The 51756-nt window shown below is 41.8% G+C and overlaps 3 protein-coding genes across 4 annotated transcripts; 2 read left to right on the top strand and 1 right to left on the bottom strand.

The window, feature by feature from the left end:
- Positions 1-2102: 2102 nt before the first annotated feature.
- Positions 2103-5079, top strand: rtraf (RNA transcription, translation and transport factor). The gene is made up of 8 exons (XM_026999842.2): positions 2103-2255; positions 2580-2704; positions 2926-3025; positions 3437-3517; positions 3624-3712; positions 3827-3895; positions 4017-4065; positions 4493-5079. Exons 1-8 carry the CDS (start codon positions 2189-2191, stop codon positions 4645-4647), a joined length of 735 nt encoding a protein of 244 aa, XP_026855643.1. The 5' UTR covers positions 2103-2188; the 3' UTR covers positions 4648-5079.
- On the bottom strand, positions 4941-40580 carry nid2a (nidogen 2a (osteonidogen)). The gene is made up of 28 exons (XM_035533082.1): positions 40298-40580; positions 39392-39688; positions 36536-36777; positions 35792-36366; positions 34886-35035; positions 33398-33643; positions 32719-32919; positions 31800-32027; positions 28556-28702; positions 27184-27312; positions 26076-26201; positions 25251-25478; positions 23003-23230; positions 19610-19837; positions 18435-18662; positions 16099-16326; positions 14925-15152; positions 13776-14003; positions 12622-12849; positions 11428-11655; positions 9769-9999; positions 9395-9564; positions 9053-9182; positions 8641-8812; positions 6994-7151; positions 6741-6864; positions 6402-6514; positions 4941-5754 (listed from the first exon to the last, which is right to left on the bottom strand). The coding sequence occupies exons 1-27, from the start codon at positions 40496-40498 to the stop codon at positions 6403-6405; spliced, it is 5691 nt and encodes a 1896-aa protein (XP_035388975.1). The 5' UTR covers positions 40499-40580; the 3' UTR covers positions 4941-5754; position 6402.
- Positions 40581-44497: 3917 nt separating this feature from the next.
- On the top strand, positions 44498-51549 carry ptger2a (prostaglandin E receptor 2a (subtype EP2)). Of its 2 annotated transcripts, none has more exons than XM_035532508.1 (2): positions 44498-45063; positions 48592-51549. In XM_035532508.1, the coding sequence occupies exons 1-2, from the start codon at positions 44989-44991 to the stop codon at positions 48883-48885; spliced, it is 369 nt and encodes a 122-aa protein (XP_035388401.1). In that variant the 5' UTR covers positions 44498-44988; the 3' UTR covers positions 48886-51549. The 2 variants fall into 2 exon arrangements, with proteins under 2 accessions (XP_035388401.1, XP_026855640.1); XM_026999839.2 differs by having other exon boundaries at positions 44498-46088.
- Positions 51550-51756: the final 207 nt, after the last annotated feature.

The following is a 51756-nucleotide window of genomic DNA, read 5'->3' as shown; positions in this document are numbered from 1 at the left end:
TGTTATTGTGCTATTAGAAATGTCAACATATTACACACCTTGTTGGATTTATGTACATAGCCACAATATGCCCTGAAACTGCAAGCTGGCTCTGGTCTATAAATGGATGCAGTGACCACAATAGTAACCTTTTTCTAGACTGTAAACCTCTGGTCCTGTCATTTTCCAGTTAATTCATACAATGAACAAGGTATCATTTATGGTTTTTTAAGCATGAAATAACATGTCCATATCCTTCTGTAGTTAAAACACTTCTATAACTTCCACTGCTCTGTTCATTCCTGTGGAGATCTAGGGCAAGGAATGCAACAAATAATGACACAGTTGTGATCCTTTCACACAAATTCTGCCCCCAAATTTGTGGGTGATGGCACCGACAGCTCAGCAGGCCACCTGTGCATACAAAATTCATATTTACTCACCGATCTCACATGATGCTAAAGGGTTCTCATCCACTGACAGTGAACTGGAAAGCTGTTCCCTCTACGCATCTTTAGTTCAATACAAATATCATTAGCTAGGTCAATACCCTGGCTCATTTGTCATGTGGCATGTTTTTGCACTCAGTGCATCTTACATCTATTTAAAACTCAAATTTAAATAAAAACCTTTGAATGTATAATAGTCTTTCAGCATGTGCCATTGTTATCACTGATGTAATATCACAAAGTGAACATTACAATGCACTGCATTATGTTGGAACAAAGGTATTCAGTTTCAGACTTCAGATCTAGTTTCCAACTCTAGATTTTGTAATGACAAATGCTTATAGAGCTGACTGAAGCTCTGCTCATCACATTTGACTCCAGTTAAAGGACGGATAGAAAATCTAGAACCTAAAGATTTTCAGATGTGGGGATAAATATTGTGTGAGATGGAACAAGCAACCTGCAGATGAGAATCAGCTCACCATACAAAGTGCTTAGTTTCACACAAGCCTCTACATTTTCGCCGCTGGTCTTTTTCATATGACAAGTGAAAAAAAGGTTTATGCTGCCCTCATGTGCCTAGACGGTCAAACAGCGCAAGTATGTGATGCAACATAAAGCTTTAGTTAATCACACTGCATAATTACCTAATTACACAGTGTACTGCACGCCAGTATGATCAGTCATCTGACTTTTAAGCACAATAATGTTTTCAGAAGTGATGGATTACAATTTATTGTAACTTGACTGTAAAATGTGTGACAGTCTATTAGGGTGCAGCATGTGAATTATGTATATTTAATAAGCAATCACTCTGTGAATTTTATTCTGAAAGTATCAACTAGGACTGCAAAATATATCATTTGTTAATCTTAAGCACAGTTTTGGCCTTTGCGATACTGTTATCATAGAATATAGAATTCAATAGAGAATTCTTACCAGATGTCTTTTTTACTGTGTGCTGTAAATATTCTCACTAATTCCAGAGAGGTATTTTAATGAATCATGATATTAACATGATCCATGTGATAAATATTTCACCATGTCACATCAAGCTTTTACAGGTGTCTTTATATTGCAATATACATTTGCAATCACAATAAATAGCAATATAACGCCTAATTTTAACCATTTCCTGTCCATAGCTAGAGTTGTAATTGGTTTCAACTGGAAATATCTTATCTGAGCACATTTCTGACCCCATTTCTTTTTTCAAACATCACAATTTTTGCATCCTGATAGAAAGCCAGAAAACCAGGAAAAAAGTATAGTTCCACAATATTTGTTTTTAGTCTGTGCACTAGGGCTAGCTCGTGTGGCAACAGTAGTTAGGGTTATTCTGGTTTTCAATTTTTACATTCAAAGAAATGTTCTCAGAGAACTCTCTATTGCTTTTTGTGTGGATAAAATATATGCTGTCATTCCTGTTAAAATAAGTCTCATTGCTCTGTGAAAACACGAAAAACACCGGATATTTTTCAAGCATTTTTTTTCATTCAGAAACATATTTTCTAAAGTAAGATCTGCCTAATCCTTCTTATTATAAAGTTACAGGTGGGATTATAATCCTAAATTACAGCATTAATTTTGTACTCCTTGTGATGTACACCTGCTCGATTAATTTAATGCGGTATCTCAACTTTTATTTTGAATTGACAAAAACCACTGCTTCCGTCTCCGGCTTTGCAGTTACAATCGGCGCACATTTATGCTTATTATTCTAGTTAGCTATATAAATCTTTTCTGACATTTTGTGGTGGATGATAATGTTTCGCAGGAAGCTTACGGCATTAGACTATCATAACCCTTCGGGCTTTAACTGCAAAGGTAGTGTTAATGTTTTTTTTTTATGAAGATCGCAATATGAGGTGGTCAAGGCAGCAGTAGCTAACTTAGCTAGTGCCACCGCAGCATTTTGCCCACTGACTAGTTTGCAAGTCCGTGCTGTGTAGGCACAGTAACTAGCTAGTCAATAATCAACTAAATAAACTACAACTGTTTGCATTAACGATGTTGCTTGAAGGTGTCATTGCAGAAGGACTTGTGTATGCTAGCTAATTTGGTTTATCGGCCTCTGTTTATTGGCTAAGTAGTTGTGGCTAAGTAGTTGTGCATGTGTGACGTTACCTGTGCATTTCTCATTTAACTTAGATGAAACTGAATTCAGAAATTTCGTTGTTTGGCTCGAGGATCAAAAAATCAGACATTACAAAATCGAGGATCGTGGAAACCTCAGGAACATCCCCAGCTCTGAGTGGCCAAATTATTTTGATAAGGTACCTTTATGCTAGGCTACTTTTGTTAAACTTTGCAGCAAGCTATCCTAACATTACCTGTGTGCAGCTAAAGCTAGCTATTGATCTAAATACTAAGATACGTGATGCGTTGTTTACCTGCCTAGCTAGCGGCTATAAAAAGTCGTTTTTATTTAATGTAGTTTTGTGTGTGTGTGTGTGTGTGTGTGTGTGTGTGTGTGTGTGTGTGTGTGTGTTCGTAGTATCTCCAAGACGTAAACTGCCCCTTCGGCGCGCAGGATAGGCAAGAGACCGTAGACTGGCTGCTGGGCCTTGCGGTTCGCTTTGAATACGGTGATAACGGTACGGCTCTCGCATTCTACACTCACTAGTCATATACAGTCTATGAATAAAGAAAATTAATATTACTGAGTCAGTTAGCTGAATAATTTTGTACTAAGTACTGGACCATGGTAGTGGTTTCATTTATTTGTACACACCAACCACTAGATGTCAGTGTTGTTTTATGATGGGAGATTTCGTGCGTAGTGATGCTTTTACTGCTCAGCAGGCGTGTACAGAATTGCTTCGAGCGAAGTGTCCAGTGTGTAGAGATGTCACGAACAGGCTCACTGAGTTAAAAAAAAATCGTGTTTGAAACGATGTGGATTTAATTCTGAAAGAACCTTCTCATTTCTTACACATCATAGCATTAACTTTACATTAGCTCTGCCTTGTATACATGGCTGCTGTATGCACACTGTATCTCCACAGTGGAGAAGTACAGAAACTGCACACCTGTAACAGAGACCAGCAATGCCCAAAAGCCAGCTGACCCTCTAATTAACCTGGACAGTGAGTCTAACCTGGCTTTCCTTTACTAATAATAGTCTTAAATCTTTTTTCTTTTTCTTTTTTTTTGCATACTTTTGAAATGACTGAATGTTTGTCCTTCCACCAGGCAACAATCCTGATTTCAAGGCTGGTGTCATGGCCCTTGCAAATCTCCTTAAAATTCAGAGGCATGATGACTACTTGGTGATGCTCAGGGTGAGTAATGTGTCTTTTTCCAGATGTTTTTCGAGATCAGGATGCATGTCTTGGATTGGCAAGTGTCACCTTTGCTACAGTTTTGATGTGACATGCAGCAGTCTCATCTTTTAGGCCATTAGGATACTTATCCAAGAACGTCTAACCCCTGAGGCCATTTCAAAAGCTGGCCAGAGAAAAGAGGTCAGAAAAATGAACACAATTACTTACTGCTTAGTAATACTTGTACAATCAAATGAGAATCATGTGATTATTATAAGTATTACCAGTGGTTTTACAAGTCACACATTTGTTCTTTGTTTAGGGATTACCAGTTGATTTGGATAAGCACATTCTAGGATTTGACACAGGAGGTATGTCGAGCATATTTTTTTTCGTTCTGATCCTTTTAGTACTATTCACTTGTGCAAAACATCAGAATGTGCTGTATTAGGTGTAAATGGACACATTTTAGATTACATATTATATTATTAATGTATTAACATTAATCCTCTAAACTGTTCAGGGTGTTTATTGTCCATTCCTTAAAGTCAGTAGCACTGCAGAGTTTTTCAGTTTCCCTAATTTAATACCCCGATTCAACTCAGCAATTCAAAACCAGTCCCTTCATAAGTGGATGTGTTAGAGCTGCGTCAGATCTGAATGTGTTGGGGCAGGCTCGGACTCCGATCTGAATGTGCTGTAGGTCTCCAGGACCTGAGAATATGAGGGTGGTGTTACAAACTGAACTTGCTACCTGACTGCTAACCAGTGACTGTTTCTTGTGCCTCTGTCTCATAGACGCCACTCTTAACGAAGCGGCTCGGATCCTTCGTCTCCTGCACATCGAGGACCTGCGTGAGCTGCAGACTAGGATCAACGAGGCCATTGTGGCAGTGCAGGCCATCATAGCCGACCCCAAGACAGACCACCGTCTTGGGAAGGTGGGCAGATGATCGGCCTGCCTGCTCCAAGCAGCTCCAGCCAGTACGTGGCATACACATGCTCATCTTGCTAGAGTGGTCAGTGCTGATTGGTGTATTTGGACATGGTGTCAGCTTTTCATGACATGGCAGTGTGGATATATGAAATTGAAACTTACATGGTTGTGTGTGTGTGTGTATTTTTTTTTTTTTTTTTGGTGGTTATTGTTCTTTAGACTTGAAAGAGGACATGCATTGCATTGGAGGGATGTCAGATGTGTCTCTTTACTGCAATGTGAATCTACACCATAACTGTTCTCTTTGAATTGGTTAGTTTTATTTGTGGGGTCACACGTCGTATAACATTTTTTTTTACCGTTTCTGTCTTCTTTGGTTTGATCAAAAAGAGGGGGGGAACAGAAATGGTGTGGGTGCGCATATATAAATACATAAAGTGCATTAATATGTTGTTTGTATTGTGTTTTTTCAACCATAGAGATGAGGCAATGCTTCATGCCTTAATGCTCCATAAATGTGTCATTATGGCTCAGCAGTAACTAGCTGTTGTTGGTGAAGCTCTGTGTTGCACAACCTCCAGATCCAGCTGTGCCAACCCATTCAGGCCATTTCAGTAAACATACTTCTGTGCCAAAATGTTGAAAATGAGATGTCTAATCAAATTGTGAATCACATTTTATTGTTATAAATATAACATCTTACAAAAGATTAAAAAAAAAGGGGGGGGGGGGGAAATGTGGTAAAAGAAAAACATGGGCTATGCTCAATGCAATTTTATGTTTTTCTTATTAGTGCACTGCATACACAAATGCTGTATTGCTGTGTATTTACACATAAACTTACAGGACTTGCAGCAAACACTGTTAGACCTTTTTGGCTTTTTTTTGACAAAAAAATACAAAAATACAGTAGAAAGAAATGAGGTATAAAACAAATTTACAAATCTAAACTGGTAAGAGTTGTTGGCCTTTATAACTGTGCAGCGGTGGTTGTGGCGGCGGTCAGCGCTGGCTGGGTGAGCAGCATTCCTCTGTCACATTACTGCTGGTTTTCTCGGCGCCTTTCCCAAAGACTTCCCATGAAATAGCACCATGTAATGTTGGCTCTGTCATTATTGACTCCCTGCAACAAATAATGGTCACGTTAGATCAAGTCCGACATCCGAAGTATTTTTCAGAACCGAAATGCTCAACTACCACGCCAAGGTTTCATTTTTGCATTGGGTTAAAACAGCCTGCTGTAGCTGTGCGAATGCACGCCCGCTTCTCTGAGCGTTTCTCTTTGAAATGCTTTGAAGTCTTTAGGCGGGGCACTAATGTTTCGTCACCTCCGTCACAAGAACAGCGATTTTGTTCCAGGTACCTTCTACTTTTCCCACAAGAGCCCGCTTCTCTGAGCGTTTCTCTTTGAAATGCTTTGAAGTCTTTAGGCGGGGCACTAATGTTTCGTCACCTCCGTCACAAGAACAGCGATTTTGTTCCAGGTACCTTCTACTTTTCCCACAAGAGCCTAGTTTAGTCTGTCACTTTCGCTCACTCATCTTTACGCGTGTGTCGGCACACACAGAGTGACACAAAGGAACACTTATTCCAGCAGTCTTCCATGTAGGGGAATTTTTGCAGTTGTTACACAAGCCATTTCACATCATACAGCAGCTCATTTAGAGCAAAAAATGTTCCCATTACAAAAATATTTACAAGTATACAGGAGAAAGATATTAAACGTCACATACTGGGTATTATGCATTATTTGGTCCTCCGATTGTGTACCTTATAAGCAGCTGGTTGGTGCAACAGTAATGCCATATAGATGTGAGCGCTGCTCCGGCAGGTACTCCTCCATGAAGTGGCTGGAGTCGCGACTCACAGCAATGACTCCATCCCTGCACAACGGAAGACATGGTCGAAAAAAAATCTCATTCACCGTTGAACGTGGATTATTGGTCTGACACATTGCTCACGTTCATATAGTTCCAGTGCTATTTTCCAAATACGACTGAAAATAACAAGCCTGATGTCACACTCGGCTACAAGCCGTACCCTAAAATCTTGAAAGTATGGGATGCCGTGGGAGTGCGAGCCACTTCCTGCTGTGTCGTGTCCCCTCACCTTCTCCAGTCTGTGTAGTAGAAATGGTTGGCGTAGAAAACCATGCTGAAGGGGTAGTTTAGGTTGCTGTGAATCACACGTCTGCCTGTCCCATCGGGTGAAATGCACTCCAGACGCTTGGTTCCTTATGACCAAAAGAGCCAGAGGGGTTTAATGGACTAGGCTTTAACGTGTAAACAGCTAGCTATTACTGTAATTTATTTCATTTCGGTAGAATGTGATTGCGGAGTGGATATAATGGCGGCGCACGTACCTGCGTCGGCCCAGCAGACCCGCTGTGCTGTAGAATCGAAGGTCAGGGCGTTGGGTAGCCCGATGCCATCCCAAACGAGTACCCGTCTGCCGTGGCCGTCCACTGTAGAGCTCTCGATTTTCGGGGCTTCCCTGTTCCAGTCGGTCCAGTAGAGGGTCCTGAGGAGGCGTGGAAAGAACACGGGGCAAATGAAGTGTTTGTTGTAGTCACACACCACAAATGTCACAGCTAGCTTCTCAGTTTAGTTCAGGCTAATACATTTATTATATTTCATCAAGACGTTTCTTAACAATATCCACTCAGAAGTAATATTGTCGCAGTGGAATAGAAGAATTATAAAAATTGGAATTCTAATAATTTTAATTAATTATAATTGGATGACAACATAGTTGCAGTGAATTAAAAGTTCTGCTAAGTGATAATGTCGCTTCGCTGAAATCTCCTTTGGGATAAAAGCGGTTACAGAACGGCTCACTTTGTACTGAGTTTGAGTCTGTGAGTGGTAGAAGAAAAAAGCCATTGGTGCTGAGAAGCATAACCGGTCAACATGCATCTGTAAGAACGAATAGCTTCAAGGCTGACGTTTGATCTAACGGCAGCTTTGCATGACTGCGCGTGATTAAAGTCTGAGGTTTACACACACACACACACACAGAGGAACATAGAGACACTTGCAACCATTCTGATTGCACCATGCAGTTTGAATTACACAGCGAGTCCTGGGTGGTGGAGCCCCTCCAGATGTGCAAAGGGCTCCACATGTGTGGCTCCAGGCCCACACGCCGCCTGCTCTTCCCCAGAGCCCATCTGCAGACTCGTCCTCTCATTTTCTGTTTCTCTTCCACTTCCTGGCTCGCCACTCCCTGCCTGCTTCCCCTCTCGCTATCCATTCTACTCTCTATAATGTTCTCTATCTCTGCCTCACACACGCACACACAATCTCTTCCTGTTGTCTGAATGCAGTGGAGAGTGTAGCCATAGCAATGTCTGCAGGAAGCTACTGAAGAACAGCAAATGACGCTTAATAAAAGGCATTATTTAGCAGGAGATGCATGTGCAATGAGAATCATACTGGCTGTTTAGTTCCTGTGTTTGACTTGTTATCTTTACCCACTGGTCTACCCATTCTAGTGTTGCATTTGTCTGTAATAATATTAACCATAAGGTGCAGCATGCAGAACAAAAAGCCTTCATTACTTAAGACTGTGTTATTTGCATTCATATTCTAACTGTATTATATGGTAATATTTCATATTTTATCAATTCTGTTATTTCAGTAATAAAGAAATGATTCAATTGATTTCAACAATATGAAATAAACGGAAGTCATGCACTTATTACTGGGCCTGTGATTAATAGCTGTAGCCTAATCAACTAGCCCAGGACCAGACATTTCAGTGTCTTTTGAATCTTTTGAAAATGTTCAAGTAATTTAAAATTAAACAAGGAGAAACCATGAATAAAGTCAGAAGCCTGCCATAGCTTGTTAACATGTACAGACATCTCAGTACATTTAAAGAACTGTGGACTTGAACTCACACCAGCAGGCATGCCATTTTTACAGTCAGACTGCAGCTGTATTCTGTTACACTAATCAGTGAAGGCAAGACATTAAGAGGGAGATGAGAGAAGTTCTGAAGCACACACCCTGAGAGGGAGTCCACTATGATGGCCCTTGGGTTCACCAAATCTGTGCTAAACAGGACACGGCGGTCACTTCCATCCAGGTTGGCTGACTCTATCTTGTCTGGTGTACTGTCCACCCAGAAAAGCTTCCGGCGAGCCACATCCACAGCAAGACCTTCCGGACTCGTGAGGCCTGAAAAGCAGGAGACTCACTCTAGTCATTCAGAGATGATCATGTAATTGTTGTACAACATGAATCTTAGCATTATAAAATAAATGGTTGATGGAGCCAAGCAAAACTGATGTTTTGATATTTGGGTTATATATGATACCAACAGGCCTGTTATTATATCATGGCTCTGACTTGAAGCGTAGACTGTAGACTGTATGTGTGTTGTGTTAGCTGTAGTCAGTGCTGGAAGAGTAGCATTACCAGTGTTCATAAGGATCTCAGGTTCTGCTCCAGGCTCCAGAGCTGCTCTGCTGATTGTTCTTCCTGCCAGATCTGTCCAGTAGACCTTCCTCTCTCTGCAGTCGTAGTCGATACCAACCACGATGGAGCCCTATGGATAATCATGGGTCAGCACGGGATCACTGGAGAAGTTCGAAACACCAGTGACTGGTGAGTCTAGAATGGATCAGTATTCCCTATAAACAGCACCGTCTAAGGCATCAAGTAATATCTTTCATGCCCTGTGCACTACATATCACATGTGGAAGTATTTTTGGACTCAGCAGTTATGACAGCCAAAAACTCAATATCCAGGGCTCTCACATGCAGGGCTAGAAGTATTGAGGATCTCTCCTTGTCAATTCGAGTGCCATTAAGAGGAAGCACTCCAATCTGCTGGCCTTGAGCGTAGAGAAGGCTGGTGCCTGAGGGAGGCGGCGTTACATCAGGGCGGGGCAATGGACGCATTGTGGGAGGGGCCACTGTTGGTATACCTATGTGAGAGTCATACAGATAAGTTTTTTTCTTTTTTCATTTATGACAAAGGCAATTATATTTATGAATTCCATTGCATCATTTATTTAAACACTGAGATTTTAAACATCATATTGTCCCAAAACGCTGATAAAAAATAGAAATAGATATCTTAGATAGCTTTCTAGCAATGCATGTGTTTTTTTTTTGGGAGCTCCACTCACATGCAGGTTTCACGGAATCGTGGGAACGAGTACCAGGCACCTCCCTGCCATCACGGTCCACACACCAGCAGTAGCTACTGTCCCCATAGCACTGGACAGGGTTAAACTCGCCCACTGAGTCACACTGGGGCAGATAGTGCTGTGGACCCGGACGGCCCCCATAGTGCTCCATCAGACTGGCCCTCCAGCGCTCACATACCGTCTCTGTACGCGCTGTAGGCACCGGCACCACTGCATGATGGGAAGAAACCACGGCAGGAGAGGGAATAATTCACCTGACCCTTCATCAAATATTCACACACGTTCAACAATGTTCAACAAAAGATGCATTATTCCAGGTGAGTGAAGTTCCTGTTCTTTAAAAAGAGTTACCGCAATGAACCCCAATCTACTTCAGTACTTTTTTAGCTAATACCGTTTTAGCAGGTCAGATATTAGCATCGTTTGCAAATTATCCTGAGCTGTTCTCATCTAAACACTGCTTATGAGGGAAGTGTTTGAAGCACCATCGGTGGATTAAAGTGACGAGGTCAGAGTGACATAATTGCAGACAAAAATGTCAAACACAGAGATCGCTTTCAAGGGCCGCGTGTGAGGGCATATATCACTTGAAAACTGAAATGAAATGGTCAGTCCGTTTGGAGAAGCAGATACACCTTGATCGTCCATTGGCCAGGGGAAAAGTCTAGTAGAAAGAGGAAGAGAGCTGCAAAGAGAGCAGTTTCGGGCTTCTTGCTAGTTTCGGCCTTCTTGCTTTGCTTTACAGTGCTACCCCAGTTCTAGGGTGAAAGTATGCAGGCTCCAGGAGACGACGGTACAAGAAGCGTGAACAATGAGCAATGATGGAGTCACAGTTTGTGTGCCGTGGCATTTCCGCATTTACAGTAGATAAGAGCCAGGCCTTGTGCCCTCTGCCATGCTTCGTGCTGGGTTTAAACAGGTCAGTTCATGGCCCGGGGCCTCCTTAATGCTTTCAGACCAAGGAGCTGATCCAAGTCTTCCTGTGTTTGCAATGCAGTACTTTGCCAGATTAAATGTGGGGCATGGAGGCCTGACAGAGAGGCTTAAGCAAATATTAGATGTTTTCTGGTTTGTACAAAATCCTCAGCACAAACATCTAGGCATAGACACACTTCTTCTGTTTAAATTAAGAAAAGTCCCTCTTATCTGAGCTTTGTATACACTGTGAACCTAAAATGTGAAAGGATATAAAGATAATCTAATAAAAACTCATATACAAGTAGCCATTAGTAATTTATCCATAACATAACCAATTTGCCATCCCTCTGGTATCTAATAGATGTATTCTAGTGTTTTTGGCTATAGTGCTGGCTATAGTCTATAGCTATAGGGCTATAGAAGGCTGAATTAAGCAGGCATTTCTGATGCTGGTGAGACCTGACCACATATCTGAGCAGCTCCTTCTCCTACCTAATCTCCTCAGATGCAGCGTGGGAAGGGCCTTTTTAAAATGAGCTAATCATAAATTAATCTAATCCAAATAAAAGCCATCAATCAAAATGAAAAGCTAATTAGAAAATGAGAATGTATGCTACATTTGTAAGACTATCCCAAAGAATGCTAATACTAGTCAACACATGGACCTAAAATCTTTAGCTTGCAAAATATTATTTAATGGAACTGAAGTGGTGGGATTACCCGGTGCTTCACAGTTGGTAGGTGGAGTACCAGGTGGGGTGCGGGTGCCTGCTCTCTCCTGCCCCCTACTGTCCACACACCAGCAGTGTCCTGTGGAGCTGTGGCACTGCAGCTGCCTGTAGTGACCCTCCTCATCACACTGAGGGATGAAGGCTCCTACCTGGGGCAAGCCATCCTCTCCAGCCGTCAAGCTGTCCCTGTGCTGCTCACATTGAGTCCTAAGACGCTCTGATAGAGATAGAGATAGAAGGACCGAGAGAGAGAGCGAGAGAGAGAGAGAGAGAGAGAGAGAGAGAGAGAGAGAGAGAGAGAGAGAGAGAGAAGGATATTACATCACATTTACAAACCCATTTAAACTCACTGATAGACCCATGAACTCTGCAGATCTGAGCAATTTCTGATATTTCTGGCATTGCATTTTATATTTTGCAAAACTATTCTGGCAGTAATGCTTAACCAGGAGAACAATAACTTCATGAAAGCTTTTTAATCTCATTTATGAAATGCAACCCAATGTCTGCCCAACGTGTATGCCTTTTTGCTGCTATGGTACAGCAAAAATCACAAAAAACAAAAGATAAAAAGATAAAAGCTGGTGGACAGAGTCACTCTGGGTCTGCTTGTGTGTGAGGTGGAGCTCATCACAGTCTGACTGCTATTTGAGCTCAGTATATGGAGGGATTCCACATTCAATTACCTCTCTCTGGGTCAGAGACCCCATTCCCCTGTCCGAATTTCCCTTTAAAATATGGTTCCATGACATGGACAAAAATGCTACATTGTGAATTTATCGTTAAATATAGTGATTGCAATATGCCTTGCCAAATATTAAAACACACTGGTGAACCCTCTATATAATGTGGTAAAGGTTTGATCAGTGTTGTGTTACCAAAATAATTTTTTATCGGTCAAAGACTCACTTGTATATTTTTGCCTTCTGCGATACGAAAAGTTCAGTTTAACTGTAAAGATCAACAAATGATATATTGTGCAGTCCTCTTTAAAACACTTAAATGGACCTGCATTTATCATACATCTGGAAGTTTTGATGTTGTTGCACTATACCAAAAGGAAGAATTGCTATCTATCCAATATAAAACATTCACAGTCAACAGAGGTACATCAGAAAGATACAGAGATGCAGACCTATGGACAGGTTTAGTGATCATAAGATATTGGAACACTTGTGTTTACCTGGAGCTTCACAGTTGGTAGGTGGAGTACCAGGTGGGGTGCGGGTGCCTGCTCTCTCCTGCCCCCTACTGTCCACACACCAGCAGTGTCCTGTGGAGCTGTGGCACTGCAGCTGCCTGTAGTGACCCTCCTCATCACACTGAGGGATGAAGGCTCCTACCTGGGGCAAGCCATCCTCTCCAGCCCTCAAGCTGTCCCTGTGCTGCTCACATTGAGTCCTAAGACGCTCTGATAGAGATAGAGATAGAAGGACCGAGAGAGAGAGAGAGAGAGAGAGAGAGAGAGAGAGAAGGATATTACATCACATTTACAAACCCATTTAAACTCACTGATAGACCCATGAACTCTGCAGATCTGAGCAATTTCTGATATTTCTGGCATTGCATTTTATATTTTGCAAAACTATTCTGGCAGTAATGCTTAACCAGGAGAACAATAACTTCATGAAAGCTTTTTAATCTCATTTGTGAAATGCAACCCAATGTCTGCCCAAGGTGTATGCCTTTTTGCTGCTATGGTACAGCAAAAATCACAAAAAACAAAAGATAAAAGCTGGTGGACAGAGTCACTCTGGGTCTGCTTGTGTGTGAGGTGGAGCTCATCACAGTCTGACTGCTATGTGAGCTCAGTATATGGAGGGATTCCACATTCAGTTACCTCTCTCTGGGTCAGAGACCCCATTCCCCTGTCCGAATTTCCCTTTAAAATATGGTTCCATGACATGGACAAAAATGCTACATTGTGATTTTATCGTTAGACATAGTGATTGCAATATGCCTTGCCAAATATTAAAACACACTGGTGAACCCTCTATATAATGTGGTAAAGGTTTGATCAGCGTTATGTTACTAAAATAATTTTAGACCGGTCAGAGACTCACTTGTATATTTTTGCCTTCTGCGATACGAAAAGTTCAGTTTAACTGTAAAGATCAACAAATGATATATTGTGCAGTCCTCTTTAAAATACTTAAATGGACCTACAATTATCATACATCTGGAAGTTTTGATGTTGTTGCACTATACCAAAAGGAAGAATTGCTATCTATCCAATATAAAACATTCACAGTCAACAGAGGTACATCAGAAAGATACAGAGATGCAGACCTATGGACAGGTTTAGTGATCATAAGATATTGGAACACTTGTGTTTACCTGGAGCTTCACAGTTGGTAGGTGGAGTACCAGGTGGGGTGCGGGTGCCTGCTCTCTCCTGCCCCCTACTGTCCACACACCAGCAGTGTCCTGTGGAGCTGTGGCACTGCAGCTGCCTGTAGTGACCCTCCTCATCACACTGAGGGATAAAGGCTCCTACCTGGGGCAAGCCATCCTCTCCAGCCCTCAAGCTGTCCCTGTGCTGCTCACATTGAGTCCTAGGACGCTCTGATAGAGATAGAAATAGAAAGACCGAGAGAGATAGAGAGAGAGAGAGAAGGATATTACATCACATTTACAAACTCATTTAAACTCACTGATAGACCCATGAACTCTGCAGATCTGAGCAATTTCTGATATTTCTGGCATTGCATTTTATATTTTGCAAAACTATTCTGGCAGTAATGCTTAACCAGGAGAACAATAACTTCATGAAAGCTTTTTAATCTCATTTATGAAATGCAACCCAATGTCTGCCCAACGTGTATGCCTTTTTGCTGCTATGGTACAGCAAAAATCACAAAAAACAAAAGATAAAAAGATAAAAGCTGGTGGACAGAGTCACTCTGGGTCTGCTTGTGTGTGAGGTGGAGCTCATCACAGTCTGACTGCTATTTGAGCTCAGTATATGGAGGGATTCCACATTCAATTACCTCTCTCTGGGTCAGAGACCCCATTCCCCTGTCCGAATTTCCCTTTAAAATATGGTTCCATGACATGGACAAAAATGCTACATTGTGATTTTATCGTTAGATATAGTGATTGCAATATGCCTTGCCAAATATTAAAACACACTGGTGAACCCTCTATGTAATGTGGTAAAGGTTTGATCAGTGTTGTGTTACCAAAATAATTTTTTATTGGTCAAAGACTCACTTGTATATTGTTGCCTTCTGCGATTTGAAAAGTTCAGTTTTACTGTAAAGCTCAACAAATGATATATTGTGCAGTCCTCTTTAAAAGCCTGAAATGGACCTACAATTATCATACATCTGGAAGTTTTGACGTTGTTGTACTATACCAAAGGAAGAATTTCTATCTCTCCAATATAAAACATTCACAGTCAACAGAGGTACATCAGAAAGATACAGAGATGCAGACCTATGGACAGGTTTAGTGATCATAAGATATTGGAACACTTGTGTTTACCTGGAGCTTCACAGTTGGTAGGTGGAGTACCAGGTGGGGTGCGGGTGCCTGCTCTCTCCTGCCCCCTACTGTCCACACACCAGCAGTGTCCTGCGGAGCTGTGGCACTGCAGCTGCCTGTAGTGACCCTCCTCATCACACTGAGGGATGAAGGCTCCTACCTGGGGCAAGCCATCCTCTCCAGCCCTCAAGCTGTCCCTGTGCTGCTCACATTGAGTCCTAGGACGCTCTGATAGAGATAGAAATAGAAAGACCGAGAGAGAGAGAGAGAGAGAGAGAGAGAGAGAGAGAGAGAGAGAGAGAAGGATATTACATCACATTTACAAACCCATTTAAACTCACTGATAGACCCATGAACTCTGCAGATCTGAGCAATTTCTGATATTTCTGGCATTGCATTTTATATTTTGCAAAACTATTCTGGCAGTAATGCTTAACCAGGAGAACAATAACTTCATGAAAGCTTTTTAATCTCATTTGTGAAATGCAACCCAATGTCTGCTTAACGTATATGCCTTTTTGCTGCTATGGTACAGCAAAAATCACAAAAAACAAAAGATAGAAAGATAAAAGCTGGTGGGCAGAGTCACTCTGGGTCTGCTTGTGTGTGAGGTGGAGCTCATCACAGTCTGACTGCTATGTGAGCTCAGTATATGGAGGGATTCCACATTCAGTTACCTCTCTCTGGGTCAGAGACCCCATTCCCCTGTCCGAATTTCCCTTTAAAATATGGTTCCATGACATGGACAAAAATGCTACATTGTGAATTTATCGTTAAATATAGTGATTGCAATATGCCTTGCCAAATATTAAAACACACTGGTGAACCCTCTATATAATGTGGTAAAGGTTTGATCAGTGTTGTGTTACCAAAATAATTTTTTATCGGTCAAAGACTCACTTGTATATTTTTGCCTTCTGCGATACGAAAAGTTCAGTTTAACTGTAAAGATCAACAAATGATATATTGTGCAGTCCTCTTTAAAACACTTAAATGGACCTACAATTATCATACATCTGGAAGTTTTGATGTTGTTGCACTATACCAAAAGGAAGAATTGCTATCTATCCAATATAAAACATTCACAGTCAACAGAGGTACATCAGAAAGATACAGAGATGCAGACCTATGGACAGGTTTAGTGATCATAAGATATTGGAACACTTGTGTTTACCTGGAGCTTCACAGTTGGTAGGTGGAGTACCAGGTGGGGTGCGGGTGCCTGCTCTCTCCTGCCCCCTACTGTCCACACACCAGCAGTGTCCTGTGGAGCTGTGGCACTGCAGCTGCCTGTAGTGACCCTCCTCATCACACTGAGGGATGAAGGCTCCTACCTGGGGCAAGCCATCCTCTCCAGCCCTCAAGCTGTCCCTGTGCTGCTCACATTGAGTCCTAGGACGCTCTGATAGAGATAGAAATAGAAAGACCGAGAGAGAGAGAGAGAGAGAGAGGAGAGAGAGGAGAGAGAGAGAGAGAGGAGAGAGAGAGAAGGATATTACATCACATTTACAAACCCATTTAAACTCACTGATAGACCCATGAACTCTGCAGATCTGAGCAATTTCTGATATTTTCTGGCATTGCATTTTTATATTTTGCAAAACTATTCTGGCAGTAATGCTTAACCAGGAGAACAATAACTTCATGAAAGCTTTTTCATCTCATTTATGAAATGCAACCCAATGTCTGCCCAAGGTGTATGCCTTTTTGCTGCTATGGTACAGCAAAAATCACAAAAAACAAAAGATAAAAGCTGGTGGACAGAGGTCACTCTGGGTCTGCTTGTGTGTGAGGTGGAGCTCATCACAGTCTGACTGCTATGTGAGCTCAGTATATGGAGGGATTCCACATTCAGTTACCTCTCTCTGGGTCAGAGACCCCATTCCCCTGTCCGAATTTCCCTTTAAAATATGGTTCCATGACATGGACAAAAATGCTACATTGTGATTTTATCGTTAGACATAGTGATTGCAATATGCCTTGCCAAATATTAAAACACACTGGTGAACCCTCTATATAATGTGGTAAAGGTTTGATCAGCGTTATGTTACTAAAATAATTTTAGACCGGTCAGAGACTCACTTGTATATTTTTTGCCTTCTGCGATACGAAAAGTTCAGTTTAACTGTAAAGATCAACAAATGAATATTGTGCAGTCCTCTTTAAAATACTTAAATGGACCTACAATTATCATACATCTGGAAGTTTTGGATGTTGTTGCACTATACCAAAAGGAAGAATTGCTATCTATCCAATATAAAACATTCACAGTCAACAGAGGTACATCAGAAAGATACAGAGATGCAGACCTATGGACAGGTTTAGTGATCATAAGATATTGGAACACTTGTGTTTTACCTGGAGCTTCACAGTTGGTAGGTGGAGTACCAGGTGGGGGTGCGGGTGCCTGCTCTCTCCTGCCCCCTACTGTCCACACACCAGCAGTGTCCTGTGGAGCTGTGGCACTGCAGCTGCCTGTAGTGACCCTCCTCATCACACTGAGGGATAAAGGCTCCTACCTGGGGCAAGCCATCCTCTCCAGCCCTCAAGCTGTCCCTGTGCTGCTCACATTGAGTCCTAGGATGCTCTGATAGAGATAGAAATAGAAAGACCGAGAGAGATAGAGAGAGAGAGAGAAGGATATTACATCACATTTACAAACTCATTTAAACTCACTGATAGACCCATGAACTCTGCAGATCTGAGCAATTTCTGATATTTCTGGCATTGCATTTTATATTTTGCAAAACCTATTCTGGCAGTAATGCTTAACCAGGAGAACAATAACTTCATGAAAGCTTTTTAATCTCATTTATGAAATGCAACCCAATGTCTGCCCAACGTGTATGCCTTTTTGCTGCTATGGTACAGCAAAAATCACAAAAAACAAAAGATAAAAAGATAAAAGCTGGTGGACAGAGTCACTCTGGGGTCTGCTTGTGTGTGAGGTGGAGCTCATCACAGTCTGACTGCTATTTGAGCTCAGTATATGGAGGGATTCCACATTCAATTACCTTTCTCTGGGTCAGAGACCCCATTCCCCTGTCCGAATTTCCCTTTAAAATATGGTTCCATGACATGGACAAAAATGCTACATTGTGATTTTATCGTTAGATATAGTGATTGCAATATGCCTTGCCAAATATTAAAACACACTGGTGAACCCTCTATGTAATGTGGTAAAGGTTTGATCAGTGTTGTGTTACCAAAATAATTTTTTATTGGTCAAAGACTCACTTGTATATTGTTGCCTTCTGCGATTTGAAAAGTTCAGTTTTACTGTAAAGCTCAACAAATGATATATTGTGCAGTCCTCTTTAAAAGCCTGAAATGGACCTACAATTATCATACATCTGGAAGTTTTGACGTTGTTGTACTATACAAAGGAAGAATTTCTAATCTCTCCAATATAAAACATTCACAGTCAACAGAGGTACATCAGAAAGATACAGAGATGCAGACCTATGGACAGGTTTAGTGATCATAAGATATTGGAACACTTGTGTTTACCTGGAGCTTCACAGTTGGTAGGTGGAGTACCAGGTGGGGTGCGGGTGCCTGCTCTCTCCTGCCCCCTACTGTCCACACACCAGCAGTGTCCTGCGGAGCTGTGGCACTGCAGCTGCCTGTAGTGACCCTCCTCATCACACTGAGGGATGAAGGCTCCTACCTGGGGCAAGCCATCCTCTCCAGCCCTCAAGCTGTCCCTGTGCTGCTCACATTGAGTCCTAGGACGCTCTGATAGAGATAGAAATAGAAAGACCGAGAGAGAGAGAGAGAGAGAGAGAGAGAGAGAGAGAGAGAGAGAGAGAGAGAGAGAGAAGGATATTACATCACATTTACAAACCCATTTAAACTCACTGATAGACCTATGAACTCTGCAGATCTGAGCAATTTCTGATATTTCTGGCATTGCATTTTATATTTTGCAAAACTATTCTGGCAGTAATGCTTAACCAGGAAAACAATAACTTCATGAAAGCTTTTTCATCTCATTTATGAAATGCAACCCAATGTCTGCCCAAGGTGTATGCCTTTTTGCTGCTATGGTACAGCAAAAATCACAAAAAACAAAAGATAAAAGCTGGTGGACAGAGTCACTCTGGGTCTGCTTGTGTGTGAGGTGGAGCTCATCACAGTCTGACTGCTATGTGAGCTCAGTATATGGAGGGATTCCACATTCAATTACCTCTCTCTGGGTCAGAGACCCCATTCCCCTGTCCGAATTTCCCTTTAAAATATGGTTCCATGACATGGACAAAAATGCTACATTGTGAATTCATCATTAAATATAGTGATTGCAATATGCCTTGCCAAATATTAAAACACACTGGTGAACCCTCTATATAATGTGGTAAAGGTTTGATCAGCGTTATGTTACTAAAATAATTTTAGACCGGTCAGAGACTCACTTGTATATTTTTGCCTTCTGCGATACGAAAAGTTCAGTTTAACTGTAAAGATCAACAAATGATATATTGTGCAGTCCTCTTTAAAACACTTAAATGGACCTACAATTATCATACATCTGGAAGTTTTGATGTTGTTGCACTATACCAAAAGGAAGAATTGCTATCTATCCAATATAAAACATTCACAGTCAACAGAGGTACATCAGAAAGATACAGAGATGCAGACCTATGGACAGGTTAGTGATCATAAGATATTGGAACACTTGTGTTTACCTGGAGCTTCACAGTTGGTAGGTGGAGTACCAGGTGGGGTGCGGGTGCCTGCTCTCTCCTGCCCCCTACTGTCCACACACCAGCAGTGTCCTGCGGAGCTGTGGCACTGCAGCTGCCTGTAGTGACCCTCCTCATCACACTGAGGGATGAAGGCTCCTACCCGGGGCAAGCCGTCCTCTCCAGCCCTTAAACTGTCCCTGTGCTGCTCACACTGAGTCTTGGGGCGCTCTGATAGAGAGACCGTGTTAATTGCTATATATAGTGATTGCAGTGTCTTGTCATATATTTAAGCACACTTCTTGTGATATATTGAAGCACCGTTTGGCCTGCATTTTTTGCCCAGATTATTTGTACCATGGCAATGTTTTTATTTATCAAAACATCCAAATAACCGTAATTTTCCCTACAGTGCATAACGGCTTTTTGTTGCTGGATTTCGCTTCTTAGCCAGTAAAAAAAATTGTTTCAGTATTGAATTCGTCGTTGTCGTTAGTGTATTCATGATATTATTAACATTAATAACAGCAGGTGAGGCTTGCTGTGAAGTAAACAATTCCACCACTTATCTATGAAAGGAAATCCTACAAACGTTGGAAGAGTGAAGTCGACATATGGAGACGCGTCATGAAATCCGAACATAATAAACAAACAATGACTGTAGCCTTGTCGCTAACTGGAACGGCTCTAGAAACAACCCTCGGAAATATAGGTTGAAGAAAACGGAATGAATACATTCGAGGAAATGGCATAAACGACGTGTTGAATTACCACCTTTTATAACGTTAAGCCGGCGCTTAAAGATTTTTTGTCGGTAAATTATTTCAGCGAATGACTGGATACGCTGTTTACGGTACAGACAATTCCGCTAGGAGAAAAAGAGTAACGTACTTGAAAGCGATCAAATGTGATGATTGAAGTACAACTCTGAAACGTATCAGGTAGCCTATATTAAACATAATCCTGTTTTCTGGTTGTCTATGGCCTCAATTTACAATTAACCAGTGGTAGTGGACTTGCATGAACTAGAGCCAGGTGTGTGGTATCTTCATGCTTTTGACAACTTTAGACGCTTTAGTGCAGGAACCCGAGTTGCGATTAATTTATTGTTGGATAAGCATTCAAGGCCCACCTCAAGGACTGTTCATTGAAAATGGTGTTGAGTTTAGCAGTGAGGAGGTATGGGAAAAGTTTTCATTTTGTTTTTCTTAAGCCATTCAGAGGTGGACTTGCTGGTGTGTTTTGGATCATTGTCCTGCTGCAGAACCCAAGTGCGCTTCAGCTTGAGGTCACGAACAGATGGCCGGACATTCTCCTTCAGGATTTTTTGGTAGACAGCAGAATTCATGGTTCCATTTACCACAACAAGTCTTCCAGGTCCTGAAGCAGCAAAACAGCCCCAGACCATCACACTACCACCACCATATTTACTGTTGGTATGATCCTTTTCTGAAATGCTGTTACTTTTACGACAGATGTTATAGGACATACACTTTACAAAACGTTCAACTTTTGTCTCATCAGTCCACAGAGTATTTTCCAAAAAGTCTTGGGGATCATCAATATGTTTTCTGGCAAAACCGAGATAAGCCTTTATGTTCTTTTTGCTCAGGAGTGGTTTTTGGTCTTGGAACTCTTTCTTATGGTGGCGTCATGAACACTGATCTTAACTGAGGCAAGTGAGGCCTGCAGTTCTTTGGATGTTGTTGTGGGGTCTTTTGTGACCTCTTGGATGAGTCGTCGCTGCGATCTTGGGGTAATTTTGGTCAGCTGGCCACTCCTGGGAAGGTTTACCACTGTTCCATGCTTTCGCCATTTGTGGATAATGGCTCTCACTGTGGTGCGCTGGAGTCCCAAAGCCTTAGAAATGGCTTTATAACCTTTTCCAGACTGATAGATCTAAATTACTTTGTATCTCATTTGTTCCTGAATTTCTTTGGATCGCAGCATGATGTCTAGATTTTGAGGATCTTTTGGTTTACTTCACTTTGTCAAGCAGGTCCCATCACTCACTTTTTTACACAGGGCCATGTAGGTTTGGATTTTTTTTCCCTTAATAATAAAAAGCTTCATTTAAAAACTGGTTTGTGTTTACTTGAGTTATCTTTGTCTAATATTTACTTTTTTTTTTGATGAATCTGAAAGTGAAAAACATGCAAAAAAAATAAGATATCAGGAAGGGGCAAACACTTTTTCACACCACTGTAGTTGTTGACTCAAAGCTGGAAAGTGTTTCTTACACAGAGAAAATGATGGGTTGCACACAGCAAAGGTACTTGGACGCGCAAGAAAGAATCCAGCAAAACATAAATGCTGGTATCATTTGCAGTAAACAGACCTAAGGATACTGCCGGTGCAAAAGCTGACCTGGAGCATGTAGACAATCTCCAGTCTGTAGCACATAGCAATGAGGAACGTTGCACTGACATGCACAGTCATGAACATTATGGTGGGTTTTTTTTGTTAAAGATGAGTCATTTGCTTTAGCAAAAACAGATGAACTTAAAAGAAACATGATTTAGGTGTAAGACGCAAAGCAGAACTGGTCGCAAAGGGCTTCAAAGAAACAAATATTTAGAGGCTTGTCTCAGGTTCTTTATAAACGGTAATAGCAGCAATATGAAAAAAAGCTTTTCCATGGATATCAAAGCAGCTTTTTTACTAGGAAAAGACTTAGTGTCCACACTTGCTGTTCTCCAGCAGCTCAATGTTGAGAAATTCTGTAGAAGTTAAGAAAGTGTGTATATGGTTTTGCAGATGTCTTTCCCGTACAATAGAAATAAAGACAGAAAGCCCCAGAAGTGTTTACTGGTATTACAAACATTTTCCACATCATTTATCCCCAACATGAAAGCTGGATTTCCAAGTTGGTCAAGAAAAACATAAGTTGAGCTACACATGGATGGAGTATCATATTGTGGATGATGAGATACGGGTGCAGCTTATAACTGTATGTATGTTATACATCTTATGTTGTCGATGTAACAAGAAAAATAAAAGATGCTTTCTTGAATGCCACACCTTTTCTATCCACACCAAAAATCATTGTTATACCTTGGGGAGCAGATTATTGTCTTTTAAGAAGAATGGGAGATCAGGTTATTTTTTTCTATGGCACATGACCATGAGAACTTTTTTCTGTTGTTGTTGGTTTCTGTAAAGTACTTTGTAAAGTATTGCATTGGTCATTATATTTCATGTATTAACAAGAAAAGACATCTGAAATACTGTATATAGTTCTGCTTTCCTTACTATGGCTATTGTGATAAAGAGTAACAAACAATTTATTGTACAGCCCTATTGAAAAGCCTAAAAAGGTAGTTAAGCATCCACAAACAGCAGAGATACATTAGAGAGACTATTACCCACGGGATATATTAGAATTCAGGGGTTTACCTGGTGCTTCACAGTTGGTAGGTGGAGTACCAGGTGGGGTGCGGGTGCCTGCTCTCTCCTGCCCCCTACTGTCCACACACCAGCAGTGTCCTGTGGAGCTGTGGCACTGCAGCTGCCTGTAGTGACCCTCCTCATCACACTGAGGGATGAAGGCTCCTACCCGGGGCAAGCCGTCCTCTCCAGCCCTCAAGCTGTCCCTGTACTGTTCACACTGAGTCCTAGGACGTTCTGATGGGGGGGCAGAGTGAGACAGGAAGAGAAAAGGGATCATACTTGTTGTGCTGCAAGACAGGTCAGATGCTCGTGGACTGACAACAATAAAACAGTCTAATAACAACACAGTCCAGGCAAACAAATCCAAAAGAACAAATCCAATCTGAAGTCGAGTGGCAGATATAGGCAATATAACAGGGGCAAACAGGAATATCCAAGGCAAGGCAGAAAATCAAGGTAGAACAAAACACTAAAAAAATGGTCACAACACAAAAAAGTACAGCAATCAGAAAATAACGCTCAGCATGCACTTGAACATGCTGAGTATGACAGTGCAAAGCATATAAGTAGCCTAAGCAAATTAAGAATAACTGCAGGCACTTAATATTTCGGGGATGAGGCTCTCCCCAGAGGATTCTGGGGCATGTAGTCTGTGGTGGTTCCGATGGGCTGCATGACAATGTTAGTTTCACATTGTCTGACAGGGCCTGAAATGCACAGGCATGCACACTTGAGCAATCTTTGAGAAGCACTTCATATGATATTTTGAAAAATCATTAAAGTAACAATGATTTACTAGAATAAAATAACTTTAATTTTATTTGATTTGTAAAATACAAGTGTATGCCTAGCTTCCAGGGTATAGCGTCAGGAGCAGAAAGAACCCAGAAGCAAAACTGGTCAGGAACTTTTAACAGTTTTGTCAGCCTTGCCAAACCACCTGTGTTGTAGGAGAGAGCTGTTCTTCATTTGGAGATGGATCACAGTCGGGCAGTTACGTGAGATGAGCATGTAGAATGATTCCACGCTCCCTCCATTCTATCTAGGTCAGAGACCCCCCCCCCACTCCCTTCTACCTAGAAAAGCCCAAAAAGGAACTACAGTGAAGAGACATCTGGAAGTTGTACAAATGGACTAGGCTGCATGACACCAAATGGAGTGATTACTCTTAGATAAGCATCTACAGGCAACAGAGGTACATGAAAAGGGTGTGCTGGATCGATTGATTTGGTGATTCACAACAGTAAAGTCACAACAGTAAGGTAATAAATACAAATAAATACAAATGTAGCTTTATTACAGTCTTATCAAGGAGCTTTGATTTCAAAATGGGGTATTTGGATGTTTCAAGAATACTTTTTCATAGCTTTTATAAGGAAATTATTTTCTCAACACCTTATTACAATACTTGTTTCCCATAATTTATGACTATGCAGAACACTCATCATGCCAGTAGCTTTGGTAGTGAGAAACCTATCACTCCTCGACAACTCTGTGCTGGATTTAAACACAGTTCAACAGATCAATCCTTTAAACATTCAACAGCTCTATAAATCTCCTTTTGGAAAACTGGGAAACTCAAAGTATGGTCAACCATTTCTTCAGATGTTCTACCAACCACAAAAATCATTCAAATTATTTTACAATTTGGCAAATCCATTCTATTGGCCACATCTGTGAGGAGACAGGAAGTTGTACTCCTACATTTTTCCTTAAGACCTTGTTTACATACAGTAAACTATGCATATGTGACTACATTGTCAGTATTCTGTTTTCAGAATAACCTTCAGAACGACCTTCACTGGGTTGCATTTATGCCTAGTGAAAGGTAAGTTTCTTAAATCTTTCATCACCAAATACATCAGAAGGGATGTCCCATGCAAGATTATACATAATTGATTATAATAATTTTTGATGAGTTCTGGAGCAAACATTTTATAAAGCTCATTTCACCATCTCAGTGTAAAGCAAAACCACCATTTTAACTAGCTAGAGATACCTATGTAATTTTTATGGAGAGATTAAAACAGACCATTTCAGCTATAACAAAACAGCACTTGTGATCCAAACTGGCCCTAACCTTAGTCTGTATCCTTTAACAATAAGCAAATTCAATGAGAAACATGTGCTGGTCCTTGATTACTATAAAACCTCTGACAAATAAAATACTCAAATACTCAATACCTACATGAGACTGGCATCAAAACTCTTTTTATTGTGCTGAACGTTAGTGTCACTGAACCAGCCTGTTTACCTGAAACTTCACAGTTGGTAGGTGGAGTCCCAGGTGGGGTGCGAGTTCCTGCTCTCTCCTGCCCCCTACTGTCCACACACCAGCAGTGTCCTGTGGAGCCATGGCACTGCAGAGGCCTGTAGTGACCCTCCTCATCACACTGAGGGATGAAGGCTCCTACCCGGGGTAAGCCGTCCTCCACAGACCTCAAGCTGTCTCTGTGCTGCTCACACTGAGTCTTAGGACGCTCTGAAACACATATGGAGAAAAAAAGGACAAATCTCAAAGTGAAAAATTGGAAATATAAAGGACATATAAAAACAGAAGTAAACTATTGGAGTGCCAAGCGAAGCACTCACTGAAATAAGATGCAGTACATCCACTGCCCCACCCCTACACTAGTGATTACTGGTGAGAGAAGAGGAACGTGTGTGTTATAAGAATATTAATAAGAAAACATGACCTCTTATATCATTGATGCGTAGGTTCAAGCACAGTGACTGATTAACCTAGCAACTGCTCTTCTACTATTCTGAATTTATATCATATGCACTCGCCATGAACTGTTTTTCAAATATGTTTGCTTTCTGTCATATTGGTACCTATGCAAATGAACAAAAATTACAAAAAAAAGTTTTGGTTTCAAAATGCCAGCTGCTATGATTTTTTGCATGTAGCATGTAATGTAACTTTTTATATTATATTTTTTCCTAATTTTTTAAATACATTTTTATACCATTTTTTATATTTTTATTTTTATTCTTACATTCTTCTACACTTCATTGTGTAAAAGCTGTGTTTGCGGTACAAGAGAATTCTGTAAATTTAATTCCTGTAAACACCAACCATGCTGTGGGTGGCAATGGAAGCCATCTCCATGGAAACCAGGCTGGCACCGGCAGTAGAAGGAGCCGAGTGTGTTGCCGCAGGATGCGTGATGGTGGCACGGCTGGCTTTGGCACTCGTCAACATCTGCATACTCAAAACACAACATACAGCTCAGCACACCAGCCTCAACACTGTACATACAGTCAAAAAGCCTCAAAAGCCATAAAGTAACCCCCCCCCCCATTGCTATGTTCTGGGCAGAAGGCTTTAGGCTGAGTGGGGGCAAAGCCCTTTCTTTTTTCATGTGGGTGACTCCAGAGAACCATAGGAAGAGTTAACCTTCCTCTGTCTGTCTCATATTCTTCAGCTGCACAATCTCCTACGCACATTCCCCTGGCCTGGACATTGGGCCATTGTTTCAAGCTGAGCCCCTGTTCCCCTTGCCTCTGGCTACAGCACAGCCCCTCTCACCTTCAGACCTTAATTTTCCAGTGCTCTGCATAGGACTTTGGTCAACTCAAAAGGAGTGTGTGTGCGTGAGTGTGTGTGTGTGTGTGTGTGTGTGTGTGTGTGTGTGTGTGTGTGTTTGAATTAGCACTAAGTACACCAGCCCTCTGTGAAAAAAACTCTACTCAAGCGTGAATTTCACGCATGCCGACACATGCATTAACCCTTATTGGAGATCAAGTCAATGACTCAATTCTCTTAGAGTTTGCACAGCCACACCTTTACAATCCAGTGGGCCTCCAGATGTTGAGGGAAATGTAATTGCTCATTCATTATTATACCTACAAAAGCACTGAAGCAAACATTTCTAGTAACAAAGCAAGATTTTCAAAGAAAAAGGGGAAAAAAACAGCAACAACAAAAAAAACAAAAATTTGAATTCCTATTCCTACAGGGTAAAGCTATCACAGCTGAAAACTAAATCTTGTCATATATGGTACAAAGCCTTTTGAAACCTCACACAATCATGTAAAATAAATAAACCGATGCCTGAGAATCGGTGACTAAAACACACCTTATTTCAGCATGTTTTCTTACTGTTTCTTATTGTTTATAGACAATAGCTAAATGCTAATTAGACTGCTGTGGAGGGTTTGCTGACGGAACAGTGGGTTGTTACCTGTGCAGGTGCGGCCATCATACCCAAATTCGAAGCCGCCCTGGCATTTGCAGCTGTGACTCCCTGGCAGGTTCACACACTCTGAGTGTGGCCCACAGGAGCTCAGACCCTCTGCACACTCGTCTATGTCTAGTACAGAGAGGGAGAGAGACAACAAAAACAAGCAAAGAGAGGAGTAAGAGAAAGAGAGTGCGCTCAATCACAGTAAGTGATCTGTAACTTATACTCATTCACAGAGCAACAGAGAGAGGAGGCTGTGTTTATTCACACTAATACAACCATAACTTCCACTGCAAACAGGAGGATTGGTTTTGCTCTAATACCGTCATTCATTTGTCTGGACAGTGGATATGTTCAAACCTGTTAGAACTGCCCTGGTATGTGTTCTCTGGCGGTGCCATGGTGTGGAAAAAACAGGGCCTGCAATCATGCTGTTTGTGATGCCATAAGGCCAGCGGAGGAGTCAGTTCCTATGGGAACAAACGTGAGACTCTGCAAAGGTCTTGAGCTAACCAGCACGAGACCTGGTTTTGACCACTGTTAATATCAGGGTGAGACCCCTTCCTCTCATTCTCTTTTTCCCATTTGATCCAACCTATGGTGTTGGCGGTGGCAAGCTGTTCCCTTCCTATACTCAAACATTCACACAGGGAATGTTCTGGAGCTGGATCTCATACCCCAGATCCCATGAGAAAAGAGAATGAGCTGATGCTTGAAGGTGAGCGATCCAGAGATGAGGGCCGGCTTTAGAGAGGGGGGCAGATGAGGAGAATGCTGACTGAGGGGTCAGAATTCCATGATGCCATTTAGAGGGGAAGTGTGAAGTAGCTCTCAGGCATCTTCAAACAAACTAATCCCATGTGGTTCTCACAGGGGGCGGCAGCTGCAGAGATACCCCTCCTCTTCCTCCCCCGCGAAGAGAGAGAAGGAGCGCACCAGTACAGGTCTTTACACACACAAACATGGCATGTTCCATTGTCCAAACTGATTAATATGTCTTTAAGTATGACACCCAGAAAGCTCAGTGGTGTGCAGAGCTGGTATTACACACCAAGGGATTCCTCTGTGAGTCATACAGAGACACTCTGGGCCAGCTCTCTTTCAGTCTGACAGAGCTGCTGACAGAGCAGCAGTGGTAATGAATTTCCTGCTAAATGGTTGGTAATCTTAACATAACACAGATGGAGTACTCTGCAGAGAAGCTTAGATGAGGCAGAGTAAGGGAAGTGTCCCAGAACTCTGCAGATACTCCACAGATTAAACAGTGTCAAGGCTTGGCCTCGCTCACACGGGAACAGCTTTACAACTGTAGGATACCAGAAAAAAAGAGAGAGAAACAAACAGAATACACTCAACCAACACCCTCCTTTACCATAGCAGTTGCGTCCATCTCCTGTGTAACCAGTGGCACACTGACAGGTATAGAGCTGACCATCGGCTGGTAGACACTGTGCAGTAGTGTCACAGTCATGGTTTCCTGAGTAACAAGGGTTAACTCGATCCAGGTCCTGGATGTTAGCTGCAGAGATAGTTTAAAAGAAGAAGGTTTACATTTTAACTGGACAAACAGAGTAAATAACACACCATAAGGGCTTTATTTAAATCTGCCTAATGGTTTTGGAGCAGCACCAAAGGAAATTGTGCTTTAAAAAGGAAATTGCAAAGCTAAAGATAGATTTTTCCTGCCTGAATAACAAGTGTGCCCATCCTATAATCAAAGGTCTTGCGTCAGGCAACTCAGAAATATGGAGAAATTAGTTCACTTCTCTCCATTCGAGCAGAATTTCTCAAACTTGTAGTGATCCCTTCTCCCAAATCTAGCACTGAGGTGTGCATAAATATCTGCCACTGTGTTGTGTGTGCCAATAACATATGTGGCAATACTGTTAATGATATAACAGAATCAGGCAATTTAGTCAGCGATCATGAAGACGTTCGCATATGGTGAGGTGTGAAAATCAAATCAACATTCTCCTTCACACTCCTCTTCCCAAGCCCGACGTATGTGATCCCATCCTTATGTGACCCTGAAGGTCAAAGTACTTGACCTGGAAACCACAACACTTTTAGAGCATTTAGACAATTCAGTGACCCCACACATACTCTGGGACACACCATCTATTGCATAACACTACAACAACTGAAAGGGTAACAGCATTCTAACTTAAGTGCTTCCTCAAAGGGCGATGAGGCCTGACATTCTGGATTGTGGACCAAAACTCTGGCAGAAGGACCATGCTGACTTCCCTCTCTCCCAGCAAAAATGCCTGCACAGAACACATTAAAACCGGCTCGATTTCCGCACCCCAGGCCAGGGACCAATTTGGCCAATTATCAAAGGCACACAGGAAGACTTTTGTTTGAAGTGAGAGACAGAGAGTCCCCCTTTCAAATCAGCTCCACAGGGGAGGGAGAAAAGTGGAGAGAGAGAGGGAGAAAGAGAGACAGAGAGAGACAGAAAAAAACACTAAAGGAAGAGCCATTCGGAATGAAGAGGGGGTGGCCGTGGTTCCTTTTAACTCGCCGTTAATTAAAGGGACGTGACAGAGCAGCCGGTTAGAATGCTGGGAAGGGCTCTGGGTGGTGGCGTCAGAGGTGGGGTGGGGGTGTTGATTAATGCACCAGGTGGGAAGACCCTTTCACAAACACAAACACATCGCTTTACTGTGTGTATTTCCATGCCTGATGAGTTTAGGACTATTGGAGGTTGAGGACGGTGTTTGTTAAGGCCTAATTGATGAGGCAGCATTTTCCCGTTATCTCCTTCAAGCCCAAGACTTCACCAACAATAGTTGCTGCTACTAATCTCCAACATCTCCAATACCTTTCAAAAAACAGTGGCTACGATCCATCGGCAGCATCCTCAACACGTCTCCGGTAAGGCACTCTTAGTATTCCCAGCAGCACCCTGTCCTCTGTGTACTAAGAGCTAAATACAGAAGGCTATAAACAGTACTACAGGAGAGTGAGAGGCTGAGGTGGGAAGGTGGTCTGGAAGTAAACAAAGGCCAGAAGCCAGCACAAGTGAATGTGTGCATACGTCCTAAAGAGTCTTCATCTCCACGGTAAACCCAACAGTCATCTCTTAGTCATACTTGATCAAAGTCTCACATGTGCTCTAACAGCAGCGAGTACATGATGCCTTGTCTGGACGGCAGAGTGAGCTATGTTTTCCAGCTGAGAATGAGGAAGATGAGGGAGCGAAGAGCAGTGTCTCTAGGGCAAAAAGATCTGGCTTAGACACTTGTGGGTATCTCTATTCACATTACATCACTTTGCAGTTATTTCTCCAACACCCTCTGGTCTGTAAATCTGTCACTGAGGGATAGTGTTTCTAAGACTGGCAGCATAATAACAACACACTCACATCTCCGGCACTCACATTATAAGTGTCTCCCAGCTGTGCTGTCCCATGTCTTCCTGTCCCATGCTACACCCCCCACCCCAACATGACCCAGAACAACAGTGTTGTCACTGTTCATCCTGCATGGAGCCTGAATCATGTTAGCGAAAGAATGTGAGAAAGCAGTGTGTCTGGATGCAAGCGCCAAATAACTCAGCCATGTAACATCACCATCTGCTGCAGAAGAACCTCCCTCCATTGATTATACCAGTCAATGACATAGGATGTTTAAGGGGGAAAAAAGCTCCAGGGGGCTTTTAGGGTAGAAAATCTGTACTCATGTGGCCTGTGAGACGTTTGAGAAGTGAGAAGGCCCTGTGTGATATGATCTAGTTCTTTCTGCTTTTGGAATGGTAGCGAGAGAGATGTAGATCTCTTTCTTAGCCCATACATACTCGAGTGTTTCAACATACAGTTCAGAAAGCTAAAGTCAGAGGAGGTTCTGTACTCCACTCCTTGGAATAATGTGCTTTCACAAGGACATGACAGCCTGCATCTAGGACACCAGGCTAGATTTAGCAAAGGGGGATTTTTCTGAATCAAGTGATTTGTTACAAGTACAAGCCTTCACCACACAGGAATAATGTGTTGCACACAGCATCCATTATGACAGCTATAGTTCCCTCTCTACACATCCTGACCTATCTCTGATACTGGGCCTGAAGAGAGATTCAGGCAAAGTACTCACAAAACAGCTCAATGGTGTTATTAGGAATCCTGGGCTGCAGCAGAAAAAAAACAGTTTGACTGGAGTAGTGAACCTAGACATCCAGGTCATGGGACAGGAGAGACTGAGAAACTTATGCCCCCCCCCCCCCCCCCCCCCCCCCCCCCCCCCCAATCTATGTAGGAGAGACAAATGAGACAAATTCCTCCCTGTCTCTTCTGTCAACAAGTTAATAAAGTAACCATCCCAGACATGAGAGCAAGCGGGATGGGGGTGTTTGAGCTGAGTATTATGAATTAGCACACATTGCTTACAAAGGCTGTGTTGTTATTGCACATTCTCACAGTTCAGCAAGGAGTGGTTTGAGGTTATGAGCACAGAATAACTAGAATAGCTAGAACTTGGTAAGCGTAACATAACAAATGGCTGAAGAACATTTCTGAACCAAAAATGCAAGAAATACTGTTCAACTATACAGTGGTACAAAACAAAATGCCCACACCACACTCCCCCCTCGTGGTCATAAGAAGAGTAGTTCAAACCTACCTCCAACATGGCCAATCTTGTTGGTAATGGCATATCTGAGAATGCGTTCCTCCTTGATGTACATGACGAAAATGCGCTCTACAGTCAGCTGCAAGGTCTCAGGGCTGGTGCGAGGCCCGTGCTGGCAGTCCCTGTAGGTGATGTTTTGCCGGACCTGGAAGGTAAAGGTCTCCGTTCCGCTCTCAGCTGTCACCATGGTGAACTCCCTCACCGAGCTGGACATGATCACTGCAGGAACACAGGAGAGGGAGGATTTACCACAACTGACTGCAACTCATGAGCTGAATCCAAAGGCACTTCCTTTGCTTGACCTCTGGCTCCTAAGGCCAAGAGAAGGTGTGGCTCAGACGTCCTCAAGCTGTGCGGCAGTATGAAAAACAATTTATGTTTAAGGGTTATCCCAAGCAGACTACACACTTCCTCTGGAAGGAAGTTAAAAAGGCTATGCTTTTTATGGCTGGAACCATCTCCAGTTCTCATGATCTCCAGCAAAGGATCACTAAGAAACAGGGGAGGACTTATCTTATCATGCAAATAGTCTATAGCAGGCACTGAAGGAAAGGCAGTAAATTGCACTTATCCACTTAAAGAGTGGATAGTGGACAGCTGTTTTTAAACAATGTCTTATTAAAATGGTTGTTGCCCCTCATAAGCGTGCACTGTAAAGTCTTGCTGATTGCTTTACTATTGAGACACTGACCACTTCTTTGCAGCTTCTTGCAGAACCTAAACACAGTAAAGTAGTTAAAGTCTGGTTTGACAACCATCAAATAATACACTTTATCAGCCTGAAATTTGCAAAGATACATTTCATGAGAAGAGAGACATCACACACACCAGCCCAGAGTCTTCAGGACTTCAGCACCTACAAGTGTTCCTACTGAGGTTCTGTTCTGTGTGCATGAGTGTGGGCTCCTACATGAGGGGTAGTACTGATAGGTCTCCTTATACGGCTCCATCTGAACGGTGGCCCCTGGGGGCATGAATGGGATGCTGCCCTCCAGTTGAGTGTCCACTATTAGATAGTTCTGGTCGTCTAATCCCTTGGCGGTCTGGACAAGGCTGAGACGCTGATTACCAGGGTAAAAGATGATGTCAACATGACGAGTAAACTCAGCACCTGAGAGAGAGAGAGAGAGAGAGAGAGAGAGAGAGAGAGATGCAAAATATTCAACCTGACAGGTTGCATCTGCACTTTTCTTTGCAGTTCTCTCTATCCCCAGGTCATAAAGCATGCTCTCATTATGCTGCAAACAAATTCTTATGTTGCATAATCAGGGCCAGATGAGGGTTATGGCCCTTGTAATGGTGCTTGATGGAAACCTGAGTGGTTTTCAGGGCAAGCCTTTTTATTACACATACTGAAAACACCCAGGCATGAAGCACCTGACTTAAATTAAGCTGAGGGTGAAGTGCATGTTGCTCAAGCCTTTAATATCAACCCAGCAAAAAGCTCTACAGAGACCCCAGCTGTGAGGCTCTGACTTTATATTACTAAGAGAAAAATGCTCTGGACTTTAAGTGAGTCTCCGCAGGAGGGGATATGTTAAACAAACACAGCACAGGAAAACTAACAGGGAACAGCTTGGCTTCCTCACCGGTGATATTGAAGCCATTATGACTGCCGGGGAACTTCAGGGCAAAGAGCCAGCCAAACAGGCCACCAATGGGGGCGACAGGCATCAGGGCCCAGCCCAGTGGCTCCGGAACCTCACTGATGGCTGTATACGCGCGGCCGTCACCCACGACCACGTAAGCATGGAGGTCAATGTTGTTCAGCCTCACCAGAGTCAAGCCCACAGACACAGCCCCATTGACCTTTCCGTTCACGCGTTGGGGAGCACCTGGAAACAACAACAAAAAAAAAAAAAGGAGCATCATCACAAGGTCAAAACAGTTAAAATCTTTTCAAATCTTTTCAACTGGTTGATTACTGAGCTCATTCATTAGGAGGTGAAGTTTAGCTTTGGTGAGCAGCTACAGCGTTTATCCACCACTCCGTTTTGGGAAAGGTGGACAAATGGCAAAACCTATATCTCTGAATCAGTTCTTTTAATGTTCATAGCTGGATTTTAAAAATCACTCGAGGTGCTGATTTTCTGGGTATTTCAGGTTCACAAAGTAAAAGTCCTCTTTAGAATATAACTGCAAGCACCTGAATTTTCTAATAGTTCATGCCAATAGGTAAAATTAGTGGGTGAATTAAGATGACTGATATGAAATTACTTTTACTTTTTAAACCTAAACCCATACACTTCACACCAGCCAGAGGGACAAGCAAGACTGTGTTTGGTGACAAAAATGTGCTGTAGGAATGTTCTCTCTGTATTCTCCCCTTAGTTCTTTTCACACAAAGCCTCTACTGTACACTCACATACAGACACACACACACACACACACACACATATTCCACAGCCATGGATGGTTTTTCCCACAACACTCTCTCTCTTAGCAGAAACATCTGTCATCCAGTACAGTCTGAACCAAATAAATGGGGCTTTTATTATTTTAAGTTCATTGTCAAAATTGGGCTTTTTGCATGTAATCTTCATTTTCAGCTAACCCTCTTGGTATGATGTCATGATATTTAGGAGGATGTTATTCAAGCTCTGCCTGAGAACCACTGAGTGATTCACAAGCATGTTCCATTTAAGCTCTTAAAAGAGAATCAATTCATTTGAACCTCTAAAAAACACCATAACCATGTACTGACTGCTATACAAGAGACATTCCTTGCTCTTTTTTGCACACAAGTGGCTGGTCTGCCCAAAATGAACCAGTCATTGATGTAACAGCCTTGTGTTGAGAGCCAGCACTATGTCAGAAGTACTGACAGGAAATGATGGGATGCGAGATGCCATTGTCCAAACTTGGCTCTTTGGCTGTGACCTTTGGTTGCATCCATTTAAGAAATACACATGTAAAAATTTGTCTTAACATGTACAGTTAATTATCACACGAACAGTATTTCTGTTATATTATACACATAAAAAATGTAGTAAACGCCAACTTGTATTGTTGACATGCGCAGACCAACCAAAGGCTCCTATACTGAACGTTTTACATAATCCTTTGCCTAAACTTACCATTAGGCAGACAGTGGCGGCCGTTGCCATAGAAACCGGAGAGGCAGTGACAACAGTAGCCTGACGAGTAGTCTGTGCAGTACGCATTCTGGCTGCAGTGCTGCTGAAAGCGACTGCACGTTTCTTTATTTTCCGGAGAGTACTGGATAACTGCAAGATAAAATATAGAGCAAAATAGAATAAGAGCGAAAAAGAGATAGAGACAGAGAGAGAGAGAGAGAGCACTAAATAACGAGTTTAAATGTGCAAATGCATTAGGATGAAGAGCTTTGGTCAGAGATTTGTACATCAGTTTGAGCCACACTATAATCTCACATTTAAATAAACCACATAGAGCTAGGCCAATCTAATTTTCTCTTAGATCACTAGCTCTACTGTAAAAAAAAAAAAAGGCATTTTCTGAAGACATTGGCTTCCCGTCAAATATGAAACTCATGTCATATTGTACACCTGGATGTCTATTTCCCTGCAGATTTGGCAGGGGTCAGACCTGGGCTCAGAGATCCTGCATTCACTCATGCAAAAGGCATGTAATCCTTAACCTGATGAAATGAAGATAAGGAGTCACTCTCCATCACCCAGGCAATGCAAAGGTGACACTCAGTTGGAGAGGACAAATTGTTTCAATTACCTGTCCTACTAAAGCTTCAGATGAATGCCTGAAGGCAAAGAGACTGGCAATAGTTTCACTGGCCTTGAGTTTGAGAAAGTATTTTTTTCTTTCTCTTTGAGGTCTATTTGAAAGAAAGAAGGATAGGGGGAGTAGTGAAGGGAGACTGAGCAGATGTTATATTTAAAGGCATCTGGTATCTGGATGGGCAGCTGTAGCATGAGGATGAGGTGCAAGAAATTGTGAGGAAGACCGTAAGTGCATATGGAACTTTCCGAGACTGGATGTAGTCTCACCTCCGGAGTCAAAGTTAACATCTTCTTCCACGTTAACCACATGGCCGTTAGGGGCATGGGGCACGACACCCATGGGATGGACAGGGTACACCTCCAGCAGCATATGCTCTGGAATGGGGTGCTGGGCTTCGGCCCCTGCTTCTGGAGGCAGTTTTTGTGGTCCATAGCGGGGATATGGCCCAGGAGCAGATGCTACCAAAGCAGTGTCGTGTCTCTGGGTGTTGGAAGTATGAGTGATATCGCCACCATAAGGTTGCAGAGAAGAGAAGACTGGGCCAGACTCCAATGGGTTGCCACCACCCAATGGGGAAGCATCCTGGCTTGGCTCTATGAACTCTGGCACAGTGGGATTCGTGAAGTCTGGATCGATATTGTAGTCGTGCTCGTCATCGAATGGATCGTCCGTCTCAGAGTATTCTTCGGAGTATTCGGGGGTGGTGCGGAATTCCTCTACTTGCTTCCTAGGGAAAGCTGTGGGTAACTGTCTCCCAGTTTCTGCTGGAATGACATTCTCAAAAGAGTACGCACTTCCAATGTGGAAAAGCCAAATGCCTGGCACTCCACTATTGCCTCTCCTGAAAGGAAATAATAACAAGTGAAATAAAAGTGTGGAAATTCTGAACCTGATTTGGTGTATATGCTTTATTATACATGTTACTATGATAAGTTACATTATAGCAAGTCATATAGAGTATGACAATACATAGGCAAATATTTTTTAAATATTCAGACTGAGGTGCTTACTGGTATAGGTTCTTCACAGTCTGCTCATTGCTGGTGACGCTGTAGTGAGGCCCTTCAGTGCGGGCAAAGATGAAGTAGGGAATCTCTCCCCTGGTGAAGCCGACGCGAGCTGGCAGCTCAATCTCCACGTTGAAGGTCTCTTTGGGGCGTGTCCCGAAAAACTGCAGGCCATCTTCAGGGTAGAGGAATAGGGCATAGGTGTTGGCCTCATCATATGCCACCACCGCCTGGAACGTGTTAACCTACAGGGCGGGGGGGAGTGTGATAGTCATCAGTTCATTATTCAAATGTAAACTGTTACTGCCTTATCTGTTCCTGAGGGCGGCTTGGAGCAACAAAAGTCTCATACAGTTTAGCCTTAATTGTTTGCAAGTTATCAACTATAACTATTTTAGCATTGATTTCTGCCAAAATGGACTGTTTCTTTTCATTTATTATTTGTTTAAATTAGTCCCATAGATACTACCTTGTACTAAGACTAAATCTGCATTTGGTGTTTCCAACATGGTCTAAGTTGTACTATTGATTTTATATGGTGTGGTATATCACCCAACACCACAAGTGCCTGCCACCACAAGCACCACTTCCCATTCATTTCTTCCCCTCTGCTGGTTTCACACCCTCTTAGCAATGGCGTTCCAGACAACTAAAGCCACTATCTGAAGTGCTGTAAACATGGATGGCTTGTTCTGTGTGGTCTGGCTTAATGTTGTCTGTGTTTCTTTCCCTAGTTCGTGCCATTAAATTGTGTGACACGGAGATCAGAGAGAAGTCACTGTGAACCTTGGCCTCAGACATCCTTTCACGACCACCCACTACCTCTGCTGGACTGCGAGCAAAGTTGCTAGCAAAATGTCTCAACATAGATATTAAAATAACATCCAACCTCTCCTCTACCCCCACACACCATGCCTGGCCTGTCTCTCACACGCACAGGGTCTGGGTGAAATTCCTCTCCCTTTCCAGTAACCTAAGCTGCCATCCCCATGTAGAGCTATCACCTCCATCACCACCATCACAAAATAACACCCCCACCAACCCCCATCAAAGGGTGACAATGTTGCATCTGGCTTCAAGAGAACCCTAGAGCTATCTAATTCCATACCATACTCTCCCACTCCCCCTGACCCCCCACCCCCCACCTCCTACCCCCTGATTCAAACTCCTAATTACAAGACCACACTGCCTCCGAGCACTAGAGGAACACACCCATAAACAAGATTGTTTAAAGATGTTATTGTAAATAATTAGGCTCCTACTTGTGGTGAAGCCAAGGCAGAATCAGGCTTGATCTGCCAGCCTGGAATGGTGCCAGCAGTCATGGGGCCATAAACGAGACGACAGAGGACTCGCTGGACCCGATTTGTTCAAGGAGTAACACCTCCATACGGCAACCCCCTCTTCCAACTCCACCCCAGCAGCTAACAGACAGACATCTGGGGGTTGGAGACGTCAGCTATGATAAAACTGATTCAGTCCCATAGGAAAACATGAGGGACCATCCAAAGTCCCCCCCCCCCTCCCCCTCCCATTAAGGCCATATGAAAGCTTGAACAAACGGAAACATGGCAAATGAACTGCTGGATGTGTTTTTCCTCAAACATCCCCTGCGGCTCAGAGTACTTCAGCTGTAATCAATTGCAGTCCAGTAAGCAAACACTGTCAATGATAGTAAACAGCTCTGAGTGAGCACCAAACAGCAGGACTGCCAGGCCAGTAACAGTAACAAGGTTAGGGCTCTGCCCTGTTTGCACTTCAAGAGCTAGTCAGTGAAGAGGCAATCTTTTTTTTTCCTGCAGACTCCACTGTTTGCCTATTTGTCAATGTAATTAACTACAGGAGTTTCTTATCTGTACCCTTGCAGACACATAGTTGTGACAGATTACAAGCTATTACTGCCTGCCTATCTCATTGCAAAGTAGGCTATGTGAGAATCTCCCAAACCAACGAGAGTGAGCATTCACTCAAGCTCGGTTTATGTGCTGGCTGTCGTCTAGCAGGACTCTTAATGACATGTGCACTGTGTATGTATGTATGAGGATATCCTCATGAGGATCAGAGTCACATTGTTGTCTTAATAAATAACAAAAGATATAGTTTAATGTGCAGTGCAGCTGTCTTTCCCCATTGGCTTGGAGGAGAAAACCAAACACACACCACAGGCATGAACAACACAATCGCTCATTCATTCCAGTTCTCTGGAATAAACCGGCAACACTCAATATGCTGGTTTGCATGTTTTTCCTCATCAGCTGGAGCTGAAATCAATCCATTTATACACTGGCCCCCTGCTGAGAAGCCACTGACCTCAACATGTGGACCTGAAACTAAACTAAAGAGTTTGCCAAAGGCGCTCTGTATGTACAGCATAAAAACAGAATTAATTTTTTAAAAATTCACTAAGTTTTCCATTACTTTGAGAGAAAGATATCTGAATATTATACAAATCTCTCAAACACTAAGCCATGCCCAGGGGGGACCCAAACAGTGTGTGTCATTCTTTCTTTCTCATATCTGGTAAGAAAAAGATCTCACAACCTTTAGTTACTAACAGCAGTGGAAAGGTTTACAAAGGTTTTCAGGCTTTTCCCCACCACTTTTCCTGTGAACTGCACAGGGAAATTAGAGGACGGAGAGCTTCTGGGATGGAATAGAAGTTAGTGAGAAGCAGCACTGTGTGCACAGGTGCCCTCTGGGCTTGCAATTACAGCAAAGGAGAAGGGGGGGGGGGGGGTTGAAGTCGGGAGGGACAACTGATGAGAAGTCCTGATAACCTGTGGCTCTAGGGAACACAGGAGACACAGGGCTTCAGGGTCACAAAGTTCACCACTCCCCACCACTTCAATGAATTCTTACCCGGCTGGATGACTCAGAGCTGCGCTCTTCATAGGCTGCTACGTTCTCCCAGGTGGCAATGATTGCATGTGTAGGGGTGAAAAGCGTGCCAGGGAAACCCCTCTGGACCTCTGCCGCTACTCGGTTCAGCACACCTGGAGACTCTGTCTGACGATAATAGATGGTTCCCTTTCCATTACTGGTGTCGATATCAGCAAGGAAGGGAGCGATGACAGGGAATTCAGTGGGAAAGCCATCATCAACATATTGCTTCTCCATGGGCAGATCCTGAGTGGAGATTATTCCATTGGTTGCCACCTATAATGGGAGGACAAGCGCAATGATAGGCCAAACAGGTTGAAAGTGATGTCATTCAGTTGAATTAAAAAGTGTTCACACCCATCCAGGGCAACACCAATACTACCATGTTTTATTCAGTCTGAAGTTTGAGTATACTTTAAGGATGCAGTGAACTTTACAGTAATGAAACAACTTCACCAAAAACAGCCCCCTTTATGCAATATGTTTTGGTTTGCTTTTCAACACTGGAAAGTATTGAAAATTCTACAGGCTTAATTTTTGCAAATCACCAAATTAGAGACCATTGGTGCTATGAAAACAAATTCCAATAACCTGCAACACTGAATGAAGACTTTCTAGACCCTACAGAGAACGGACTTCCTGAGTCAGGGATCCTCCCAAATGAATGATTGACCTACTGACCAGACATATTAGTGTGTAATGGAACACTTATCCAGGAAAGGGTCGGTTACAGTGAAATGAGAAGAGTTTCATTTGATTTCGTTTATAGAACTGCTCAAACATTACCGTTTATATATGTTTATACACTGTTTATACGCAAAGTGTTGTAATTAAATACGGAAATGTATGTCTCTTACGACAACAAAACACTGTTCGTAAACTCACGTATAGGTTACTGAAAGACGTCTCATAGAAGTGCATGGGTTTCGTCAGAGTCATCACTTTGGAAGTCTCATCGTCTCCCTCTTGAAGACGTAAATCGCCGTTAACTGTCCCATATGGAAAAAGGTTTTTTCTTTGAATTGCCGTGACATAATAGACTATCCATGAAAGTTTGAGGAAGAAAACCGCTAGTTTGTTCCACATCGTAATCACTTTATCAACAGCAGATTAACATCGAGCCAAACTAGTAATCCGCAGCAGTACCACCGCTCCGTGATGTTGCCAATTACTGGGAATTTCTAGTCCATATCAACCCAAGCTCCGCGAAAGTCAAAGGCGGTCTTAGACAAGACAAGGAGTTGATTGGCTGTGGTCCCCAATACACCCGACACCGCCTGTTTTTTTTTTGTTTTGTTTTGTTTTGTATTGAAACTGGGAGAAAAATAAAGTTGTGTAAAAGCTCGATACGAGTTTTTCATATCCTTTTGGAAAAACTTGTTTTTAAAAGATTGTCTTAAATAGGCTACTTAGGCCTACAGGTTACTCAAAATGTTTGTAAAGCAATTCTCTAACAAAAACAACAACAACAACTAAAACACTACTACAACTGCTACTACTACTACTTTTGTTGTTGTTGTTGTTGTTGATGATGATGATGATGATGTCAAATTTAGTATTAAGTTTACCAAAATATATTATGATTAACTCATAATAAGTTAATAATAAAGCTCATTCAAGGTGTCATATGGGGATGATCGGAAAATGTGTGTAGTTTTCTTTCAGACAAAGTAGTTTTCTTTCAGTCTTTTTAGGGGGATATAGGCTATGAGATTATAAAACGTTATCTTCATACTAGTTTCAGCATTATGCTCATCACTGATCGTTATCGCGTTTATTTATCGGCTGGTGGGAGATCATTGTGCTGCCATCTTGTGTCTAATTTAATTAATTTTACTATATATATAGCGGAAGCGCATTAGATACGTTAAATAGAATATAAAATTAAATAGAATAGATAAATAATAGAAAAACAATTGTTTTTATGTGTTATATATGACAGGCAAGATTAAATAAGTCTGCAAAAGTGAGGAAAGACAACAGAGGTAACAGAGCTCAAATAGTTATAGGCCTACATCTCTAATGCTGTAATTTTAAAATGATCTGCTTTGGGTTTACAGCTAAATTAGATTGGCTCACATAAATATATCATTATGATAATGGATAAGGATGGTTGTACATTGATGTTGATGTTTGTAAAATAGACATACATCTAAGAAGATTACTTCATGTGTTTTTAACACATTCCAGTACACATTACAACACGTTAAAAAGGAACCTACACAGTACTAATAAAAATTCAGTTAAAAGAAAACTTGCAAGGAGACTAAATTTAAAAAATGAGGATTTAATGAAAGGTTCATACACTACTTAATATAATACTTAAATATCTCATGAGGGTTAAAGGCCATGTGGTGGGGTAGGTAGAAGAGGATGCCCTGCTGGGCAGTCTGACTCCTGTGGTGAACATGTGGTCCATGCTATGGTGGTGATTCACTTGCTCCTTGTTAATCCCCAATGGTCCAATCCCCAGGGTAATGAGAAAGGAGCTAGTTGGCTTTGGTTTTACTGAAAACCTCCATCAGGTCTTGGTAGACTTCAGGAACATTAGGCTGGTGGTCACCTTAAAGACTTTCTATGGAAGAGGTCAAGAAAGTCATTTTCAGACATCAGGATGGCATCAGGGTTACCATGCGATAATTTTATGAATAGATGATTCAATGACCAGGAGAAGGAGCAATTCCTAATGTATCGATCCAGAAATTAAACCAATGGGGTCAGTGTTCAGATTTACAGAGCCCTATGCCACAGACCAGTCATTCAGGGCTCTAATTAGCAGATCTATGGGGGTGATAATGGAACCACTATAGCAGCAACCCACACTGATAGCCACAACCTGGAGAGGTAGTGGTGGTGAGGCGAGGGATTGGAGAAAGCTAAGGTTCTATGGGGGGTATCTGGTCAAGCTGCACCCCTGTGGTGGATAATTGCTGTAGTGGCAGTGCTGAGCTCGACCAGCTGACAGTGATGGTCTCCCAGGAGTTTTCTCTGTTTCAATACTTCTGACCTTCAGTCAGATTGGAAGGGCCCCACCGGGTTTTCTCACCGTTTATTCCAAGTGCAGCCTCCATGGGGTGGCAAAGTTCACTTCAGTAAAAGTGTAGCTTACCTGGAGAAATTTGGAAATTTACCTGCAGAAGTCTGTATCTCCTGAATGTGACCCTTCATGCCTGTTCAAACAGTGGCATCAGTGGGATGGTGCTTTGATGCCATCTAGAGTGTAGCTATTGTCAGAGGCCCCCCTGTGAAACCTCAGCTGAAGGGTGTAGGTATGACTCTGAATGAAGGTGTATGCAGGGACACACATGAAACAAAGTTGTGAAGTGCACTAGCACATGTACAGAAGGAGGATCCCTTGCTCACTTAAGGTTTGGACTCAGATATTCATAAAGATGCTTTGTGACATTGGTTGTAAAAAGTGCAGTATAAATAAATTTGATTAAATTTGCAGTGTTAGAGACCATCATCCCCCAAAGGCAAGGGCAGTGTGATGGAGATCATCACCCAAAGGACAGGACAGTGTCAACTACTCTGTTGCCCTTAATAGACATTCTCTTGTTGTGGGATGTCATGATGTTACTGAGCCTCTACCCGTCTCAACTGCCATAGCTACTCCCACCTCCCCTGATGTCTTTTCCTGTAGCACACCACACCGCCTTATTTTTAAATTCATTTTCTTCTTTAAATTGTTATTATTGTGGTGAACATTGTTGGGCAGAGGAGGATGGCCTCCCAGAGTCTCGCTCTTTTGCTGCGTCCTTGATGGGCTGTTTATTCTGTAAAGGTGAACGTTAAGGAGGCGGACGCATGTGCGAGGAAAAGCAAAATTTATTAAGGGAAAATCCAGAGTCGTAGTCGCAGGGTTAGTCCAGGGTCATAGAGCCAATACGGACAGCTTTAGAATACATGACAAAAACAAGGGCTAGGATAAACTAAAGCTAGGAAACACAAACCAAAAGCACACGAAGGCATACAGGGAAAGTAGGCTATAACAAAAACTAGTAAGTAACATACGAAGGTAAGGAAAAACAAACCGGCTAGAATCAAACAGGCTAACATAAACAAGGCTTCGAAACAAAGACGGACTTGCATACATTCAATATATTCCACACAAACGCAATGAACAGCAAAAGCACCGGGCATCAGACAGAGTTAAAATACATAAACGTAACAAGTTAGAAACGAGGGACAGGTATGAGCAATCAAACGAGGGGTGGAGAAAACGAAACTACGGAACAGAACTAAAATACGCACGACAAGGAAAACATGGAACATGGAAGCTGGGAGTGACTAACCGTGAAGGCCTAAGTTGATAGCTGAATAGATTTCCCTTAGAAACTTCTCCTAAAAAAACATTTTCTTGTTGCATTAAAAACTATATCTGCAAAGCAAAATGAAATAATGAAAAGTGTAGTCACAGTTGCAACCATATGAATAATATAAAAACAAATGTTTTTCAGAGTTTTAGAATTTCCTCTGGTATAGTTGTGATTCTTATGTATTGGTTGACTATAACGGGTAGCAGCATAGGCTTTTATCATCATTATGACAGAAAATGAAATCCCGACTTTTGCAACAAGTTGCTGGTCATCTAGACAGTCTTAAATATTGAAGTCTGAGTAGTAAGACCATTAGTGTTGAATTAACTAAAGGGTTTAGTTTAATCTAGTTTACCTCTGTAAGCAATCTTATAAAACTTTTATAGAATTTAATTCAGAATTTAATTCAGCCCTGGTTAATTAAGCATATTTCAGTTGATATTTCAGATATTTAATCTAGTCTAGCATTGAACCCCAAGTAGATCATTTTAAAATTACAGTATTAGAAATGTATAGCTATTTGAGATCTTTATTCTTTCTATTTAGTGTGCACCCGTGCAACTAGTGTGTCTTACCCTAGTCTTGCAGCGTTATTTCATCTTGCTGACCATATATAACATGTAAAAATAAATATTCATATTGTACTTATAAGACAATTCATACGTAGAATATATATATTTATCTTGCATATATATATTTTTCTCTATGCACCCCTGTTTCTTTTCCTCAGTTTGGACAGAGCACTCTCCACAATTTCACTGCGAGTTTTACTGTGTATGACTATGTATGTGACGAATAAACCGAACTTGAACTTCAACTTGAACAATATTTTTCTCTAATGATTCTGATGGAACGGTTTATGTTTCAGCTGTAGAGGGCGCAGTAAGAAAACAAGTGACTCAACGTTTAGAGAAACGTTTTCATTTTGTAGTGGAGTAATGTATGGTTCAGTTCAGTATGGTTCAAACTCACGTTTAACAAATGTGAATTAGCCTTTAGAAATTGCCTTCACAACTTGTTTATTATTTTTAACTGAATGCAGAGGGTTCCATATTTCCCATATTCCACAACGTTTTTAAAACTAATCAAATGACTGGTGTTTCTGGTTGGGTGAGAGGGTGTGTCAATACTCTTGTGACGTTGTTCCATTAGGGATTGGACCCCCTGGCTCATTCAACAAAAAAAAAACTGATCGTTCACGTGCGACACCTGACCGCCTCCTAGAAGAAGAAAGCAGGCCACAGATGTACTAAAATCATGGCTAAAGTAACGCTTGGATGCATCTTTTCTTGGAAGTACCGCCTGTGCAGTGTATCGAGAGCACATACAGTGGTAGGTTTTGTGCCCTTACAGACGACAATGTTCAGCTTTTAATCCTCCTTTCAGATTTTGTATAAAGGAGCGAAACCACGTTGTGTTCAGTGGTCCAAAGTTTGGACGTTATAACTTTTTCATGGGTGTCGGCAAAAGGTTCTTTGTCTATATGGAGGGAACTTTGTGGATATTTCCCCAGTTACTTTGAAGCAGCTAAACAGAGCTCAAATTAAAAAATGTCACAAGACATCTACACCTGTCGAAATAGAACGACCGTGGAATCGAACGAAACTCCGGTCATCAGTGCGCTGATGTTCGCCGCTGGAGTCCTCGGAAATCTCTTTGCTTTGGTTCTTCTGGAAGTCCGGCACAGAAAGGAGCAGAGCCGGCAGCGCCAGTCCCTGTTCCACGTGTTAGTGACCGCGCTAGTAGTAACGGATTTAATGGGCACTTGTCTAGTAAGCCCCATCGTACAAGCTGCTCACGCTCTCAACACCACATTGATGGGGATGAGTGACGACGGCGCCGTGTGCAGTTACTTTGGATTCAGCATGACTTTGTTCAGTTTGACTACTCTTTCGATCCTGCTCGCCATGGCCGTGGAGCGCTCCGTCTCAATCGGGTACCCATACCTGTATGGACGGCATGTCACAAAGCGCTGTGGATATATCACCATTCCGTCAATCTATTTGCTGTGCACTGTTTTCTGTTCGATGCCCTTCGCAGGTTTCGGGCATTACGTTCAATATTGTCCCGGGACGTGGTGCTTCATTGACATGAATCCTGCGGAGAAGAAATACAGGGTTTTTGCCAACATATATGCAACAGTAATGCTTCTCATAGTAATCTTAATAGTAGTATGCAACTGTTTTGTAGTTTATCACTTGATTCTAATGTACAAGAGGCGCAAAATAAACAGGAGATCTGTAATGACACGGAGCAAGAAAGAACGAAGACACTTTTCTCTTGCAGAAGAAGTGGAGTACCTTATACTCTTAGTGATCATGACAATCATATTTGTAATATGCTCCATGCCTTTAATGGTAAGATTAATTAACATGCACTTTAATAACGGGATTTCACTTGTATATTATTTCTCTATTAATGTGTTATTAATATGTTAAATAATGTTTTTTGCAGACAGCCTAATAAGACAAGGTTTCAAGACAAGGTTTACAGTGGCAGTCTTACTTTTGCAGTATGTTTAGCAATTTGACTTTGTGTTTGATACTGAGCTCGTGAAACAATGTCCCACTCACAATCTGAGAGCACATGGAGCTGATCTCTGTGACTCAAATGAGGGAAAAATCACAGTTCAAATTACATTGCATAATGTGCATGGGGAGTGATTTGCAGCCTGCTGAATCATCCTTTAACATACAGAGTTAAAACAATGCGTTTGCACTGTATGCTTCCTTGTAGTGTCAGAGCTAGCACTTCAATTAATTTAAGGGTAATTCACTTATAAGGGTGTGGTTAGCTGTCCCCATTATGTCAGGATTCAGTTGTACTCAGATGCAGTGAACAACAGCTTTACCACAAAGACCTCCAACACAAAATAACTGTTGCTAAAATTAGCACCTTAGCACCTATACAAGGGATATATATATATATATATATATATATATATATATATATATATATATATATATAGAGAGAGAGAGAGAGAGAGAGAGAGAGAGAGAGAGAGAGAGAGAGAGAGAGAGACTACACCACTATCATATCAGACCTCAGATCTCTGATTTCAAAGATGTATTGTGAATGCCAAAACATGTGAATTTCATTCTTGCTTCAGATGAGAAGAAAGGAACATGGCCAGTGCATAGTAATCTCCGCTCTTACGGATTATGTCATGCAGGGAGCATGTGAATCAAGAATGAGTAATGATTAGATATTCAATTGAACTTTGAGAAAGTGGTTCACAGGGGAAAATACACTAACAATAGCAGGAAAGGAAGTTGAACCTCAGTGAAAAATGTTGCCATGTCAAAGCTGCTGATCGCCAACCTGCTCTGACTGAGAATTAATCTGTCTGTTTCTGTAGATTAAGGACAAGTTTGAGCTAAGTAGGGAGTCTTGCAAAAGGAAATGAGAAGGGTTGAGGAATATGAATGATTATCTTAGTTGAAAGGACAGTTTCGAGGTAGTGTACAAAAATGGCACTTCACAGAGGAGCATAGCTGAGCATCAGAGTATTCTCACACAATTCCCTACATTTTGATCATCTTTTGAACTAAATCTCAGTGCAAGGGTAGATAAAAACCCAAATTTTATCAAACAAATTAGAAGCAAATATAAGTATTGTTTCAGAGGTATAGATTACAACCAAGTCTAGATTTGATACGGTAGATGAGCACAAACTGGTTGAATTTCTTAGATATTAACAATACCATATGTAAGGTTTAAGTGACTTTAAAAAGTAAAGAGACTTTAAATTACTTTATATCATCTTTTCATACATACACAGTAAAGGTTTTTCCTGTCTGTGAAAACCAAAGAATACTGGCATGGATGAACTGATTATTCCACTGAATTGGATGTGGGTATTTCCTTGAGCTTGTAAGTCAGTAAAAGGAACCCAAAGAAGCTAACAGACCTTTTGTAAGATAAAAAAAAATGTTATATTGCTCATTTAGGGAAATTTCCTGGAGAGTTTGAGAATGAAGTGGTGTTTCCCCCTCGACTGCCCCAGCCTCCTCAACTTCTCATCCAAATGCTCAGCTGGGGAAACAAGTTGAGCTTTCTCATTAAATCTGTCTTAACCTGTTTACCATAAAATTAAATGTCTTTTTTGTTTTTGTTTTTTTTTCTGCTTATGCCATTTTGCAACAAAGCACCTGAATGCTTGTGTTCTTGACAGAATAGTTATAAGTGTGTAAAAGATTTTGTAGCTTCTTGAAAATGATGGTAAACATACATTAAAGACGGAATCTTTGTTCCGTGAAACCTGCTTAAAGATAAAACCAATAGTGTGTTGTTACTACTAAACAACTTGTTGGCATGCAATCATAGCAAGTCAGCAACATTTCACTTCTCAGATTTGGCAACCCCCAATTACTGTGTCTGAGTCCTGTGGGAGATTTTTAAATAAAACATTACTTTGTTACTAAGATTTTAAGAAGGTAAATTGTCTTTGTGGCTATTAATGATACAGACACAGCCACAAGTTCCATACACTCAGAGTACAAAAACTTTTACCTCTAAAAACAAATTAAAACAATGAATAATAAATTAAAATTCTGGCCAGATGTTACTTATATAACTCCCACTGCAATTCTTGTATGTCACCAATGAGATTTCTACATTTCACTGCTGCATAATAGAGACTTAGAACATTATACTATCTTAATATTTATATTAAATCTTAATATTTATTTGCCTTTATTGACCTGCATTTCTGAACTAGCTGTGGTAAAGTGATATTAAACTGGGATAACCAGGAAGCAACCAGGATGTTTGCCTTTGGTGGTGGAAAGTCCTTCCAAAGCATAGTGTCTTGTTGAGTTGAGAGGCAGCTAACCCTTTCACCTCTTGCTCTCCTGTTAGATCCGTGTGTACATCAACTCTACTCAGTCTTCGGACAGCGACAAGACTGACAAGACCGATCTCATCGCCCTGCGCTTTATCTCCATCAACTCCATCATCGACCCCTGGGTTTTCATCATCCTCAGCCCTTCCGTGCTGCGCTTCCTCTGGGGGGCGCTATGCAAGGCCAGCAGAAAGGGTTCCGTCTACAACACCTCCCTGGCCAAGAGCACAGATAGGCCCCCGGAGCAGGGCCCCAGTAACGCTGTCTCCACGGAGATCACCCACTTCACCAAGTCTGCCCAGATGCTGTGACCTGCTGTTCAATCTGGACTGCCCATTTGGATGGAGGCCGTAGATATGGCCTAAACCTGCTTTCTGAAGGTTGAGCTAGGTCTTGAGCTTCTGTCTAGAATGGCTCCCACATGCTCCCACGCACTCATTTAAAATGCATTGGCATTAGGAGGGGGTTTCAGAGTGCTTGTTTTTCCAAGTTTAGAATCCTCTAGAGACAGTTCAATTTGACTCTCGGAGAGATATGAACCCTAGACATTTTATGAACAAGATCATGGTTATCCTTGATCATGCAGCTCTGATAGACGCCCCCCCCCAAAAAAACAACAACAACAACAACAACAACAACAACACATTATTACATCAACTTGAAAAATGTTGTAGATGCATATCCTGGAGTCATTTGTGGAAAGTTTCATGGGCTTGTGCTTCGGAGAGAGTCTTATCGTTCTGGCCATTAGTGTAGTGCAAACATTCGGGATGAACAAAGTGCCGGCCTGTGAAGGTTTACTGGGGACAGCTGTGACTCAGCCGTGACTCAGCCGTGACTCGGCCATTCCCAAGTTGCCCATTTCGCAATACTTAATGGCAAGACTGGCCTTCCAGACCAGTGGGCTAATGCGATGTTCCAGCGAATTAATGCTATGGTCTAGCGGCACATGTAGACTCTTGCTAATGCATGTTCTGCATTTCTAGCATTCAGAAACACCCATGAGAAGGTTCAATAAAAACCTTATCGATGAGACATTAACACGTAGGTTGTCAAGACAAAGTATTTATTGGGGCTTAACATAATATTGGTGACTCACCAAGGCAAAGAAGTTATGTAAAAGTGTGTGTTTCTGTGTTCATCTCAATCAAGTGTTCTCCTGTCATTAATTTACACTGGGATGTCCAATCTCTTTCACTTCAGATCATATGTATACTGCGTTTTATAGTTGTGTGCATGCATAAAATCAGGCATATTTGTAGCATAGTGGATATTACAGAGACTGATATTTGGATTGTATTTTCAGGCACATTCCAGTTTCAGTCAGTTGTGAAGCTTGTATTTGTAGCTGTGTGTTTTATGTGCAATGTGGGGGACATTACCAGGTTTGTTTGACTCTTCTTTGTAGTCCAGTGATAGTAAGAAGGAAGCAAGATTTCCTCCATGACTATAAAGTAAACAAGATGAGCAATTTCCTGAACCTTAGCAGAAACAGTCAGGTACCGTCAAAACTAGTAAAGAACACATTTAGTTTACACACTTCTCAGTTCGATCATTGGTATAGGCTTCTATATACATGAAGCATATTATTCTGTGCTTATTGTGTACTGCAGCTTTCTGATCTGTACTGCAGAGGCAAATAAAATTTCACATGCAAAAAATGAAAACAAACAATAGCTTATTCTCCAGCCACATGGATGGATATAATTAGGTCAAGATCACTTATCTGGAACCAGGAAAATCAGTAGAGGAACTGTGTCAGTATTTGGGCTTTTGAACACGAGTTGTCTCACATGATCAATCAAGGGAAGAAGTGAGACGTTCCCCTTTTGTGCAAGTGTGAGAAACATGGGAGAGAGCCGTGAATGCCCTCAGGTCAAAACAACCACTACTCCCATGGCAATGTAGAGCTGAGAACCTGGAGGTCCCCACCAGTGCAGAGTTCAGTGTTTTCTCTGCATTAATAAACCTTTTAGTTATTATAAACCTGCCTTATGAGGTGAATGAGGGGTGTTATATCAGGGAATTTGTGGCTATCTTAACCCCAATGGGTTAGAGTTGTGTGCATGATAGAAGTCATTCACAGTGATCATGAACCTCCACAGATTTCCTCTGTGATGTTAAAGGTGGGCGAAGCGCTTTGCCTTTCTAAAAATCTTTGGATAGAGAGAAAGTATGAAAAGGAATCTCAGGAAAAAAATTACTACTAAGTCTTGTCCACTTCATACTGTACTGGATGTGATTTTTTAAATACAATTAGTCATGCTCAAGACTATAGCCATGATGGCCTACATTCAGCAGATAAATGTGGATGTGCTTTAATGTTACCCAACCCTCAAGAGGTCTTGGTCCTTATAACCAATTCTGTTTGTCTGTTTCCTTTTTCTCTTTATGCCAGCCCCTTCTTTGAAAAACAGTGCTAAGGCAACTTCATAAAAACAGGCCTTGGGGCTTTAGTTATGGAAAATTAGATTTTTATGGAGTTGTTGACATTGGCTAGAGAATTAGGATGCCATTATCAATCCCTAAAACATTTTTGTTTTGTTTTGACATTTTGAAAGTCCCCTCAACTAGTGGGGATGCCAATGGCAATGATATCTTAATGTAACCATCTGCCGAAAGTCTGCCAAGAGCTCGTCTGCCAAGAGCTCCACATAATGCCAGTTTCTCTTGTGCTACCACTCACCATACTTTATTGTGCTTGTAATACCAAATGCATAATACCAACTGTTTAATATGACAAATTCCAGACTACAAATTGTAAGTGGAATAGTGTAATCTCTTCTCTCACTGTTTTTTCTGTGTGTGTGTGTGTGTTTGGCAATTATCTCTGTGGTCATTAATAAATAAATGAGACTACTGTATATAATAATAATATAATAATAGATTACTGTAATATAATAATTATAAATACTCAGCTATGCTTCTGCATGTATTGCCTACCAGTGGGTATTTGTGGTCAAATGCATGGTTACAATAAACCGGTTTGTCTCAGTGTAATGCTATGCTTTTTTTTTCTAAGTGCATTCATATTTTTTATTAATTAAAAAACAGAATAAGCAATGGTAATTACTAGTAATTAGCAACAGTAAATGAAGGCCAATTTTATGTGTGCATATTAGAAAGGCCTGTTGAATCTCACAGCGCAATTACACCTAATCAGACTCATCAGCTCTGCCTGT

This window comes from Electrophorus electricus, chromosome 13 (assembly GCF_013358815.1).
Source record: "Electrophorus electricus isolate fEleEle1 chromosome 13, fEleEle1.pri, whole genome shotgun sequence".
Classification (NCBI taxonomy): domain Eukaryota; kingdom Metazoa; phylum Chordata; class Actinopteri; order Gymnotiformes; family Gymnotidae; genus Electrophorus; species Electrophorus electricus.
Note: the sequence above shows the minus strand (reverse complement) of the source record. Positions and strands in the feature narration are given on the sequence as shown.

Excerpts from the sequence above, each read along its gene's own strand:
- ptger2a (XM_026999839.2), top strand. The coding sequence starts at position 45,282 with ATGTCACAAGACATCTACACCTGTCGAAATAGAACGACCGTGGAATCG. Across the intron at positions 46,089-48,591 it reads TATGCTCCATGCCTTTAATG|ATCCGTGTGTACATCAACTC; the intron begins GTAAGATTAATT and ends CTCTCCTGTTAG.
- rtraf (XM_026999842.2), top strand. The coding sequence starts at position 2,189 with ATGATAATGTTTCGCAGGAAGCTTACGGCATTAGACTATCATAACCCT. Across the intron at positions 3,026-3,436 it reads CTTTGAATACGGTGATAACG|TGGAGAAGTACAGAAACTGC; the intron begins GTACGGCTCTCG and ends GTATCTCCACAG. Across the intron at positions 3,518-3,623 it reads CCCTCTAATTAACCTGGACA|GCAACAATCCTGATTTCAAG; the intron begins GTGAGTCTAACC and ends TCCTTCCACCAG.
- nid2a (XM_035533082.1), bottom strand. The coding sequence starts at position 40,498 with ATGTGGAACAAACTAGCGGTTTTCTTCCTCAAACTTTCATGGATAGTC. Across the intron at positions 32,028-32,718 it reads CTATCAGTACTACCCCTCAT|TGATCATGTCCAGCTCGGTG; the intron begins GTAGGAGCCCAC and ends GTGTTCCTGCAG. Across the intron at positions 12,850-13,775 it reads TACCAACTGTGAAGCTCCAG|AGCGTCTTAGGACTCAATGT; the intron begins GTAAACACAAGT and ends TATCTCTATCAG.